This window comes from Talpa europaea (genome assembly GCF_964194135.1).
Source record: "Talpa europaea genome assembly, chromosome: 10".
Lineage (NCBI taxonomy): Eukaryota > Metazoa > Chordata > Mammalia > Eulipotyphla > Talpidae > Talpa > Talpa europaea.
Window position 1 is genome coordinate 70350934 of NC_140077.1, and position 62099 is coordinate 70413032.

The window sequence follows — 62099 nt, forward strand, 5'->3', positions numbered from 1 at the left end:
GTGGGAAGGCACTGGGAACAACAAGGAGGCCGGGGCCTGAGCAGGCAGGGGCCAGGGCCTAGATGGGGGCAGATCCCAGAGCTCTGTCAGGGTGCCCCAGGGGATGAGAAGAGAGGCCTGAAGGGAGGCGTCCGCAGGAGGGGCTGGGGCTGGGCACTGGAGGGGTGGTTGCAGCAGGGAAAATGGACGTAACAGGAAAGGCATTTGGATGGGAGACCGGCATGCCTGAGGCTGGCACAGTCGATGAGGCTGCGTCTAAATAAGGAGCAGAATCTCCTGGTTCCGAAAGGGGAGACGAGCAGCTGCATCCATCTCCCTGGAGTGGGCCTCCTGCCCCCTGACCTCACCCACTGCCACTGCCCTTCATTGGCAGTGGCAAGAGGGGGCATTTGGCTGAGGCAGGAATGTGGGCGGGATCAGAGCTGGCGAGATAATGGCGGCGTGGGACAACCCATGGAGCCCGAGTGTGATCACAGCCATTGGCCGGGTGGCGTGTTTGGCCAGATCCCCCGCGCGGGTGCCCGGTTACCGCGGGTGCCCGGTTACCCGCCCCCAGGAGGCTGGCGCAGGCCAGAGCCTGACCTGCCTCCTGTGCTGAAGCCTAGCCAAGCCAAATCAGTTATTTCCAGGAGTGAGCTGGTTCCCGAGGAACAGGGCTCAGGGGTGGGACAACCAGACTTTCCTCTGGACCCTGGGCCCAGCCGACGGGAAGAAGGAAGGCTGCGTGAGCCAGGCCTGGCCTTCGCCAAGCTCACCTCCCTCTTCCTCCTGCCTCCCTCTTTCTCCTTCCTCCTGTTTTCTCTCTCTTTACTCCCCCTCTCTTACTCCTCTTTTCTTCCCCCAACCATCCACCCCCACCCCATCTGAGAGGAAAGCAGCATGGCGGCAGGGCCTCCAGGAGGCAGGTGGGTGGGCCTGGGCACCCTTGGCTGAGGATCAAGCTGTCCTGCGTTCACTGCTCAGAGACTGGTTCACCAGGACTTACAGGCCAGTCTCTGCCCACTGCCATGAGCAGACAATAGGCCAAGTGGCCAGTAGAGGACTTGGCAGGGGAGCTGGGGCCCCTCTGCTCAGATGCCCACCAGCCCAGTCTCGCTGCCACCCACTGGCTCCTGTGCCCCAGGAATCAGGTCAGGAGACACAGTATAAAACTTGTTTTATTTCAAAATGCAAAATGATGGTCTTCGTAATAGTAATCATATAAAAAGCTGTCTCCTCACGCCACCCCGGTGCGGTGGAAGGGCATGGGGCAGAGGGAAGGGCTTTGGGCTGACCCCTGGGGTGCTGCACAGCAGCAAACTCATCCAGACTCCTGGTGGATCCCCGCGGGTCAAGTCTGGAAGTCGGCTTCTCCACTCTCCACTGGCTGTCTCCCCTCTCCTGCTCTCTCCTGCCTCTCTATGCGGCATCCCTAGGAGGCGTGCTGCCGGAGTACGGGGACCCTGCTGGCCGGCACGGCCTCTGGCTTGCCCTTCTCCAGCAGCGCCTGTGTCTGCAGGCCCGGAGGCTGGCGGGCGTCCCGCAGCGCGGCCAGGGCAGCCTCCCGCTCACGCTGGCGGCTGGCGGCGGCGAAGGGGCTGCACACGGTCTCCACCAGGCCGAGCAGGGCGCCCACGAAGGCCAGCACGCTGCCCAGCACGTACAGCTTCACCAGCTTGCGGTTGGGCTTCTGCGTCGCCAGCTCCTTGGCCAGAGGGATCAGCTCTTGCACTGTCTCCATGGCTGTTGGTCGTGGGGCTCTGCAAGGGGCTCTGCGCGGGGCGGGCGGCACCTGCAGGGGCGTGGGCGGGACCTTGAGCCGCTTTCCGGGGTCCCAGCGCCCTCCCCGGCCCCCGCGCGCTCTGGGGCGCCCTTCACGGACCCACCTCCCGCGGGACCCACCTCGGTGACAGCGGGGCGGGCGCGGCACAGTGGCGGTCAGCGCGTAGGTGTCGGCGCCGCGCGGGCTCTGCCTCCTCCCCGTCGCCGCCCGGCTCTTCCAGGTGGAGACTCCGCAGCAGGCAACCGGCGGAGTCCCCGCCAGCTTATATCTTCTCCCGGAGCCCCGCCTCCCACAGCCTGGGCTGGGGCGCCCAAGCCAGAGGAGAGGAGAGGAGGGGAGGAGAGGGGAGGGGAGGGGAGGGGAGGGGAGGGGAGGGGAGGGGAGGGGAGGGGAGGGGAGGGGAGATAGCGGTGGGGAGGGGCGCGTGCGAGGAGGGGCAGCGGCCATGAGCACTGCACGCAGGCGCTGTGTGAGCAGGACCTGGGGGGGCCGCGGGGTGCCCGGAGGCCGCAGCCCCAGGGAGGAACCTGCCACCGACTCGATTAGCGCGTGTGTTGGGGGAGGGAGGCACGGCTTGCCTTGTTGCGGCAGCTGGAGGAGGACCCCCAGGGAGGGCATCTGGGGTTTCTCAGTAACTGCAAAGTCTGGCTTTTGGGTAAAGACTTGCCATTTCTGCAGGGGTGGAGGTGGGGGATCACAGGGATCCTGGGTGACCAAAGCCTGGGGCTTCCCTTCCTGCCCAACCGGTTTCCTTCTCCCAGGCAGGGCTTGGGCTCTGGCAGCCCTCACAGGACACCTTTCCAGGCAGGGGCTGCCTGTGTGCTCCTCCTGCCTGGGCAGGAAGGTGGCCATGGGGGGAGGGCGTGGAATGGCAGGGCTGCTGCTGCAGTTGACAGCCTCTCTGGGTGGGCGCCCAAGGCCAGTCGGCTGAGTTGCGGAATTCACGGTGGGGTGCCTGGTGGACCTCTGGTTATGGGGACGGGCGGGAGGCTGGGGAGAGGAGCCCCATAGGGCAAAGGGCTGCCAGCAGCCCCAGGGAGAGGGCAGGGGAGGAGGGGGCCAGACAGGCCAGAGAATGGCAAAGGTCAGTGATGCAACCCAGTGCCGGTTGGTCTTTGTGAGCCCCGAGCCAGGGTGGAGGGCCAGGAGACAGCGCTGCTTAGGCCCCAGTGTTTGGTGCTGGAGCCACTGGCTTTCCTTAGGGTCTAGTCCCTGACACTCCACTTTAAAGATGCTGCCAGCCCCTGAGGCCAGGCTCTATGAGCCAGCTACCTGGAGCTGCCCTGGTACTGTGTCCACTGCCTGCCTTGGTTGGCATTCCACATGTGGAATGTGGCCAGGCTGTGGAGCTTTGGTGTTAGCTTTGGTGTCTTTGCTGCGTCTCCGGCTCCGGGACCACCTAGAGCCGCAGGCACTGTAAGCACTCAGGACGTGGCCTCTGGATGTGCCCCGGGGACCCTCACCTCAGTTTCCCCTGCCCTGGTCATTGGTGTGTGGTCCCCGCATCACCCTGTATCGGGCCCCTGCCTCTGGGCCCCACTGGCCAGTAAGCTCTCCTGTCTCTAATCCAGATGCAAGCCTCAGCTCCCCAAGGCTGTCATTTATCTGGGGTTCCCCTTTCTTGGAATCTGCGGTATTAGATGCGCTTCCCTGTAGTAATCAGACTCCCAGCCCAGGCCCACCAGCTTGCTGGGCAGAGAGGGCTGGGTGGGCGGGCGGGGTGCCGAGGAGGGGGCTCCTGGGTCAGGTGGCGGTGGGGCTCGGGGTGCTGGTGGGGCCAGGAGGCTGGGGGTGGGGGGTCAGCACACGCTAGGAATTTGCTCAGTGGGGGTCCCATCTTCTGGTCCCAGCTTCTAGGGTGGGGGTCAGGCAGGCTTTGGCTGCGCCTATGGGCCACATGAGGTAAGTAGAGGCCAGTTGCATCACGGGGGCAGACACAGGCAGCAGCTGTGGTCACCCAGCTGTCCATGACCTACTGTCCCTGTTTGGACAGGGCTGACAGCTTTCCCACGACATAGGACTTCACAGAACTGAAACTGTGGTGGTTTGGGGCAGAACGGGGACACTGGACATCCGGCCCTTGAGTCCACCCCAACATTTCATTCCCTGCTTTCTAGGAAGACAGGACAGGCCAGTTTAAAATTTGTGTGTTTTTTTCTTTCCAAAACCCTTTCTCCCAAACACGAACACCTGGAGCAGTCTGCTGAGAATGATCTGGAGGGGCCCACGGGCAGGGTCCAGAAGTGCAGGGGCTAGCACTCGCTGGGAGCTGTGCACTGACGACCGTGGCCTGGCACAGAGGTGTCTGGGAGGGCTGGATATGCCCAAGCCCCAGTTATTAGTTTCATTTCACTGCCAGTCGCTGTGTTCCCGGGGGAGAGGGCTTAGAGGGACCTCAGAGCAGAGATGACCAAGCTGTTGGAATCTCTGATACCCCCCTTGGGTCCTTGTGATCCTCTCATGTCATGTGCATCAGTGAGAGTTCCTTGTCATTCAGACATCAGGGACGATCTTGAGTCACATGGGCGACCTTAGCCCCCGGTCTCTCAGCTGAGCATCCTGGGACCCTGGCGTTTTGGGGTGCAGAGCCAGCTCCTACAGCCTCGGGCCTTCTTAGCTCCATCTCACCCGTTCTCTGGATTGAGCCATGAGGCTCTTCCTAGGAGAGGCCTCCCCACTTCCCCGCCCACCCTCCCCGTAGAGCCAGCCTGGTACCCATGCACTCAGGTGTGACTTGACCGCAGGCGCTTCTTGCCTTGCCTGTCTGCCTGCCCTGCCATGGGAAGACTGCGCCATAAGGACCAGACTTTGTTCTGTTGTGCCCTGTGTCCACAGGGCCAGGAAAACCCATGTATGTGGTGGGCCCTTCAGAGGCCCTAGAGCTGCTGTGGCACCCCTTCTGGGCAGTGCCAGGAGCGGGGACTGAGCTAGCCAGCCTCTGGCAGGGCTGGGTGCCCAGAGGTGCCTCCTGGGCTTAGGGACAGTGGTTTTCTGCATTTAGCCCTCGCCCTGCACTCTGCCTCTAGCAGCACCAAGGCAGCCCTGCGAAGATGAAAGTTTGGTTATGAATTGCCTGTTTCAGGCCTGTGACTTTGTGCTGGGTGAATTGTTCTGCAGGGGAAGATGAGGAGGGAAAGACGAGGATGACAGAATAACTTTAAAAGGGGGCTTTATTGCATTCCCGGGCGAACTTCACAGACCCAAGATGGGGCTCGGTGAAGCAGCGCCTATTGTCAGGGGAAGGCTGGTTTTTATAGGATGGGAAGAGGGAAACCGGGCTTGCAGGTAAGGAGGAACAGTTGTTTTCTGATGGTATCAGCAGGTCCTCATTTTTGCCCCTAAGTGGGCTTCCTCATTCTCGCCCTTAGGTGGTCTTCCAACCAGATGCCTTTTCGCCCTAGTAACTCTGGTTCCTGCCAGGCCTTTCACTGGGCACTGGTCGGGCACTTGGACTCTGCATGTAGAAAAAAACTGGCTGGGTCAGCATCCTGGGGTCTAGGCCCCTCACTCTGTCCCCTCCCCACCTGTCTGTCTCCCTGAAGTCTCGACGTCCCTCTCCACCTTCTTCCTGCATCTGTAGGCTCCGAAAAGCTGGCACCCCTGCCAGGACAGCCTGGCCTCTCCTTTCCGTGAATTTCAGGTGCTGCGGCCGAGGGCCGGGCCTCGCCCTGAGAGCCACACTCCTGAGGGCTGCCCAGTCTTGTGGAAGGCCAGATCCTGGTAACTTTCGGGGTGCTCATGTCAGCCTGGGGCCAAATCCCAGCAGTTACACTGACCTGAAAGTCAGTCCTGGTAGGAGATTGCAAAACGCAGAGCTGAGTCTCCCTTGAGAGGTTATTTTCAGCACCAGTGGCCTGTCCTTGGCACAGAGCCTGGGGTTAAATTGCCCAAACCTGGCAGCCAGCTTGGCCCTCCTCCAGCTGCCTCACCTTTCACTTCTACTCCCAACTTAGCGCCTGGCATAGGAGACCCCTCCCCCTACCCTACCCTGGCTGTTCCCAGGCATTGCCTCCACACAGCACCTCCCAGGGGCAGACCTGCTTTGAAGCTTGTTCTTGCCCCCTGTGGTGTTCTGCAGGCTCTGCCACAGCCGCTGGGGTGCAGGATGCTCTGGGGACCTGGGGCGGCTGTGGCCTGGTGCCCACTTGTGGGCCCAGCTGCGAGCTCCCAGTGTGAGTGGGCACTAGCCCCCGGCTCAGACCCTAACCAGGCTTAGAGCAGCACACCTGGGGTTCTCTGAGTCCTCACTCCTCTGCTGGGGTCGGACCTGGCTAGCGACTGTACCTTCTGGTCCCCATCATGCCATCTGCACCAGGAGGATGGCAAGGCCCCTGCTGAGTGAGCGTGGGAGCGGAGGGGGCCCTGCGAAGCCTCGGTGCGTCTGGCACAGAGGAGGCCATGGTCACGTGGGTGGCCTGATACTGTCTCTGCTCCTGTTCCCCACTGCAGCCCTGGCCTCCACTGCTTCCTTCAGTGACGGAGGAGACTCTAGTGGGGTCTGAGCTCACTTGTGGAAGGCAGCCCAATGCTGACGTCCATTTGCACAGATGAAGCAGGATACACAGCTGTCCTTGACTCGGGGAGATCCAGCCACGTGGGGCACAGAGGCGCAGAGAGAGAGCAGTGCTAACAGCCTAGGCAGCACAGCCTTGTGCACCGGGACATACTTAGAGTGGCAAGGACTGCACTTGGGGGCGGGTGTCACGGAAGCCCAGGGAGGAGGGGCCTGCCCAGCCGGGAGTCCAAGGCTGAATGGGGCTCACCAGGTGGCTGGTGAGCAGGGCTTGGGGTGGGGGAGGGAGGGCCCATGAACTGAGCGTGAAGGAGGGCCTCAGAAACGGCAGGCTTGAGGAGGTGCCGGCAGGAATGGGACTGTGAGCAGCCCAGCCAGGATCCTCTGCTCGCCACACCAGGAGCTGCCACCCCTTGTCTAGCAACAGGACATCCCTTTCTGTCAGCTTCCAGGAAATTACGTTTTTCTAACTGTCCCTCCTGCCCTGCTGGTTGCACCTTCATTCTGCTTTGTCGCAACAGAGCCCATGCCCTCGTCCTGTGAGCCTAGGCCCTGGCATCTGGTCCGCACCCCACGGGAGGCCTCAGAGTGTCAGACCAGGGCTTCTGCCATGGTCCTGTGGCACCGTTGTTCTCAGTGGAGGCTGATTTCTAGACTTAGCCGTCATTTTTATTTCAACCCTATCGGGTAGTCTCGCAACTGGGTGCTGGACCTGGCAAAGGAAAACACAAACCCAAAAGCAGAACCACAGTGCAGCGAATGCTGGCCCTGTGCACATGGCCACGCTGTGACCAGGGCCTGTGGAGACTGACAAAGTATTCATCTGAGATTCAGTCTGGATGGTCCCTGAGCACCAGCAGGTCCCCAGGGGAGACAGTGACTGAGTCAAGGACACAGTGGGCCAGTCTCTCATCACCCTGACCTGCAGGGTCCAGGCCCTGAGCTGCCTCCGCTGAAGCAGGAGCTACGTACCCCGCTGGGTCCTCATCCCATGAGGCTCAGTATTTAGCTCAAGGGCCGGCCTTGGTGGGTATCATAACCTGGGTCCTACTAAGATACACATTTCTTGTCAAAATCTCACCTAGTTAAGTATCCTGTGTATAAAAATTCAAAGTTAGAAAGACCTTTGTCTCAAGATCCACTGAGACTACCCACTTGTCGAGTACCGCGGAGTGTCCACAGGCCAGATGCAAAGCACCTATCACTCTCACCTTAACTCTTTTGTCAATTACTAACCCTATAAACACCTTGTTTTGTTTCTTTTACCATCAAACCTTAGGTCACTGCAAGAATACCTACAAAGAATATGGGGGGTGCCCTTACCAATCGTGTACAGTGCACCTTCCAGACAAAAGCCGAATGTTCTCTCCAGTCCATCATAATACGGGTTTCAATACGAGTCAAGTTAACTATGCTATTTCACATCCTTGGGAACAACGTCGGGTACAGGGAATCCAAGCCGCAGGGTACACTGGCTGGCATTCCTACCCAGTGGCAACATTGCCCATCTCAAGGAAATATGTCCCGACATAAAATGCCACAGTCCAAGTCTCCCAGGACAGCCTCCATTTGGATCAAGTTCTATAAATTAGCTAACATCATCAGAAAAGACTGAGACATCCTCAACCTGGATTTATAACAGGGTGGTCCCCAGGAAAGGAGGAGGTTCCAGGTTTCCTGCCCCACCCAAGGGAGGGTGGAGCTGAGCAGGGAGAGAAGAAGCTACAGAGGAGACTGAGAAAAGCAGGATGGAGCCAGAAGGAGACCTGGAGGAGGCACATGGAGCTGAGAGACACGTGAAGAAACTGCGCTTGTCTTTTGGTCGTGAATGGGGTGACACAGATGTAGGTGAGACCCGTGGGGAGGTGACAATGGCAGCTTTTATCTTGATTTTGATTTTGCTCTTTTCCTTCCAGGATTGTCTGGTTGTTTCTGACCCTTTTCTGTGGGTCCCCACTGGAAGATGCTTTAGACTTGTAGCAGGCTTTGGGGCCTTGTTCTGGGCCAATCCCATATGGATGGAGTTTTACCCACGAGGGGACGGGTAACTTTGGGTGCTTCATTTAGAAACTAGACTCTTTGCCTTACCTGTATTGTTTTCTAGTTTTATTAAAGTTCCTTCCCATTAAAGTCTCATGTGTTTTGTGTTGATGCAGCGGATGGCAGAACCCATTTAGAATAGGCAGGTTTGCGGGGTTTGGGCTGCCCCTCTCCCTGCCCTGTAACGGATTCACAAAATCCAAAACGCTATACCCTTCCTAAATGACTCTTTTGGGTCTAATAACTCCTTATTTCCTCTGTTCTTCCCTTCAGAGGCCTCTACTGGCAGCAGTTCCAGTTAATCTCAGTACTACTATGACCAAGATAACGGACGCTGCTTGCCACACTCCCCAACTCTCAGTCCCCTTATGGGACTCCAATCACAGCTACCCCTGCTACCAAACTGACGCCCTTGTCGGCTTTCATTCTTGTACTTCTAGCATTTTGGTTAACGAATAGATACCTCCTTAGAAAAAAAACCCCTGTGTCTTTAGCATCATTACAAAGACAGCTCACCTCACTAACACAGGTCACTCTCCAAAACCGGAGGGCGCTGCACGTGTTAACGGGTTATATGGGAGTACCTGCCTGTTCCTCAGGGAAGAATGTTATTACTAGTAAAAGCTGGGGCTCCAACTCTCCGCTGACATCGTTTCAAAATCCTATAGTGTCATGGCTCCTCCCACTCTTATGGCCAATATTAATGATAACTTTATTTCTTTTTCTTTTCACTCTGTACCACCTTTAACCAACTCCTTCTCCACCCATATTCTCGCATCCCTGCAGAAGACCCTCATAAGCAAGCCTGAGCCACCCCCTTGGTCTTTGCCCCCTTCCAGCAGGAAGTAGCCAAAGAAGAACCTTCGTTGCCCTTTTTCCTATCAACAAAAGGCTGGTATGAAAGGTCCATGCAGGAGGCTGGAATGCAAAAACCCACCAGGTAGCCTACCTGGGAACAGGAATGTGGAAGCCTGCCTAGAGAATTCAGACAATGAATCTTCCCCCTCCCTACAAATCTTTTCTCAGACAAAGAAACTCCCTCCACCCTACAAACTTTTTCCCACAGTAGTGTTGGGGGGAAAGGATGTCCTAAAGCTAATTCCATACAGGCTTTGTGGACTCTACCCCCACTCCAGACCAAAGCCATCAAGACATTGGGAAAGACAAATCCCATCACCACCAAAGGGAAGGTTGCTGGAAACTGAGGGTGGAGTTAAGCAGCCAGGTTTGGTATGAAATCAGGCACGTGGGCTTTGTGGGGGGTTCTCTTTTTGGCTCTCTGCCAGCTCGCAGCTCACGGCCAGCTCTCAGGGTGCCTTTGGGTTTCCAGGTCGGTGGATCGGGTAGGACACATTAAAGACTTTATTTCCCCCTTTTCTCCCTGAGTTGTACATTTCCTCATTTCCCTTTCCCTTGTAAATAAACCTTTTATTAACCTTTTGTGTGTGCCTGTAGTGGAGTATTAATAAGTCCCTTTTAAGTGCGGGTGAGGACCCACAGCCAGGCAACCCATTTTATATCAGGGCTGCTCCATAACAGTAGGAACCCAGTTTCCCACGTGACCTCTCCTCACCCTATAAAAGCCTGCCTCCCCCTGACAATATGCGTGGCTTCACTGACCCCCCACCTTGGGTCCGTGAGGTCCCCCCGGGGCGCAATAAATTTTCCCTTCCTTTGAGAAATTTAGCCTGGCTCTCCTTTTCTTTATCGCGCTGAACCTTTCAGTGGGGACGGTGTGTCCAGGGTGTGCCCGTGGCCTTTGCCTGATGACAGGTTGCATCAGGCCCACTGCCAGGGTCAATGGAGGGGTGGGGGGGGCGACCGGGTGCTGTCTGGGGTCACCGGCACAAGAGGGGTTTCCTGCAAAGATAACTGGGCCCCACACTTTCTTAGGATCCTTCCTTGATGAGGCCATGCAGGGACGGGGCCATGCAGGAGGCATTTCACCTCCCGGGAGCCCTTGTGGCCCACACCTGTATGAGTGGGAGCTCCCACTGGGTGGCGTGATGGGCTAGCTTGGGTGGCGCTGGGAAATTTTCACGCCCGCTTCCTCCTCCCTCTGGTGGACAGACGACTGAGTTCCACTCCAGCCCTGCACAGCCTGGCCTCACTTCTGCCCTCCGGCCACGATGCGGAGGGCCCGCCTCCTGCAGCCAAGAGAGAGGCACCTAGCAGGGACCAGCCCAGGTGGATGGAGGAGCGCCGAGGGGGACAGATGAGTCCCTTGCTGGGGAGAATCACTCTTCTCACCCGAGAACTTTGACGTCATTCCCTGTTGATGATTCTGGTAAAATACGCTCCACGTGGAGGATGAGAGCTGGGGGCGAGGCAGAAAGAGGGGGAGATGTTGGCATTTTGGCCTTTCTCTCCCAGTCTTCTCTCAGAGTATTTTTTTTGTAGAGTTTGTGGCTTTTTGCACATTTGTTTTCTTACCCCCCCTCCCCAAGGTTTGGGTGTCTCGTAAACATTTCCTTGGGTTAGTGAAACCTATCAATATTTTAGATCAGAAGGCGGGAGGTGGGGGTGGGGGGGTTGAGGGAATGGACTTGAGCTGGGTAAGGTGGGTCCCCTGCCTGGCAGGACCTGGGCCCCCACAGCAGCGCCGTCTCTCTGGCCCTGCTTTCTGGGTAGCAGCCCTAAATTAAGTAACAAACCACGTACAGACTGGCCTGGACCTGCTGCACTTCTGCCTGGAGTTTGGAACAAAGCCGCCCTGTACAGGGAGACCTGTAGCCTCACCCTGCGTCCTGGAGCTTAGCAGGGGTACCCACTCCCTCCAGGTTGCGTGGTCACCCCCAAGGAACAGTGTGGGATACACAGCACAGACCCTGTGTGGAGGCCTGGAGCCGCCCTGGGGAGGGGTGGCTGAGCTGCTTGTAGTTCAGTGTCTCTGCAGACCCGGGACCCCAGCCCTGGCAGCTGGGCCAAGCACAGGACGTACTGGCCAGGCTGTCCTGAGAGTGCCCAACTTCCCAGGGTCACCCCTGCAGCCCCCAGCAGGCAGCTTTGGGAGGTCAAGTTGTCAGGTCACAAAGCTGGTGAATTGGGACCTGGAGGGGCCTTCCTCCCCCTCCCTCTGAAGTCTCTCCAGGCAGCCACTGACCTATAAGACCCCCACCCTCCCCCAGAGCAGAGGGCTCCAGGCCCCCACCTCACCCCCAGAGCCAGGGCCCCAGGCCCATACCCCTCCCCCAGAGTCAGGGCCCCAGGTTGTTGTTTCAGGGCTACATGAAATTGGGTAGCGGGTACCTGGTTGAGAACCTTCAAACTAACAACTTCATTAACAAGCACCGAGGCTGCATGGGGAGCGGAGGATCGCAGGTGCCACCGTGGGACGAGGCAGGCCCAGGACTCACAGGTCCCTCCAGGGCCCGTGTGGGCAACAGTGGGTAGGCAGGGAGGACCCCACGAGCACCACGCTCCCCTAAGCCACAGGAGGCTAGTCCACAGCCAGTCCTCGGCATGGCCCTGGGCTTGGAAGAGCTGCTCTGTGGCCTCAGGACAGGTACGTATTTGGGGTTTCCTGTCTGTGAGCTGCTCTGTATGGGGGGGCCCCGACCCCAGCTGCAAAGGCCCTGTGCCTCAGCCCCAGACCTCCAAGTGCCTGGCGGCTGCCCCCACAACTGCTCCCTTCCTCTGTTGAGTGTGCTGGACCAGGCAACAGGACAGATCTGTGTCCAAAGGTCACAGGATCTGGACTTGGGTCCCCAGAACCGATTCCCAGAGGGCAGAGGCTTCAAGGCAGCGGAGGAGGGAGAGGTGGAGGCAGGCCTAGGCTGGGGGCATGGCCCAGGACATGGCCTCAGGGAATAAGGGGTGTGTGTGTGTGTGTGTGTGTGTGTGTGTGTGTGTGTGTGTGTAGTGTGGCTGTGGACTGGCCAAGGCAGGAGGAAGGTTCCCACTCCCAGGCAGCCTGCTGGCAGGAATGCCAATGATTCTGCCCTCCTCTTGGGAGTCAGCCACCCACCACCAGCTGCACCTGGGAGATGGGGGTGGGGGGTGGGGGGGTACTTTCTCAGTGCACTGGAAGACAGGAGAGAAGAAGCTGAGGTCCAGGATTGTCCCAGAGCCTGGCCTCGGTGTGGTTCCCCTCCCCGTGGGAGCTGCCTTCCACCTCCTGGCCTTCCCAAGCCCCTGAGGGTAAGCTGGCCCTCTCAGCAGCCCGGATGGGGTGGGGCCCACTGGTGTGTGCAGAGCCTTTAGGGTGGTGGTCTGGATGCGCAGCTTCCCTGCCTGTGCCCACCCATGACAGACAACATGGAAGCAAGTGTCTTCCTGAGGCCTCCGTGACCCCTCCCGCTGGAGCCCCCACCAGCTTCAGACTCCAGAGGTGGAGCAAGAACCACAGGGAATGCTGAGGACTGGCCCTGGCCAGGCTGGGGAGTGAAGTGCACCTTCTGGTGGGCTGGGTCCGGGTGACCAGGGATGGGCTGGGACTCTAGGCCGCCAGTCTGATGCAGTCAGACACTTCCTGAGCAGACTGGGCTGCTAGTCCCGCGAGCTGGCACAGCTCACTGAAGACGTGCTGGGCTTCCTTGTCTGCAAACCAACCATGGCCAAGCACACACCGGGGAGTGGTGGCCTGGGGAGTGCCCAGGAAGGTCAGAGCCCTGGCTGCTGGCTGCAGGCACACAGATGACCCCGGGCTTCCCCCAGCTCTTGGTCCAGGGCCTTGTACCCGCTGTCCCTGGCAGACGATGCTCTGGGTGGTGAGGGAGCAAGGGGATGCAAGAATGGCCAGGCTCCCATGACTACTCCACCCTGCTGAGACTGGCTACTGGCTGACTTGGCACCAGAAACGCTCCCCTTTGTCTGGGCAGTAGGAAGCCACTTAGAGGTGCCCCACGTCTGGGCCGCTGAGCAGAGAGCCACACCAGCCTTAGTCACAGGGAAACCCCAGTCTGATCTGGCACCCCAGACGGGACTCAGCATGACTCACTGGGGGCCACCTGTCTCGCCTGGCACCTCCGGGACTGGGAAGCAGCATCTGCAGCCTGCCGGCCCCCAAGCCCCCGCTTCCCTGACCTTGCACCGTCAGCACTCCTGAGCCCCCTGCAGCTGGTGGCCAGAACCTAACATGGAGGCTGGGGCAGCTTACATGGGCAGGGCCAGATGTGTAGGCAGATGGGGACAGGCGACATTCTGTGACCTGGGGCCAGTGCTGCCCAAAGACCTGCCCCACCTCTGCAGCCACTTCCCTGGGTGACCAGAGCCCGGACAGTCCTTCCAAGAAGCAAGTCCCCCTGCAGAGTGTGGGGGCTCCTCCAGTCACCTAACTTAAGTTCCCTCACAAGAATCTCTCTTTCTACAACCCTGAGTGCCTGCCATGGGGTGGGCAGGGGATACCCAGCTTTGGGGACTTTGCATGCTGGCAGAAGGCTGGGGAGCTAGGGAGGATGGACATGTGACTGACACAGCCGCCAGGAGATGGGGGAGCTCCCGAGGTCAGGGTGCGGGCTTGGGGTGCTGGTGGGGCTGTTAGGGGGAAAAGGATGTCCCAAAGCTAATTCCATACAGGCTTTGTGGACTCCACCCCCACCCCAGGTCAAAGTCAAAGACACTGGGAACTCCAAATCCCATCACCATCAAAGAGAAGGTGGCTGAGACCTGAGGGTGGGGTTAAGCAGCCAGGTGGATATAAAAGGCAGACACGTGGGCTTTGGGGATCCCCCATTTTTGGCTCCTGGCCAGCTCGCAGCGTCCGGCCAGCTCTGAGAGTGACTTTGGGTTTCCAGGTCGTTGGATCGGGTAGGACGCATTAAAGACTTTATTTCCCTATTTTCTCCCTGAGTTGTACATTTTCCTTATTTCCTTTTCTCTTGTAAATAAACCTTTTATTAACCCTTTTGTGTGTGTCTGTAGTAGAGTATTCATAAGTCCCTTCAAAGCGCGCGGGTGAGGACCCACAGCCAGGAACCTGTTTAATATCGGGGTTGCTCTATAACAGGGCCAGCAGTCGGTGGACATTTGAAACCAAGTGTTCTGAGTGGCCTCACAGGTGGTGGGGAACAAAGGCCTGAAAGAGGGGCAAGCGCTGACCCTGCAGAGGGAAGTGGGTGGCATCCTGGGCAGGATCATGGTTGGTGGGGGCCCTGACAGCTGGGGTGCAGGAGGAGGCTGTGTGCAGGAGTACAGGCAGTAAAGCAGAGGGGTGGGGGGGGTCCCCCAACCTGTGGCCTCACAACTCTAAGGACTGGCTTTGACCCCACCTGAACGGAGACCCGGGTCTGGGCTGGAGCAGAGAGGCGCAGACTAGAGGACAGCCCCAGTGCCCCTGGAAGCAAGTGTGCCACAAGCCCAGCCAGACTTGGCCAGCCCTTTCCAGACGGGAGTTCAAATGAGCCAAGCATTGAGGGTGCTGAGGTCTGAGGGTCTTTGGGAGAGCAGCAGGGGGCCCTGTCTACCCTGGCTGGCCCTGACCCAGCCTCTGGCTCGCTTAGGCTTCCTGGGTCAACAAATTGGGCTCTGAAGTTGGGCCTACCCTGGAGGCCCACATTCTGTCACAGGTGGCCCAGCACTGAGGTTGGGAGGGGGGTGATGGGGAATGCTGAGCTGCCCTCAAGGCAGCAGAACAAAGGCCTGCAGCGAGAGGCAGGGCCCAAACTGCCACTGCCCTCTGGGCTGGGCCCAGCCCACACAGTGTGAGGCCCCTGGCGATTGCCTAGGCCCTGGGGCTCCAGGGCTCCTGGGCTCCAGGGCTGCAGGGCTGTCAGGGGGTGTTTGAAGGGCTAGCCCCTCAGGGAGGTCCCACCACACTACCCTCTCGGAGCTCTGGCATGCAGCCCCGGCCCTCTGGGAGCTGACCACAGGAGACTTGGGCCCATCCTCTTTGGGGTGGTGGTCCCTGGTGGTCCCAGGAAGGTACTGTGGTCTGGGAAGGTAGAGAAGTGGAGGGGGGCTGGGCATGGCTGGGAACCCATGTAAGAGGCACCCTCCATTGTGCTGCCCTGAGTTGGGGTCATGGAGGGGGAGGGTCAGGACTCCCGACGCTTGGCAGGGGCCATTTCTCTCCGCACCTGCTGTCCCCGCTGCCGCTCTGTGTGCTAAATTAGGTTAGGAATTCCAGGTTCATCCACAGAATCCAGAATTGGGCAGCATCCCCCAACGTTCCTCTCGCCTAGACCCCTCGAGCTGTAACAGGGTGGTCCCCAGGAAAGGGGGAGGTTCCCTGCCCCTCTCCCTGTCCTATAACAGACCCAGTGTCCTGGCCCTGCCCCTGGCAGGGTTTCCTGCATCCCGGCTCGGGAGGCCCATGGAAGACGTGAGTCTCCTTGAAATAGGAACTCCAAGGCAGCTGCATTCAGTGTTGGGCGGTGCGGCCGCCCAGGCCCACATCTGGGGGGTGACCTTTGGATCCCTCGGAGAGCCCTGTCACCCCACTGGGACCGCGTCCATGGCGCCACCTCTCCATCTGCGCCTGGGACCACAGGAGGCAGCGTCAGCCCCATGGCCCCAGCCAGGAGCCCACCGGGCCACAGAGGCTGTGATTGGCAGCTGGTGTTGGGGGGGCTGGGGGTGTGGGTCCTGTTAGCTTCAGCTCTCCCTCCCCTGCGGTCAGGCCTGCTCTGGGCCTGCAGGCAGGTATTTCTGCCCAGGGGAGGGGCAGTGACTCACAGGCAGTTACCTGTCCTGGGGCTCCCTGCCAAGCCACACCAACTGGAGGCGGCATCTGGGGCTCATTCCTGCTTTTCCTCTTAAGCCTCCTTGGTGTGCTGGGCTGTGGCCTCTTCCTGTTCCAAACTCCCCAGGAAGTGGGGGCATGGGGGTTTCCACAGTTGGCTTGTCCTGGGAGGGGTCTGGTGCTTTCCGGGGTCCTGGGTGGCCAGGACTTCTTGTCGCTGGCTAGTGCAGGGCAAAGGCCATGATGCCTGTGTACACCCCGGCCAGCCGGCCCAGTGCAGGGGCAGCGGACCCCTGGGGCCAGTCAGATGCCGGTGCAATGCCCGCCCAGCAGGGAAGCCCCGCCAGGAGCCTAGTCTCCAGCCATCACCGCCCAGTGCTCTCTGCAGCACCCACACCCCGTGCCCACAGGTAGGCGGGGACGGGGGGTGCTGAGCTCCCTGTGGACCGGGGACCCACCTGCCCCATCCTGTCCTGGGGTGGGGGTGCGGTGACGGAGATGGGCGTGCTGGCGGCCAGATTCCTGGGACCCGCCCTGCTGTGGGCAACGCCCCGCTGGGGAGTCTCAGAGGTGAGGCTGTTGTTTAAAAACTGGAGCCAGGAGGGTGCCCCTCAATCCCAGGGGAGAGAGAAGAGCAGCCCTCAGAGCAAGGTAGGACCTGGCCGGCTGCTGCATGACCTTGGGCTTTCTGCGGGGTCTGGGCCGGGCAGGGCCCCTCCAGGTCCTCCTTCCGGCAAGCTCCTGCGGGCCTGGCCGGGCTGGGCGCCCGCCAGCTGTGGTGTTTGCGTTGCTTTCCCACATCTGATAAGAGGCTCAGAGCTGGGGAGTGAAGCCTGCTGGGACCTGGGGCCCTCACAAAGAGAAATGGGAGGGCGCCAGCGTGGGGGGGCCAGAGGTAGTGGGGAAGAGAACCAGGGCTGGGGCCTGTCTCTGAGGCCCTGCAGCTCCGTGACCCCTCCCCCAGCCCTCTGGAGCATTAGGATGTCAGAGTGAAGCGCCAGGCAGCCTGTTCCCCCACCGTCATTCACCCAGCCAGGGCTGGCGGCTACCGCAGGAGCAGTGAAGGTCTGGGCCAGGGCCGGGAGGGCACTGCCTCTCCGACCCTGCCAATCCCAGCCTCTGAGTACCGGCCCTGACCTCCAGCCCGTTCCTCTACCCCGCCCATCTTTGGAGACATTTTGGGTTGTTTCTGGAAGGAATCCCCACTCACTTCTCAAAGACAGCCAGACCAGCTTCTCCCAGGCAGCCCAGCATCGGCATCCCCCACTGGCCTGGCCTTGGCCGCTGGGCCAGCACTGAGAGAGGACAGGCCCCTTGTTGGGGGGCAATAAGGCCTTGGGCTCCCTAGCTCCCCTGCTGCTGCCCCACCCTGCTCCCTGCCTGTCCTCTGCACTGTGTGAGTCACAGTCCAGCCTGGCGTTTTTCAAGCATTGGCTGCGAGTGCACCTGCTGCTCAGCAGTGACCAGGTCACGACCCTCACAAGGACTCTGAGCATGCAGGGTCCAGATGCAGAGGCCAAGAGCCAGCACCCCAGACGGGGCCGCTTTACCATCTGCTCTGCCCCCAGGTGAGGCCTCTCTGGGGTCGCCCCGCTGCTGAGGATGTGGTCGCTCTTGCTCCTGTGCATGAGTAAGTGTCCCCCCACCCTGGCCCTGGCCCTCAGCGGCAGGGAGGGCTGCGGCCGCGGCCTGTGGTCTGGGCCTGGAACCCCGACCCCCAGGACCTCACTAGCTACCCTGCCCCTTTGGGATCTTGACTCCAGCCTCCCCTAAGAGCATTGCAGTGTCCCGGGATGTCCAAGGCCCCTGGAGTCTGCAGGGCGCACCCTGCCGCTGCACCCGTTCCCCCCACCACCCCGCCGCCGCCTCATGCTGTGCCCGGCTTTGGCTTTCCATTCCCTGAGAGTCAGAGCGGGGCCTGGGCCCATGTGGCCAGCCTGGGGCATAAGGAGGTGGTCAGACTGGGACCCTCTGCCAGGTGCTGTGGGTTGTCTCCCCTTACTGCTGGGGTGCAGAGCATGAAGCCGGCAGCTCACCCTGCATCAGGCCATGGGCCCATAGCTGGCGGAGCCTGAGTGGGGGCAGGGCCCAGCCTCTGGGGTCAGCCCTCCTGGGGTGCCGGGACAGCCGGCCCACCCTGGGGCTGTGACGACTGCCGCTGTCATTCCAGTGCTGCCTGGCATCTGGGGCACCCAGCAAGCCTGCTCCCGTGGGGCCTGCTACCCGCCCGCAGCGGACCTGCTCGTCGGGAGGACCCACTTGCTTCATGCCTCGTCCACCTGCGGGATGACCAAGCCCGAGACCTACTGCACCCAGTATGGGGAGGTAGGTCCTGCTCATTCTGGTGTGCTTGCCGAGTGGGCTGCATGAGGTGGGGTGAGAGGGTGAGGTCCCTGTACCCCGAGGAGTGCCCTCCCCTGGCCAGGTTGGTCGGCGCCTCCCCTCTGGCTTGTGGGGGCAGAATCTCCCGCCTCCCAGGTAGGGGCAGCAACATCTTCCTCAAGTCTTGGGGAGAGGCTGGCAGGTCCCTGTGGCTCTTTGAGGGGGTCCTTGGAGGACCAAGCTCAGGCTGGCGCCGGGAGGTGGGGTGAGCGCCAGGAGCTGGGGTAGGAGCTGGGATGAGCACCCTGGGCTGAGCACCGGGCATGTTCTCATGGGACAGATCCCTGCGGTCCCATGGCCATCGCCTCTTTGGGATAGACGTGGACAGGCTGAGGACAGCTGGAGCACATCTTGAGGGTACTTGGTCTGGAGGGGCCCAGCGCCCTGCTGCCCCTGCGGGAGACTTGCCCAGCCCAGGCAAGGGCCGAGCACATGGGGAAGGGCACAGGACGAGGGACTGGGGCTGGGGCTCAGCCGCTCCCATGTGGCGCCTGCAGGGACCCTGGGCCTGCCTGAGGCTGCTGCCTGGGAGCTCCTGCCCGGGACCTGGGGCCCTCCCTCTGGGCCCAGACCTGGGGCAGGGCCTGCAATTTCCTTTTCCTTCTGTCCACGGGCTTGGGGTCTGGCTTCGCCCCCCTCCCCTTCTCTGAGCCTGAGCAGTCCATGTTTCCTCACATCCCATGCGCCCTTTCTCTACACTGGACATGGGCCTGGACAGAGGAACTGGAGGGGGCTGGCCTCTGAACCGCATCTTTGTAGACTTTTGGGGAAGAGGGAATGAGAAAGGGAGCCAGAGAGACAGAGAAAAAGGGAAAGAGAGAGAGAGGGAGCAAGCGCTGTACAGAGAGATGGAGATGGACAGGAGAGAGAGAGAGAGAGACGCAGAGACAGACACTGAAAGAGGGAAGGGAGGGAAAGGAAGGGCAGGGCCAGGGGCGGGGCAGGGAGTGGGTGCTGGGCATAAGGGAAACCAGGGCCTGCAGAGGTCTCCCCGTCCCAGGCGGTCTCGTTCTTGGGGCTACCACTCTCCAGCACCCCGGTCTCTGTGCCCCCAGAACCCGTGTCCCCTTGGCCACTCTTGGCCAAACTGGTCCCGGGCACTGGTTGGGGCATGAGCCCGGGCAGCCATGCCCCCCGTCACCCACTTGGATTAGGGAGCGCCACTTGACAGGGTTGGGTAAGACTGAGGCATCAGGCTACCCCTCCCCTGGGCCCGATGGCTCCGCTGTCACCAGCTTTCTAGGCAGCAGACTGGGTCCAGCAGGCCCTGACCGCTCGCCCTCAAAATCTGGGCCCGAGCCTTGTCTAAAAGTCCAGGACCCTCTGCTGACTCCCTTTCTGTGGCTGACCTGCCTTCCTGGGGGCGGTGAGGACGTTCCGCGGGCTCGGGCACTGGCCCCTGGCCTGGCCCCATCTGGACACCTGTCCCTTTGGACCTGTCCCAGCCTCTCTGAGCTGTGCCAGGGCCACCTCCCTCTGCTGGCCCTGACAGCGTGCTTGTGAAAGGGAAGTCTAGACTTTTGCAACCCTGGGGGATGGATACACTCAGCTATTTGGGACTATAAAAGCTGAGAATTTTGGCTCTCTTTTCATTTTCTAGAAGGGGAAATAAATCTCAGTGGCCTGGGAAAAGCAGAGGACAGGACATTGCGAGGGCAGTGGCAGCCAGGACCACTGGCCCTCCCCTCCTCTCCTTGGTGGGAGGGGAGGGAGGACAGGAAGGGTCCTGTGGGTGGTCTGAGGGCTGCTCCAGTGCCAGTCCTCCTGGCGGGGCCTCCTCTCCCTGGCCTGTCTGCACAGCACCTAGGTTAAGGGCCCGAGTCCACTGGTCCCGCTGCACCCTGGTTGTCTGTGATGAAAACTAAGAGTTTGGGTTTTAGGGTAGCCGGGTTCCAGCTTTGGGGTCACGTCACCGTTGAAGCAGACCCTCCTCCAGGCTGAGCCCCCTGGAGGTGCTAAGAGTCCTCCGTAAACCATCTCATCCCTGCTCAGCACCCACGGAAGTGGCCCCAGAGTTACTGGGAGGGTGGGTGAGTCCTGGTGGACACTGGGGAGCTGGACGGGGTGGGTGACAGACAGCGGGGCCTGAGGGCAGCAAGAGGTGGCACTGACCTCGGGCCTTTGCTCCATGTTGGACCCAGGAGCCCTGGCCCGCCATCCCCTGCCCTGCTCATGTCCATGCGGCCTGACCTGGGCAGCGGCACCCTCATGGCAGGCTCTGCGGAATGGAGGAGTGGGAACAGTGGGCACTCAGGGCAGGTTGCTCTGGTGCCTGATTCTGCTGCCTGCTCAATCCTAGCCACCCAGGGACTGGCCTCGTGGGCTTTGGGTCCTCTGTGACCCTTGCAATGGACACTGGGCTACCAGCTTTGCATTCCCCCTGCCTGGGGCATCTCCTTTCACTGTTCTTCCAGGCTCTTCCCCAGAGCACCCAAGGCCTGTAGGCCTGCAGGCCGCTCCTCTTCCAGCTCCCAGTCTCCTGTGGATATGCCTGTGGCCGCTGTCCTGGGCAGCCCCAGGCCTGGATGAGACGTCCCTGTGGCCTCCACACCCCCTTGTCCTGGGCCTCCCTGAGTTCACTGCTCCTCTGAAAAGTGGGAGCAACACCAGCACCAACTTCTCCAGCTGCTGTTTTAGGCATAGGAACTGGGAAAGGCCGGCCTGAGCTGGCGGAGGCGTGTGCTGCCCATCCTGTGCCCCTGCTTGCGCCCCTGCCCATCCCCTGGCCACCTGCCTGCGAGGGCCTGCCCCAGACCATGCTCGATGGCTACTCCTGACCAGAAGGCCCGTCCTGCTCCCGCTGGCCAGCGGCCGACCAATCGGGCTGCAGGGGCTGAGCTGGGCTGGGGTGAGCAAAGTGTCCGGGGTGTGAGGCCTCCGCCCCTGCCCCATCCCTGACTTGCAAGAAGGACCTGACTGGAAGGTCCTCGCCCCTGTTCCTGTTCTCGTCGGGGGAGCCCATCGCCTTTGCCTTGTGCTCACCTCTGGCTCCTGTGCCTGCTTCCCTGTGTTGGGCAGGGGAGAGCCCCACGAGGGGCTGGGGTCCCCCAGGCAGGCAGGCAGCAGGACGGCCAGGAAAGGCTGACCCGCCTTTGGCCATCTTGAGCTGGGGCAGCCCTCAGCAGCCAGTGGCCTTTGGCTGGACTTTCCAGCCCTCATTTCTCCCCGGACACGGTCTCTGAGGCAGTGTCTGCCCCTTAATGCGTCTCTACCCTGTGCCGCCCTTTTTAGGGAAACTTAATTAGCAGCTTCCTTAGGAGACGTCTGGAGCACTCTCAGGTCAACTGGCTGTGCAGACTCAGCAGCTGGCCTTCCTCTCTTGCAAACAAGACAGGAGATGCAGCCAGCGGGGGTCCCCACCCCCGACACACATGCGTACTCCACGACCTATTCTTGGCCTGTGGGGTTGTGTCTCGACACCCTGCCCCACGGGGTCCGGCCAGCTGACTCCCGAGTCTGCCCAGCAGGTCGGAAACTGCCAGGGCTCCTGCTTTGGGGGCTTGGGGCGGCTCCCAACAGAGACCCCTTGAGGAAGGAACACATTCATCTGTTATCAGCTGCCCAGACCTGAGCAAGGGTTTGCTGGTGAGGAAGTAGGTGGTGGCATTTGGGGAAGAGGAGGTGTGAGAGGAGGGACAGACCCTGGGGGCGTGTTTCAGTCCAGGGAGGCAGGCTGGGTAGGAAGCTTGCTCCAGGGGGCCTCTCTGGGACTGTGGGGGCCTGGCCAGGGGGTCTATCTGGCCAGGGCCTGCAGAGAGAGCTCCTCCTCCTGCCCTGGCTGGGAAGACGGTGCCCATCACAAGCCGACTCAGGTTTCGTCCTCCTCCACTTCCTCTGCTTCTGCTCACTGGGCTCCTGAGTGCCTGGCTGGAGGGGGGCGCAGGAGGAGGTGGGCATGGTGGCACCTGCATCACGTTTGTGAGCCAGAGGCAACTCAGCTTCTGCTCCTGCTCTGGCCAGCAGCGTGGGTGGGGACAGTCTCCGCCGCCCTGGCTGTATCTTGGGCTTCCTTCCTTCTGCCCTGGCTGGCAGCCACGGCCCCAGGGCACTGCTTGGAGGCGCAGGCGCCCTGGTGAGCATGCAGGAGGCAGGGGAGGTCAGCCTTCTGCCCCAGGTCAGCCTGCTCCCCACAGGGCATTGCTTGTCCGCCCTGGTTGACCCCGCTCCTTCTGGCACGTCTCCCTGCCCTCCCAGTTCGCTATAGGCTTGTCTGCTTGCCAGACTTCTGAGCTATTCTAGAACGTTCCAGGGCAAGGGAAGGAGCCCAGTCTGTCCAGATGGGGAGCAAGCAGGAGCCAGACTGGCTGGAGGTCTGGCAGGCTGGACTGATAACAGGCCGGTCACAGAGGCCGCAGGGAGCCCCACCACATCCACCTCCTCCCTCTCTGGAGAGATGGACGCACGTACCACACAGGGGGCGGCCTCCTCTGAGGGTCACACACACCCCACGCAGACAGACACACACATGGACGGACACACACACAAAGAGACACACACACGGACACATACATGAACAGACACCACACACCGACACATACACAAACAGACACACACGTGGATACACACACAGACACACACCACACACAGACAGACATACATGCGGACACACACACGTGTGGACAGACACACACGGACACACACACGCCACATCCCTATGCACCCTACACATAGGTGTGAATAGGGGAACTGAGGCCCGTAGGAATGGAGTGGCGAGGGCCCATCTGCCGCCTGACAAGCAGCCACTTGAAACACTGGCCCAGGGACTGAGATACGCCAGGACCAACGGGTCACCAGAGAAGGATCCCAGCCGTCCATCACCTCGAGGCTCTGGGTTGACATCATGCTGGGTCGACATCATGCCCAGACCCAGCTGCCTCCCCTCTGGCCGCCCCCACCCCATGGCAAGTCTGTCCAACAGCCTGCACCAGGGAGCAGGCCCAGCTGTCTTCCCAACAGCCTATCAGTGTGGTGCCTCCCACACCACCAACGGCGCCCTCTGGAGGCGCTTTCTCATCTATAAGTTTCCAGGGTTTGCAACGGGCAAGGGCATGTCATCCCCGTGTTGTGGGTGCTGGCTCCATGGCCAGCAGATAGATGGCCAGCTTCTGGCCTCTGAGCAGGGGACAGGCCTGGCTGGCAGAGCTGGGCCTGGGGACAGCACTCTCTCCTGCAGGGGCAGTGCCAGTGTGGGCAGAGCACCCAAGTGGAAAAGATTGCCCGTGTGCTGGGCAGAGCGGGAGAAGGGACCTGGAGCCATCCCTTTTGGTGCTGCCTGCCAGGACCAACATAGGACCTGCAGCCATCAGGGTGGGATTGCTCCTGCCGGCCAGGGTGCCTGAACCGCCGAGCAGCCCCGTGGGCACCAGAGCCTGCTGCCCCTAGAGCCGCCCCCAAGGCCCTGGCAGCTCTGGGGTCTCACCACACCCTTGGATGACAGAGCTCACCTTAACCACCACGTCTGCCCACCTGGTCCCGGGAGCGGGTCGGGGTGTGTGTCACGGGGCTTCTCTTCGGTGCCTGTCTCATTCCAGGGCATGGGGAGGGCAGGGAAGAGGTAGTTTTGGGGGGGTGTCTCCAGCAAGGCTGTTCCATTCCAGGCCCAGAGCTTCCAGGGGAGCCCTCTCCCCTCAGCTGTCCTGGAGGGCACTGCTGCCCACCGAGCCCTCTGAGGTTAGGGGCCCAGGCTGCCCTCCCCCAGGACAAACCAGGAGGACCCTGCCATCTGGAGCTGTGGGCGAGGGAGCCCCCAGACATGCTGGGGAGCCACTCCTCCTGGCCCCAGCTGCAGCAGGGCTGAAGCCGCTCTTTGCTGAGTGAGCGAACGGCTCAGAGGGAAACTGCTCCTGGAAAGCTGGCGGTGGGTAGGGCTGGGACCATAGCGCCCCATCCCGTGCTGCACCCCAGTGGACCAGGTGCCCGCAGGGCTGGTGTGGTAGCCTCCTGCGCCCCTCATGGCAGACGCTGCCCCTCCTGTGTGCATGCGCTCTCTTCATGGCTCTGGACGCATCCATGCCAGGTCATCGCTCCTGCCGCCTCCTCTTCAGTGACAGCGTCACTGCTGCTGGCTGATCTGTATGGGCTGGACAGGGCTGGATGGGGCCAGGCGGGAGGACGAGTGGCCTTGGGGCGGCCCCGGGCCCTCAGTGGGCTCGCGGTGTGAGAGGGCGGGAGCCGCCGTCTGAGTGCTGTCCTCCCTGCAGTGGCAGTTGAAATGCTGCAAATGTGACTCCCGCCTGCCTCATGGTTACAACAGCCACAGGGTGGAGAATGTGGCGGCCACCTCAGGTCCCGCACGCTGGTGGCAGTCCCAGAATGGTGAGCCCCCAGGTGCCCCAGCGGGGGGTGACGGGTGGCTCCCCAAGGCTGAGCTGGATCTCCAGGCTGAGCCAGGAGGCGGGAGGTGGGAGGGGTACTCTGTTTCACCACGTCACAGAGAGCGGCAGAAGGATTCAGCTTGGGGGCAGGCGGTGGAACTCCCCAAGGTTCGGGAGCACCAAGTGATGTTGGCAGGACCCTGGCAGAGCGTAGGTTGGGTTTTGAGGAGGTGGGACCAGTGGGCGCTCCCATCCCTGCCCCCCAGGGCGGCCAGACTCCAGGCAGGAGTCCTGGCCTCACCCAGCCACTCCAGTCAGAGACTTGGCCAGGGCTGGGGGTAGGGGGCAGCTGTCTAACACCCCACTCTGACCTTCCAGGCGTGAGCCCCGTCTCTCTGCAGCTAGACCTGGACCGGCGATTCCAGCTTCAAGGCATCGTGATGGATTTTAAGGTGAGTTTCCTGGGGGGACTGGCCATGTCTCCAGGGGGGCACTGCTTGCCCTGAGCCTGCGTCGTGGAGGTGTAGCGGTCTCTCCTGGAAGCCAGCAGTGGCTCATGTTTCTGTCCTGTGGGGCCGGCACCTCTTCCTCCACACCCCACCCAACCTGCTGGTCAGTGCCCGCTGTTGGCTGGGGCCAGCATGCAGTACATGGCAGCTGTGGGGGGTGCCAGGCATGGGCTGAGGGAGAAGCAGCGGGGGGCAGAAAGGGAGTGTCTGGTTGGGGGGTGCAGCAGAGCATGCACTGGGGGATGGACAGGCCTAGGCAGCCAGAGCCAGGAGAGGGCCTTCCAGGCAGGAAGCAGGCCAGAGGGCAGAGGCGGCAGCTGCAGGCCACTGCGCTGTGTGGGGCACAGGCCCAGGGAGGCAGGCCCTACCATGAGGGACGGGCCTGGAGAGCTGCAACCTGACCGAGACGTACCTTAGCCCACAGACACATGCCTGAGGGCAGGGAGCCGGGCGCCCAGGGCAGCGGGGCTGGATCCATGGCAGGTCCTCCCTTGGGGTGTTTGGCAGTTTCTGGAGACAGCTTGGTGGTCTCTGGTAGTGGCCAGGGGTGCACTGACCATCACCTGCTGAGACAGGCCACGGCCAGGCAGCGTCCTGGGGGCGTTGAGTTGGGTCTGGGGACAGTGAGGAGTAGGAACTAAGAGCGCAATAGCCATGGTGGGGACATGTGCAAGGGGTGGGCTCCCAGAGGAGGTGACATTCAAAATGAAGACACTGGACAAGAGGGTCCACCAGTGGCAGGACACACGCGGCAGGAGGAAGATGCATTGCACAAGGGCTGAGACGAGGTGCAGGCGGCAGGAACAGTGGGACATCCCAGAAGCAGATCCTATGGCCCAGGAGACGGTGCCCAGATTCATGGTCACGGGGAAGGGCCACCAACCCACAGGGAGCTGTGCCCACAAGAAGGGTATCCTCTAGAGGAGGGAGCCTGCAGACTGGCGAGGAGCTGAGGAAAGGGAGCCCTGAGTGTGGCTGCCGGGGATGAAGGCTGCTGTGGTCACCATGGAAATCAGGATGGAGGCGCCTCAGAGAGTTAGAAATAGCTCATGTCATTCTGCTTTTGAGTTTGTGTCTGAAGGAAATGAAATGAAATTTTCAAAGAGATCTGTACCCCTGTGTTCATAAAGGCAGGGCTCAGATCAGGGGACGTGGCTGAGTATCTGCTGATGGACAAATGGTTGACAAAGATGTAGATGGCGCTGTGGAATATCATGCAGACATGACAAAGGAGATGCTGCCATTTGCGACAAAGGCTGAACCTTGAGCGCATTCTGCTGGGCAGTATAAGCCAGAGAGCATCTCCCTCATGAGGAATCTCAAACAGCTGAGCTCATGCTCAGGCCCTGGTCTAAGCGGGGACCTTAAGGGCAATGTTGAAGAGATGAAATCTCAAGGGAGGGTGGGATGCCACAGAGGCAGCGTCCAGCTACTGCAGGTCTTGGTGGTACATGGCACGATGACACAGGCATTCAGGATAGCATCTGAGCTGTGGGCCTGTTGGGCTGGCCCTGGGCAGGGGTCCCAGCTCAGCGTGACTGGGGCCTGAGCTACAAGCATGGCCCAGTGAGGGCCTGAGGGCACAAACATGCTGCCTGGGCTGTGCGGTGGGTGGGGTTTCAGGCCTGGGGGCTGGGGCTGGGCCAAGTCGGGTCACACCTCCAGAACAGGCCTCCTGTGTGTACTCGCCACTGCTCCCGGGAAACCCCAGAGCCAGTCTTTGCCCACCCTGTGCCCCTCCTGCCCTCACTGTGGCTCTGGGGGCTGCCCACCCCTCCTTTGCCCTGTGGCATATCCCTGAGTCACTCAGGCCCTCCTGTCCACAGGGGCCCATGCCAGCAGCCATGCTGATCGAGCGCTCCTCTGACTTCGGCCAGAGCTGGCAGGTGTATTGCTTCCTGGCGGCCGACTGTGCCTCCGCCTTCCCAAGGGTGCCACAGGGCCAGCCGCGGGGCTGGCAGGACGTCCGCTGCCGCTCCCTGCCCCAGAGGCCTCTCAGGAGACCCGATGGCGGTCAGGTAGGTACAGGGATACGAAAGGGCTGCATGGGGAGGGCCCTGACCACCCGTTTTCTCCAGTCGCCCAGGCAGCCCCAGGACACCCTGGGCTAGGCCCCCTGCTACTCCCTGTCTCTGGTAAAGGCCTCAGCCTCGGGAGTGTGCTGGGGACTCCGGGCTGGCCCGGCTCTCCTCCCAGCCTCTCCCCAAGCTCTCCCACAGGGAGGTCAGCCCACAGCGCCCCTTGGGGACGTGACTGCCCACAGGGTCCAGGAGGCAATGACATGGAACCTACTAGTCTGGTGCAGCCTTGGTGCCATGAACCCACCCAGCAGGCTGTCCTCGGGCCACTGTCTGCCCAGCCTCCCTACCTGGGAATCCCTCTTCCCCCATGACCGTGCCTCCTGACCCCACGGGCTGCTGCTGTCTGTCTGCTCTCCTGCAGACTGCCCTTCCTGCAGGGCTGGGGGTCCCTGTGTCCTGGGTTTTGCCACCCCTAGATCTGTGTTCACCACATTCTGAAGACCCCAGCCCGGAAGGCAGGCCCTCTGCCATGTGTGGAGGCCGACAGGGAGGCGCTCCTGGGCCACGCAGGGAAACCAGGGTCTAGAGGTGCTGGCCCCTCTGCCACGTGGTCCTGGCTGTTTATTCCTCTCAGATCTTTGGAAAATCAGTCCCTTCCTCGGGCGCATGTGCTACGTGCTCTGCGACTATGGCCAGGAAATTCCATCTCTGTGTTTGCAATGCCCAGGAGATGTTATGTGCGCACCTGTGCGAGCTTAGGGTTCCGAGGGCATCTGGCTTCCCGGGGCGGCGGCTGGATCATCCCAGGTGCCTGCTGAAGGGCCTCACATGAAGGGAAGCCTCTGAGCCCAGCTAAGGAACTTGTCCCCTGAACCCCTGCAGGTCCAGCTCAACCTGATGGACTTAGCCTCGGGGATTTCAGCAACTCGCAGCCAAAAGATTCAAGGTGTGCGTGGCCGCCGGGCGGGGTGCTGGGGAGGGGCCGGAGCATAGGCCCTGCAGTCCCAGGCAGGGGTCTTTGCCTTGTGGGGACCCTGGGGCATCTGCAGCCATCCTGACCTCCCCTCACCCCTCCCTCCTGTGCCCTTGCAGAGCTGGGGACCATCACCAACCTGAGAGTCAACCTCACGGGACTGGGCCCCGTGCCCCAGCATGGCCGCCACCCGCCCAGCACCTACTATGCCATCTCCCAGCTGCGCCTACAGGGCAGCTGCTTCTGCCATGGCCACGCCGCCCACTGTGTGCCCCAGCCCGGAGCCCCCACAGGCGTGCAGGTGACCGCTGGCCCCAGGAGGGCGGGCACGCAGCCGTCTAGGGCAGGGTGGGCAGGGTGGGCCTTCCCTGTGGGCAGGAGGACTCACACCTTAGCCCACTCCTTGGGAAGCTCCTTGTTCTCGGTCCCTGCGAGTTTGGTGAGGGGTCCCTATGGCCAGGCCTCCACCCACCCTGTCAGGTGACCCTGCCATGGGTTCCCAAAGCTCCAGGCACCCGAGCCCCAGGCGAGCACCTTGCTGCAGACTCGGAGTCCCACCTGGTAGCAAGGAGTCGGGCACAGCCACCAGGTCCCAGGCTGAGTGGGGCACAGCAGGTGTGTGCAAGACCCCAGCCCCACGAGGGCCTGACTCTTGCTGGGAAAGCAACAGCAGGGGAGGCAGGACAAAGGGGTACCCTGAACTGTGTGGTGCTCAAGCCATGGCAAAGAGCAAAGCTTGGTCGAGAAGCCTCTGGCTTGAGGAGAATGGGGGTGCAGAGGGAGGGCCTCCCAGCCTGGGACCCCTCAGGGCAGGCTGTACGCTGGTCACTGTGTTATGGGGTGGTGTCCTTGAGATTTGGGGTGGGCTGGGTTGGGTGTTGGTAATTTTTAAAAGCTCTGCAGATGATCAAGGTGCATACAGGGCTGAGAGTCCTGAGCCTGGTGGAGCAGGAGCAGTCCCCCCGCCCCCACACCTCCACCCCATCCTGCGCTCTGCTGGTGGTGAGAGAAGGGAGCCCATGGGGGTCACGTTGTCACACTGGCAGGCACGGCAGGGGGTGGCTCTTGTGAGGAACGGTGGCCCCAGACTGCTGTATGGGCACCTATGTCATGCCTGGAGGCTGGTGCCGGCTCCTTGCAGGCCCTCAGCCCAGCCGCCAGCACAAGGCCTGGGATGGGGCCTCCAGAGGGCCCAGAAGCTTCTGGAACCAACTGTTAACAAGCAAGAGCCTCCTGGCCTTGGGCATCTCAGGGTCCAGGTGCAAGGAAGGAGCTTTAGGTGTCATGTGGTGGCACACACACTTACACACTCACAAAGCATGCACTCACACACACTCATACACACACATATGCTCTCTCACACGCCATGCACACTCACACCCGGTGACCCGCCGCCCACTGGCGGGTCACAGAGCTACTAGGGCGGGGCGCTGGGCCGAGCAGGCCTCCTCAACGAGGGTGTTCCCCGCTGACCACTGCCCGGTCCCAGGTGCCTGACGTCTGCGTCTGCCAGCACAACACGGCTGGGCCCCACTGTGAGCGCTGTGCCCCCCTCTACAACGACCGGCCCTGGAGACCAGCGGACGACCAGGACCCCCACACATGCCAGCGTGAGTTCCTCCCCAGACCCCCTCCAGATTCTGACCTCTTCCATACTGCCTGGGAGGGCTAGTCTCAGTCATTTATGTCTAGACCCTGCTGAGTTGCTTCGGGCTGTCCTTGCCAGCTAGGTGGAGTGCAGGCCTACCTCTAGCACCCATGCCAGGCTGTCTGCTGTCCCCTCCTTGTCAAGCCCTGGCCTTGGGGCAGCTCCCGTGGCCCCAGCTTCCATCCCACAAGACGCTCCTCTTGGGGTCTCCCCTTGCGTGGCCTGCAGTCGGCAGCTGTCCGGACCCTGGGCCAGCAGCGCGGGCGGCAGGTGACAGGGCGCTGAGACTGCTGTCCTTGCCCTCCCTTTCAGGCTGTGACTGCAACGGGCACTCAGAGACCTGCCACTTTGACCCCACTGTGTTCGCGGCCAGCCAGGGTGCCCATGGGGGCGTGTGCGACAATTGCCGGCACCACACGGAGGGCCAGCACTGTGAGCGCTGCCGCCTGCACTTCTTCCGCAACCGACGCCCTGGCGTGCCCCCGCAGGAGGCCTGCATCCGTGAGTACGCGGGCTGACTGCGTAGCCCTTGCCTTCCACGCGGGCCTGGCCCCGCTGGACGGCTGCGTCCTCTCCCCAGCCTCAGGGGCTCCACCCGCTGTTTCCTGGCCCTTGGGTGCCACACAGAGGTGGGAGGAATGTTACAGTATGGACACACCAATGTGGGGCACAGAAACCCGCAGGGAGGCAGGGCCCAGGAAAGAGGCTCAGGAAGGAAGGGCCCCTGGGTGGGAAGCTGGTCCCCACTGGGCTCTGCCGACAGGAGTGAGGCGGCAGGGACTCGGCCTCCAGCGGGGACCTGACCACCTCCCAGGCCCATCTCCTGGCCTGCACAGGGGGCTTTTCCCCAGCTTCAGGAAAGTGTGGGAGGCCCAGCAAATGGTAAGGACAGACTAGGCTCCTGTGCCAGGGGCCTGCCCCGTTGGGGTCCCTGCGCCCCTGCTTCCCTTAGTTCTTGGAAAGTGAGGCTGGAGCACAATGAGACCACGCTTACTGCAGCCTGGTGGCCAGAAGTGAGCATCCAGTTCTTACGGCAGCTTCCTGGTCACAAAAACACTACCAGACTCCCCCGCAAAGACCCGCGCGCTGCCATAATAAGCATCATGTGTTCTCATTCATTCATTTGCTTTCCAAAGCCTTATTCCAGTTCTGGGTTGCCAGGGTTGGAGCCTTCCTGGCAGCTCAGGGTCAGAGAGCTCAGTCTGGAGGGTCCTCACACACACATACACACACATACACACACACTCACACACTCCCGCTGGACAACGGGGGTCCCCAGAGAAGACCTGTACCTTCCTAGGGCCCTCCCCAAGGTCGGACCCCGTGGCAGGGTTCCAATGTTCCCCACTGCCATCCGAGTGCCTACAGTGCCCCCTGGCAGGCTGGAGGCTGGGCCTGGGCAGCAGCTGGGGGCAAGGGTGGGTTGCCTTCCGGAACCAGCCCTTACACTTCTCTTCGTTCCTCGTGGTGGCTGCCACATGTCCAGCCTGTGAGTGTGATCCCGATGGGGCGGTGCCTGGGGCACCCTGCGACCCACTGACTGGGCAGTGTGTGTGCAAGGAGCACGTGCAGGGGGAGCGCTGCGACCTGTGCAAGGCAGGCTTCACCGGCCTCACCCATGCCAACCCACAGGGCTGCCACCGTGAGTGGGGCCGCAGGGCGGCGGGTAGGGGGGTGGCGGGTGAGTGGGCAGCAGCGGGTGAGCGGGTGGAAGGCGGGCAGCCTTTTCCTGGCTCTTACCCGGGCCCCTCCCCTCCCTGGTGCCCATCCGTGGGGGGCGTGGGCAGCCCCTGGGCTCAGCCCGCTGCCTCCCGCAGGCTGTGACTGCAGTGTCCTGGGATCCCGGCGGGAGCTGCCCTGTGATGAGGAGAGCGGCCAATGCCAGTGTCTGCCACATGTGGTGGGCCCCAAGTGTGACCAGTGCGCCCCACATCACTGGAAGCTGGCCAGCGGCCAGGGCTGCGAGCCATGTGCCTGTGACCCCCAGAACTCCCTCAGCCCCCAGTGCCACCAGGTAAGCGTAGGGTCTGGTCCCCTCTGGCCTGTCTCCCTCCATGCTGTGTTCCTGGGCCTTTTCCAAGCCAGGCTGTCACCTGCGGCCCCTCCCTTCAGGGGCACCAGTGTCTCCCCTTGGTGGCTCTGAGCTTTTGGCCCTGCTGCTGGGCCTCTCTGAGTCTTGACTTCGGGCTGGTTTTGGGGGAGCCCCTGTTCTGGGGGCCCCCATTCTGCAGTGGTTCCAGGGCTGCCTGCTGGTCAGAGGCTGGATGCAGCCACCACAGGGCCCGAAATATGGTGTCCTCACACCACTCGCCCCTCCAGTTCACAGGGCAGTGTCCCTGCCGGGAGGGGTTCAATGGCCGAACATGCAGCGCTGCAGCCGTGCACCAGTGTCCCGATCGGACGTACGGAGACGTGGCTGTGGGCTGTCGAGGTGCGTATCACCGGGGCCCCAGGTTGTGGGCAGAGGACATCCCGCACTGGGCCCAGGATTGCCAGGGTGGCTACCCCTTGCCCCCCACACCCTGGGTGGGCAGGCCCAGGAGGGCACGTCCAGGGGCAGCAGACCCAGTGCAGTTCCAGCTCTGCCCGCCGCAGGCCCCATTCCCTCACCCAGCCCTGAGCTCAGGGACTCCCACAGCCTGGGCCATGGGGGCCGGACCCTGCCCGGCGCAGTGTGGAGCTCAGGCTGTCACGCAGCCTCTCCCAGCTGGGACGGCCACCACAGTCCCACAGCAGGGCCCCTCGAGCTGGCCTCCCTGCCTCTCAGCCCCGGACACCTGCCCTGACTGCCCTGCCCGCAATTCTCACCCTAGCCTGCGACTGCGACTTCCGGGGCACCGAGGGCCCGGGCTGTGACAAGGCCTCGGGCCGCTGCCTCTGCCGTCCGGGCCTGACTGGGCCCCGCTGTGACCAGTGCCAGCGTGGCCTCTGTGACCGCTTCCCAGTGTGTGTGGCCTGCCACCCCTGCTTCCAGACCTATGATGCTGACCTGCGGGCCCAGGCCCGGCGCCTCAGTGGCCTACGCAACGTCACCGCCAGCCTGGGGCTCGATTCAGGCCTGGCCGCCCGTGACCTGGCCTCGAGGATCCTGGACGCCAAAAGCAAGATGGAGCAGATCCAGACAGTTCTCAGCAATGCCGCCGCCACAGAGCAGGAGGTGGCCCAGGTGGCCAACGCAGTCCACTCCATCAGGTGTGCCTGCCGCCCGCGCTCAGAAGTGGCACGAGGGCCGCCGGCAGCTCCCGCAAAGCCTGGGAGGGCTCGGGCCCAAGGTGACAGGACAGTCTCGCAGGGCCAACTTGCTGGAGAACAAGCAGGGCCCAGCCTGGGCCTTTAAGGTGCCTGGGTCTGCCCCGGGGTAGTCGCACTTGGTCCCCCCAGAGGCAGGGACTCTACGAAGAACTGGCCTTGGCCTGGGAGTGGGACCACCCACACCCCTCCTGCCTGTGGGACCGCCAATCACTGGGTGTGGTTCTGAAAGATTGTCATCTGGTTGCCTTCCCTGGGGTCCTGCTGGCTGTGGGTGCCCCCGGCCACCCAGAGGTGCAACCTGTCTCCAGAGGGCGTGTCGAGTCACAGCTTTCAGCTGGTGTTCTCGCCTGGGGCTCCACAGCCAGAAGTGGGGCCAGGCTATAGGGAAAAGCACCGGGCAGGGAGTCCCTGAGGGCTCACAGGCCGGGGGTCTGGGCAGTCGGTGGAGACAGCAGCAGTGGGCACTCAGGGGGCAAGTGTGGATGAAGAAGGGATACTCGGGTGCCTGCAGGTGCAGGTCCTGGCTGAAGCCAGCCTGTGGCTGGCAGGAGGGGACAGGAGAGGCCTGTCATGGAGGCAGCTGGCGAGGCAGGGAACAGGGGCTGTGATGTGAGGGTCACACAGTGAAGGGAGGAGTTTATGTATCCACCTTTGGGGGCTGAGGGCTGAGCTTTGTCCAGTGGGGGGACTGAGAGGCCATGCCCTGTCCAGCAGGGGGATGGAGAGGCTGTGCCCTGTCCGGCAGGGGGACAGAGGGCCCATGTCTTGTCCAGCAGGGGCACAGAGGGGCTCCCCAGCTGTGTGGTCTCTGCTCTGCTCTGCTCTGCTCTGCTCTGCTCTGCTGAAGCCTCTGCTTTCCCTGACTCAGTTCGGTTTCTCCAAGGCCTGGCTGGCTTTGGGGTGCCCCTTCTGTCTCCACTGAAAGCCCTCCTCCCGTCTCAGGCGGACCCTCCAGGGCCTGCAGCTGGACCTGCCCCTGGAGGAGGAGACCTTGTCCCTCCCAGGGGACCTGGAGAATCTGGATAGGAGCTTCAACCACTTGCTGGTCCTGTATAAGAGCAAGCGGGAACAGTTCGAGAGGATCAGCAGCGCTGACCCTACAGGTGGGGATCGGGCTTGGTCAGGCTGCTTGCCCCTCCATGTCCTGCCCTGGGCCTCAGGTGCAACGCCTTCCGCCCCCTCTGCTTTCCCGCAGGGGCCCTGCGCGTGCTGACCGCAGCCTACCAGCGCTCGGCCCAGGCTGAGCGGCAGGCCTCCGACAGTACCCACCTGTTGTTGCGCCTCAGGGACAGCCGCCGGGAGGCCGAGGCGCTAGGGCGGCAGGCGGGAAGCGCGGGAGGAGCCATTGGCCCCCAGCTCTCAGCCCTGAGACTGAAGCTGGCTGCCTTGCCAGACCTGACACCCACCATCAATAGGGTGAGTGCAGCCCGAGCCCCTCCTGTGGCCGAGCCGCCCCCTCTGCCATTGACCTGGGCCAGGTCTGGCCTCAGATTCTCACAGGCGCCCTGGTTGCCAAGGACACCAGCTCTGGCTATCGGTTTGTGGTGTGGGCTGGGAGTGGTTGGTGAAGAGTCGCGGTGCCCTCTGATGCTCCATCTCTCCTCAGCTCTGTGGGGGCTCCAGGCAGACGGCCTGCACCCCAGGAGCATGCCCAGGAGAGCTGTGTCCCCGAGACAACGGCACGACCTGTGGCCCCCACTGCAGGGGAGCGCTCCCTAGGGCGGGGGGTGCCTTCCGAACGGCTGGGCAGGTGGCCGAGCAGCTGCAGGGCTTCAGCTCCCAGCTCCAGCAGACCCGGCTAATGGTAGGTGCCAGGGCTGGCACTGGGAGGGGCGGAGGGGAGGCCCGGACGCCCCACCTTCCAGTCAGGGAGCAGGGGCCAGAGGCAGCAGGGGGCTGGCCCAGGCCCACAGGCCTGAAGGTGGCCTTGGGGCCGGTGTTGGGATTTTCACCTGATCAGGTTCTGGGGCCAGAGTGGGTCACTGAAAAATACCCCCCTGGGGCTGGGGGGCAGCCTGCAGAGCCCTGGCAGCTGCTGACCAGCAGTCTGTGGGCAGGTCAGGGCCACTGAAGAGGCCGCCTCCAAGGTCCAGGCTGATGCCCAGCGCCTGGAGACGCAGGTGAGCACCAGCCGCTCCCGCATGGAGGAGGACATCAGGCGCTCACGACTCCTCATCCAGCAGGTTCGGGACTTCCTCATGGGTGAGCCACCACCGCTGTCAGGGTCCCCTTCCCCGACCCTGCACCCCTCCACTCGCCTGGATCCCCACTGGGCTCCCTACCGACCTATCTGTGCCCAGGAGCACAGCCTGCTCCCTTTAAGCCCTTCCCTTGTCCCTGAAGTGAATCCCCATTCCCTGCCATGCCCTCTGGCCCCTGCTTGAGCTGGCTGCCCGCCTCGGACGCCTGCCCAGTCCCACTCCAGGCGGCTGCTCTGGCCCTACTCCCTCAAGAGGCTGTTCCTGGCACCCAGTCTGGTGGTCCCTCCCCACTGCTGCCCTCAGAGTAGACTCCACCGCCCTGTGGGTGCTGCAGTCACCTGTGGGCATCATTTGTGGTGTCCCTGGACCAGCCACTCGGGAGGTCAGGGCAACTGTCCCATGGGCTATGTCGGCCCCGGCACACATACAGACATGGATGCCCCATGCGGCCTGGAGGTCCAAACAGCTGGGGCCCACCTGGCCCGGGGCGGTGGAGATCCAGGCAGAACGGCCACCCTGACGCATGGGCAGCTGCTTTTCTCCTTGCTCACCCTCTGCTCCTGCATGCACTTGCACATGCTCACGCACACTCTCTTACCTCCTTGCTTTGCATGTGTTTACTTCCCTGGATTGGCCCTCCTGCCCCATCTCCCCACCTGTCTCTCAGAACCCTCTGGAACCCCATCTCCAGAAAGCCTTCCTGCCCCGCACGACTGGTCATACACTCCTCATCTGGTGGCCATCTCCACCTGTGCTCACCCGTCATGCCCCTGCCTGTCTGTTCTGCAGACCTCATGCTTTGGGGCCTGGTTAGGCCTCAGTTCCATCTCCCCACACACTGTGCTGTGAGTAGGGCCACGAAGCCGACGCAGACTGAGCCCGTAGTGCAGCCCGGTGATGCAGGCAGAATAAAGGAAGGGCCAGAGTGAGGAGTGTGGGCACCTGGGAGTGCCCACCTCGAGTGCTCACCTGGGCATGCTCACCTGAGAGTGATCACCTGGAGTGCTCACCTGGGAGTGCCCACCTGGAGTGCTCACATGACAATGCTCACCTGGGAGTGCTCACCTGGAGTGCCCACCTGGGAGTGCCCACCTGGGAGTACTCACTTGGGAGTACTCACCTGGGAGTGCTCACCTGGAGTGCTTACCTGGGAGTGCTCACCTGGAGTCCCACCTGGGAGTGCTCACCTGGGAGTGCTCACATGACAATGCTCACCTGGGAGTGCCCACCTGGGAGTGCTCACATGACAATGCTCACCTGGGAGTGCTCACCTGGAGTGCCTACCTGGGAGACTTTCTGGGGCAAGTGCATCTTGAGCCTCACTCTAAGAGTAGCACTCTGGGTCAGAAGAAGGTTGTGGGCTCCAGGAAGTCTTGTGAAAGCTGCAGGGACATGCCCAAACTGCTGGGCAACAGGTAGCAGTCAATGCCAGGGAGGAGAGCTGGCAGAGGGGAGGCAGAGCTGGTGGCTCTGAGGAGGAGGAGGCATTGAGCAAGCACAGGACCCTCTGGCCCTGCTTTGGGAAGTGAGCTCTCTGGTAGCAGAGGGGAGTGTGGAAGGGCCCTCAGTGCCAGCCCCTGCAGCCCCCAGCCAAGCCCATGTGTGCGGAAGTTAGTTCAGGGCCAGCTGTCTGGCACCACCTCCCTCCTCCACCCTTCCGCTTGCTGTGGCTCCAGACATGCGGCTGTGCCTGCGGCTGTGCCTGCAGCTGTGCCCGCAGCCCTCCTCCACGGCCTCCGACAACACACAGAGCTCGGGCCTGTGGCCATGAGGGCAGGCAGCCCTGGGCAGAGGCCAGAGCCTATGCCCCACAGGTGCTGCTCAGCCAGGCTGGGCACCCCGGACTCACAGGTGCTGTCCTGCAGACCCTGCTACGGACGCGGCCTCAATCCAGGAGGTGAGCGAGGCGGTGCTGGCCCTGTGGCTGCCCACGGACTCTGCCACGGTCCTGCGGAAGATGAGTGAGGTGCAGGCCATTGCAGCCAGACTCCCCAACGTGGACCTGGTGCTGTCACAGACCAAGCAGGACATCGCCCGGGCACGCAATCTGCAGGCCGAGGCGGAGCAGGCCCGGTATGCCTGGGCCACCTGCTCCTGCCGGGACCTCCACACTGCTGGGGCAGAAGCAGCTCTGGGTCCTGGGGTCGGGGGGCGAAGGGGAGTTGGTGGGGGGTGCTGTGGTCACTCTGCGGGACGTGGCAGCCAGAGTCCAGTTAGCCTCGCAAGCCCTGTGGGCTTCCGAGTCCCTCACGTCTGCTGGGGGTCCCGACAGGAAAGTGACTTTCTCCTGCCTGTGCTGGGCTGTGCTGGGTGGTGGGACTGAGCCCACCCGTTCCTTGACTCCCGCTCTGCCCAGGAGCCGTGCCCATGCCGTGGAGGGCCAGGTGGATGGTGTGGTGGACGACCTGCGGCGGGGTGCCGGGGCACTGCAGGAGGCCCAGGACACCATGCAGGGCACCAGCCGCTATCTTCGGCTCCTGCAGGAGAGGGTGGCTGAGGTGAGGGGCAGGGTCCTCCCCTTCTTGGGAATGAGCGGAGAGTCCAGCCACGAGCCCTAGAAGCTGCTAGGAGGTGGCCTGGACAGAGGCTGAGCTCATAGGGGTGACAAATTTGGCCGAACCTTGACCTTGGATTTTCCATCCAGGTAGTCAGTGCAGAAGCTACAGCACGAGGCTCAGCTGGGTTGGGGAAGGGAGGCGGGGAGCCAGGATCATGGGGGGCAGGGGCAGGGTGTCCTAGAGCTCTCTCGCTGCCTGCTGAGGGGAGAAAGAGCTGGAAGGCACAGCGAACCCAGCGTCCCTCTCCCACAGGTCCGGCAGGTACTGGGGCCGGCGGAGAGGCTGGTGACTGGCATGACAGAGCAGCTGGGGGGCTTCCAGGCACGGATGGAGGAGCTGAGCCGCCAGGCCAAGCTTCAGCAGACACAGGCTGCCCAGGCCCAGCAGCTGGCAGAGGATGCCAGCCAGCAGGCACTAAGCGCCCAGGAGGTACAGAGGGGGCCCGGCCAGCACTGTGGGAAATCTTGGCTTGAGGGCACTGAGGGTGACCATGACCCCAGAACCCCCAGCAGGATGACCCCAAACTTGGCTGGGCATCTGAATTCTGCTCTGCTGACTTGTAGCTGGTCCAACAGCTGTCCTGTGCTGGGAAGCTTGCAACAGCAGGCCTGGGACCGGCCCCGAGCTTGCCCCTCGCGGCTCAGTGGCACCGGCACTTGACCTGCCTAGCCTGGGCCCCTCGCGGTCAGAAGGGCCCAGAGAACCCTTCTCAGGAGTTCCCTTCTGGGGTGGGCAGGCACCAAGCTGGTTCTGAACAGTGTGGCAGAGTTGCAGGGGGGCTGGGAGGGCAGGAGAGGGAAGGGGGAAATAGACGGAACAGACTGAGATCTAGTGGGTGGCCAAGGGTTTGCAGAGGCAGGGCCAGCCCACAGGGGAGGCAGGAGGCGTGCCCATTGCTATGGTCAAAACCCAGTGCTGCAGCCAAGGCTTGCGGGCTCCGGACAGCGGCAAAGGGGCCCCTGAGTGTCCTCCCTGCACAGGGCTTTGCGAGCGTCCGGCACAAGTACACTCAGCTGAAGGAGCGGCTGAGTCGGACACCCATGCTGGGGGAGCAGGGCAGCCGCATCCTGAGTGTGAGGACAGAGGCAGAGCAGCTCTTCGGGGAGACTGTGCAGATGATGGACAGAATGAGAGGTGAGGGGCTCTGGCTGGGCACTGACCCTGTGTGTGCCGGAGTGGGGGCCGCTCCACCCCCACATCCCAGGTCATCTGGCCAGGTTCCTGGGGGAGTGGAGGGTGCAAGTAGGGAGAGCTGAGGAGCCTTTGGGGGGCCTCACTGCCCCTGCCTCCCACTCCCTGTACCCTCAGACATGGAGGCGGAGTTGCTGCAGGGCAGCCAGGCCATCCTGCTGCGCTCGGCGGACCTGGCTGGACTGGAGCGACGCGTGGAGCAGATCCGGGACCACATCCATGGGCGCGTGCTCTACTACGCCTCCTGCAAGTGAGCAACCGGCGCTGCCGCCCACAAGGGCCAACCCGCGCCTGACCCAAGTGTTCTGAGCTGCCTGCCGGCAGACCTGTACCATGAGGACACTCCGGGCTGCTGTTGACTGTGCCTTGGGACAGCGGCCACGGCGGGGGACAGACCTGGCGCGGCTGGTCACCGTGGCTGGAGCCCTCACGAGGAAGAGCCGCTGGCCAGCCAGCGTCCCCACTTCTTCCTGAAGGCTGAGGCTGGAGCATGCACAAATGCAGCTGAAGAGGATGGGCAGAAGGGAACCCCAATAAAAATCTTTGGCAAAGAACCTGGAAGCTCCCCTCGGAGTCAGCCTATACCTCTGTCTGCCTCTTGCTTGGGGTCCTGGAGTGCCCCCTGGGGCTCGGGCCATGAGGACAAAGGCGGGCTGCCCACTCTGCTCCCGGGAGCTGGCCATCCACCCAAAACCCAGGGACTGGCCATGTTCCCCAGGGCGCGTCTCAGGAGCCCAAAGAAGCCACATTGTCTCTGAACAGTGACCCAGATGAGGGGAGGTAGGGGTTCCGAGCGGGGTGTCCTGGCCATGGCTCCGGGGCCTAGGAGTGGTGCTGTCTCTTGGGGAGCAATGCACATGTGTGCATACGCGTGCTCTGCATGATGGGTCCATGTGCACGTGTGAGTGGGCATGTGTGCGTGCGCGTGTGGGAGGCCAGCAAGGCTTGTGCGCGCACTGAACCCAGCACCTGTCGCCATTAGCCCTCCTCACTCATCAGACCGGGCGAGGTCCCCGGTCACAGCCAACGCACTTCCATGCCATGCCCATCATGTGCGGTCAAGGACAGAAGGCCCCACCCTGGGGGCGGGGGGCCCCCAGCGCCCCAAGGGCTGTCTAGCCCGGGATATGTCACATGTGCCTCCTGCCTGTGCCCACAGGCTTTCCCCCCCACCCGCCCCCAAGTCACGCCCAGGGCTGAGAAGTCCTGAGAAGAGACAAAGGGACACCTTATAGAGAAAAATAGATCCATTTTATTGAGCAGGACACATTAGGACACTGGGGGAGCGGGGGAGAGGAGGCTGGGGAGGGGCTGGTGAAGGCTCCAGTCCAGGGTGGAGAGGGGCAGTGTGGAGAGCGGCTTGCAAGCCTTCGCTGGGCTGGTGAGGGCAGGGGCACTCCGGGTGGCAAGCCTGGTCTTGGGAGGCCAGCAGAGGAGGCACTGCTATTGACAGGGTGGGGCACCCGTGTGCATGGCAGGCTGGGGTCTCCGTGTGGTCGGAAGTGACCCCAGGTCAGGGGCTGGAACTCAAGACTTGCAGAGCTGCCACACATGCAGATGGACAATAGCCACGGGGACAAGAATGTCCTACGTGCTGCGCACCGGACGGCACAGACAGGTGTGCTGGGGGGAGGCGTTGGAGGGCGCTCCATATGGCTTTGCTTGGAGAAGGTGGCACAGCCCGCCCAACTGTTAAAGCTTGTCACCACAAACAACACAGCCACACACCACACGTGGGCCGGGGCAGAGCAGGCAGCTCAGGAGGCCTGGACAGGCCCGCAGCCCCTGGCCTCCATGTGGGGCTCACGCTGGGCCTCCAGGCCTGCCCCAGACACTCAGCTGCTTCTGGCCAGACCCCACTCCTGCCAGGCCTCGCTGTCCCTACTTCCTCCTGCAGGGTGGACGCCAGGCTTGAAAGGGCAGAGAAGAGGTGGACATCTCTCCTGCCAGGAGGGGTCAGGGTGAGTGGCTTCCCCAGTCTCTCACCCTCTTCGTTCAGACTCCCCTGTGGCCCCTGCCCTGGCCCCCCGCCCCTCACCTGGCAATTTCAGCTCCAGCCGGGCTCCGGCATCACATGATGAGACAAACCCCAGCCTGCCCTGCCCGGCAGTGGGGGCCGCCACTGGCCTTGACAGGCACCATGGCCTTGGGACTGAAGTTCCTGGAGAGGAAAGAAAGCCGCAGCCTGAGGAGTGAGCAGGAAGCTGAGTCCCTGGGGCTCCTCTCGCTGTCCACTCAGCCTCCCTCTGCAGCCGCAGAGTGTGGAACCTGCTGAAAGACAGCCCAGAAGGGGCTCTCTGGGGGCGCAGGGGTCATGTCTCAGCACTACGAAGCTATCTGCCTCACTGTAGCCTGAGTCCATCCCCGGCCAGGGAGTGACATACATGGCGCAGCAGACCTCTCCAGTCTCCCCACTGCTCCTTAGCAGTGGATTTCAGTGGATCTGCCTGTTCTGTTCCCCACTCTGTCTCTGGAATCCTCTCACCCCCCCACACCTCTGGCCTGAACCCCTTCTTGTATGTATAAATAAATCTTTGAAAAAAAGACAGCCCAGTCTCTCTCTCCCCCAAAGACACTGGGGGGCCTGACGTTCACGACCACAGGACCCAGTTTCTGCCCCATCATTTAATCTCTGTTCCTTCCCTGAACACCTACCGCCTGCAAACCGCCTGGGGAGGGGGTGCAGAGAGGGAGCCAATCAACCCATTTCGCAGATGGGCAAACCAGCAGCAGGAAGAGTAACCTTCTCGTTGGGGGAGGGGGGTGAAGGGGGCGGTGGTGCAGCCAGAGGGGGCAGCCCCAGCAAGCAGCCCCTCCCCCAGAGTTCTCCCCAGGCACTGGTGCGGGGGGGGGGGGGAGCACCCACTGTTTCCTGTTGGCCTTTCTCAGCAGGGCTGGTTCAGAGCAGCAGGAGGACTTCTCTTTGCCACCAAGGCTCAGGCAGCTGGAGCAGCAGCCGCAGGGCCCTCGGGCCAGGGGTCCCCGCTGCATGGGCACAAGGCTGCCGCTGACACGCAGCGAGCCGCGGACCAGGCAGTTGAGGGACCTGCCTCCGGGGGCAGCGGGCCGGGCCAGGGCCAGGGGGGCCACGCTGTGGTCCGGTGCGGGCGCCTGGGAGACGGTGATCTCGGGGGAGCAGGGGCAGGCGGCGGGGGCGCGGGGCGCGGGCGGCCTGCTCTCCACCTCCGGGCGGGTGCCTGGGCTGTGCACGCCCATGTGCAACTTCCGCATGTGGTGCACCACTGCCGCCGCGTTGAAGGCCTGCTGCGGGGACACACACCGCGCCTTCACCCTCGGCCTGCGGCCTCAAGCCTGAGCCGCTGCTGCTTCAGAGAGGCCCAGGGTGCTGGGGTCTGCGGGCAGCTGCAGGAAGGGACCGCCGGGACAGCAGGCTCCGGTGGAGACTCTGCCCCAAGGGGAGACCCCGCCCCAGGACAGCCGGCTGTCTGGGGACACCGCCATCGTCCCCCCCCCACCCTGCCATCGGTGGACACCCCCCCAGGACAGGCCCCGCCCTCTGGGGTCCCACCCATCAGCACAGCTTCAGGGAAGACCCTCCCAGGACAGGGCCTGCTCCGCTGCCCGGCCACCCTCCCTCCTCTGCCTACCCTCCACTTGCTCTTGGCGAAGTTCTTCTGGATCTGCAGGCTGACTGATGGGTAGATGTCCCGGTGCAGCGCGGTGTTCCCGTCAATCCTGCGGGCACAGGGGGTCAGCTGGAGGGAGGGGGCCAGGGACACTCAGTTGGGGGCCCGCAAGGCTGCCTAGTGGACACCCCAGGAGGAGGGCAGCTAACCCCCAGGACAGCTCACAGGGGACTCTACTTTGGCAACCCCAAGGGCAGGCTGTCCAGTGGGAGGACACCTGGGGCCACCCAGCCTGGCTCCTGAGATCTGATGGCATCCCACACACAGCACTCTCCTGCCGCAGCTGCAGGGAGGGGTGTCTGGGGAGACTTGGGTGCCCCCCTTCTTCATTTCAGAGCTTGGCCAGAGCACCCTCACCTGGAAACCTCTGCAAGGAAGCACCACCTGCCGCTGCCCGTTCCTGCCCACCTTTGTTCCCTGCCTCTCAGCGCTCGGCCGCCTGCAGGCACAGGCACGGCACATGCTAGGGCAGGGGACCAGGAGCAACAGGAGGGCCCAACCCCCAGGGCCTCGACCTCCCAGCGTTGATCCACACCAGGAGGGAGGGGTTCTTGGCTAGCTGCACAAGTAAGTGCGAGATGGACGGGCGCAGGGGCTGCAGGCACAGGGCTACAGGAGAGGCGGTCAGCAGGGGACCAAAGGTGCCCCACTCAGGGCTCAAGTGAGGCAGGACTTCTGGGGCGAGCCTGGCACCCTCACTGGTGCAGTTCAGAATGAGCTGGCAGCTGGGGGCATGCAGCCCTTGGGCCTTGGGGCAGGGAAGGTGTGCCAGGATCCTGGCAATGCAGGTGGGGGTCAAGGTCGGCCAGGCGGGCAGCCACAGAGACAGAGGACCTGCTGCTCAGTCCTGGCTGCCCAATGGGGACAGTGGAGCCCCGGGGTTCTGCAGCACCAGGATTCAGGACTTGTTCACCTACTTCCCAACTGTCTGCTTTGTGACTGTCTTCAGTCCACCTCCCCGAAAGGCTTTGCCCCCGTGCTCTGCAGAACGGTACACGGCTGCCTGCGGTCTCCCGAGGAGCTAGTCCTGGGCCCGTGGGCACCCACCTGCCTCTCTTGGGTCAAAGACAGCTTGCCACCGGAGGACCGGCTGGACCCACGTGCTTGGGTCCACAGTGGCCAGCCAGCCCTGGGAAAGGCTGTGGGCAGGGGCCAGCAGCCCGTACCCCGCTCACCAGGGGTGCTGCAGGGCCTTCTCACAGGTATACCGCTCCTCGGGGTTCTTCTCCAGCAAGTGGCAGATGAAATCCTTGGCTAAGGGGGAGAATCAGAGACAACGGCAAGCCCTGTTTCTCAGCTGATGGAGATTCGCTTCCGCTGGCTGGTGGCCCTGGAGGCGGCTTTAGCTAATCCGCCCAAGAGGCAGTTTTCAGTCTTCAAGGAGAGAAAAAATCCAAACCGCGTAATGACCCACCACCACCCTCCCTGCCACTCCCCAGAGCCTGAGCCGACCCAGCAGACGCTGAGTCACGGGCGCCTGGAGCCTGCACTCCACTTGGGCGTTCCTGGACCCGGGGCACTGGCCCAGGGCAGCCCAGCGGGTCAGCGGATCACTTCCACCTCCACCAGGGGACAGCGGCTCAGCAGGGACCAGGCAGCACAAGGCCGCAGTGAGGACTGACACACGTGGCCTCGGGTTTGCCTGGGCCCCAGAACTGGCCCCTCTGACCAGCTATGCTGCCTCCCGCTGTGGCAGTTGGTTCTGCGCCTCCAAGAAACCAAACGCAGGTGCCTCAGGCTGCAGGCAGGCCATTTCTTTGAACTTGGAGCCGTGGAGATGGGCCACTTTCCCCGCTGGCCCAGCCCTGGGGCGCTCAGATCCGGCCTGTCCCCCTGGGGCACCCTCCGCAGCCTGCTGGGAGCACTGTCCTGTCCAGCCGCCTGTCTTACCTGACTCAGAAATGTCATCCCAGAACGGAGACTCGAACTCGTAGGAGCCCTCCTTGATCTTCTCGAAGAGCTTTGACTCGGAGTCCTCATAGAAGGGCGGGTATCCGCACAGCCTGGGAGGGACAGGTGGCACTGCGGGCCCCTACCCACACACACGGAGGGTGTGGCTGGGACCAGCGTGCTGCAGACCACAGCTGGGGTAGGCATCGGGGACGGTCCCTCGGGACCTGGTCCCTACCCATGCCTCTCCCCGTTCTGCTCCACCCCAGCTCGGTGCTTGATGGACCGTGCACCAGGCGGTAACTTTCCAGATGTGCAGGTGAGAGGGGTGCGGGGCAGGTGAGGGCAGGTCAGGAAAGGTGCTGGTGTGCCTGGGGAGGAGCGAGAGGGAGGCCCAACCGGCTGTGTCCCACTGGCCGCACCCTGACCACTGCACCCACCTTCCTTTTGCTTGGGCTCATGCTGCTGGGACAGATGCTCGAGCTGTGAGCCCTGGGCCTGCCACTCCCCAGTTGGTGGCCGCCTGCAAGCCAGCACCGCAGGCTGTCTAGTAACGGGCAGTGCCAGCTGCGGGCTGGGCCGTGGGCTTGCTCTGAGCACCACTTCTGGAACCCAGCGGCGACCAGCATAGGAGTATGGCACTATGTGCATGAGCATGTGGCCTGTGTGTGCACGTGTGTGGTGTGCATACATCTGCACACAGGTATGTGAGCGTGTGTGTACCAGCAGGAGTGTGTGAGTGCACGAATGTTCGTGTGCATGGCCAGTGTGTGACTGCACAGCTGTGTGCACACACATGAATGTGTGCATGTATGCACGTGCACGAGTGCAGGCTTGAGTGTGCATGTGCGTGAGAGAGCTGTGGGCACATACACCATGGGCTTTGGAGTGGGGAATGCGGGGGGCGGTGTGGGGAGCCGCGGGGGCACAGGGGTGTGGTCCGAGTGCTCACAGGATGTAGGTGATGACGCCGATGGACCAGCAGTCCACAGCCTTGCTGTAGGGCTTCTGAGCCAGCACCTCCGGAGCTGTGGCAAAACCCAGGTGAGTCAGGGCTGAGGACCGGAAAGGCCTTAGGGAGGACTGGGCGGCTAAAAACGGCCCAGGGTAGGGCTGGGGTTTCCCTGGAAGACTGGCCCTTCCTCACCCCCTGGAAGGGTGGCAGCAGCCCTCTGATGGCCACCAGATGGGGTCTCCAGGCTCTGCTCCTCCGTCAGACATAGACCCTGAAGGCAGAGCCCCGTGTGGTGGTGGTCCCAGGCAGGATAGTCCCTCCCAGGGCCTGGAGCCTCCCTGCAGGCAAAGCCTGTCTCCCCACAAGCGAGGGGCCCTGTGACAGCAGTCCCCGGTACCTCAGAGAAAGGGGTGAACTGGCCCCTTGGATGGAGAGAGGGACTGAGCCTCGTCTTCCTCTGATGGGGCTCCCTGGGACAGCAGAGAGCTGCCTCCGCTTGTGCCCCGTAAGGGCCCAGTGCCCGTGGGCTCCACAGGGCTTGGAAGTGACTGCCCACCCTCCTGTGTTCCCACGTCCCAGCCAGCCAGGAGAAGGCTGGCTGAGAGGAGAGGCTGGTGCTGGGTCCCAGGGGTGTGCTGCCTGGCACCCGTTGCTCTTATACTTTGGGGGCCCAGAGGCCACAGGACTATCAATGCAGGGGGTCAAGTCTGGGTTCCTTGGACCCAAACTCAACACTGTGCCTCTGGATACCAACAGTGGGGCCAGCACTGTCCTCCAGGAGAGAGGTGGGCTGTGGTCAGCCCCCGGCATCTTGATGACCCTCGGGTTCGTGATCTTGTCCCTGCCCCTGTCTAGTTGCAAAGGTGGGAGCTCAAGTGCAGGCGGGGAAGTAGGGGGGCCAGGGGATGGTTTCTGAGCAGCTCCGGAGGCACAAGGGGTCGGCTGACCCTGACCTCTAGGAGTGACCACTGCACCCGGAGCATCCTGCAGGCAGTGCGTCACCCTCCCTGATGCTCCAGACTCACCCACGTAGCCGGGGGTCCCGCAGGCTGTGGACATGATCCCACTCTGCTCCATCTTGGACAGCCCAAAGTCTGTGATCATGATCTTCGAGTTCTCCTCAGGGGTCAGGTACAGCAGGTTCTCAGGCTGCGGCCAAGAGCCTTTCAGTGGGCAAGGCAGGGGGACGCCCAGGACAGTTTCCCCTCCTCTGCTGTGCAGCCCCTGGGGTACTGGCTTCCAGCCAGCCTGACTCCCCATCCTCCTCCACTGTACCCTCAGCCCTGCGCCCAGCACACCAGTCGTGCTTGTGGTCCTGGCCTCTCTGGCCTTGAGGCCACTGGGGCAGCAGCCTGGCCTCCCGGAGCCAACCTGGGCTGTGTTTTCAGGATGCCCACCCTGGGCTGATGGCTGAGTGCCCCGGGGCCACCTCCAAGCATGTCACACTCGGGCCCACTGGGCTGTAGCCCGTAGACCAGGCTTCTGAGGTCGTGGACCCTCCAGGGAGAGGCTAGGGCAAGCTGAGCAAGTGTCCAAGACTGAGGCCAGAGGGCAGAGGCCTTGGGGTCGGCCTGTGCCCCGCTCATGGCCAGACGCAGTCCCCCCTGTCCGCACTGCCGCACCTTGAGGTCTCTGTGGACGATGCCGTTCTCGTGCAGGTACTTCACAGCTGATAGGACCTGCCGGATGACCAGGCTGGCGTCCTTCTCCGTGTAGACCCCGCGCTCCAGGATGCGGTCGAAGAGCTCCCCGCCGGAAACCCTGGGGGCAAAGCAGGAGGGCCGTGCTGTGCCCTCTGGGCAGGAGGCAGGACAGGGTGCTGGAGCCTGCCGATTGCTGTGCCACGCCCTGATTAGGGCCCCACAGCAAGCCCCTCATCCCCCTGCGGTCAGTGCCATCCACCCACTCTTGGGCCGCCTAGGAAATGGGGAAGACTCAGACCCAGTGCCGTGCTGGAAGGAGCAGCTGGCCTCGCTGGCCCGGCCCCTCCCAGCCTCGGAGGTGGGGTGACCAAGGCCAGGCCCAGGTGCATCGGGCCAGAGCAGCTGTCACGCCTGGCCTGCCTTGCATGCGGGCTTCCTAGCCCACCGGACATGCAGAGCATCCCCTCACCCCTGCCCCGCCCACACCTTCTCCACATGGCTGAGGCATCCCCAACCCCCTCTCCCTCCCCTGCTGTCTCTAGGACAAGCAGCCTGACTGCTGCAGCCTGAAACAGACCCTGCCATCTCCCCCAGCAGCTCCCTGTGTCCTAGGTCAGGGCCTACAGCAGCCAAGGGCAGGGGATGGGGGGTTCTCCAGTCAGACCGCACCCCATCTGCCCCCCCGCCTGTGTCCACCTGCTCCATGGCAGCAGCCAGGCCCGAGAAAGGGACTTGTGGGGGCCCTTACAGTGCCCCAGCCTCTGGAGATGGCTGTGCAGAGACGGATGCCTGCTGCCCGCCCCTCCCCGGGCAGCATGCCGGTGGCCCGGCTGCTCCAGGTGCCTACCCGCTCCCCCGACTGCTCTGCATTTCTGTGTTGGGGTCCAGGGTCCCTGGGCTAACAGCAGCTCATGGTGTCTCCTGGGAAGTGGCTTTGAGCACAAGAGTATCCCCTGAGACCCCGGAAGCACCCATAGGCCACAGGCTGCTCCACTCTGCACCGAATACATAGCATGGCCGGTTCGTAGCCAGCGGTCCCTTGCCAGGAAGCCCCACTCCGTGCCCAGCCCTGCTCCCCGGGGTGCTGCCCTCAGTGCCAGGGACGTGCTGACTACCACGTGGGCGGCATGTACTGGCTGAGGTGTGTGCAAGTCACGGGTGCAGAGAAGGGGCCTGGGGGCCGCGCTGGCCGGGCCTCACCCTATCAGTTGTGGAGTCACAGGCAGGTCCAGGAAGCCAAGGGGGCCAGGCGTGGGGGGGCGGGGGAAGGTGGGATGGGGTCACGGCTATTTGTGGACTGGGGGGGAATTATGTCAGCAAGCGGCAAGGCTGCGGGTTGTCCTGACTCAGAACTCAGTCCCTGCCTCAGGGGCCTCCCAGGGCCCCTCCCTGGCCATTGGCCGGCTTCCCCAGGTGCTGGACAGTACTCACAGCTGCATGACCAGGTAGTAGTGCGTGGCGCTCTCATAGATGTCCTCCAGGGTGACAATGTTCTCATGCTTGATCCTGGGGGGAGAGGCGGGAGGGGCAGGCATGGAGTACAGCCGGCCACTGAACTTTGGTGCTGGTGGGGGGCCTGGGGGGCACTACTGAGCAGGTGGCCACAAAGGAAGTCGGAGAGACGTCAGAGCCCTGTAGCCCGACTTGTTCTTTTGGTGGGAAACTAATCAGCCTGCCTCCAGGGAGCAAGCATTCCTGTCACCCCAGGACTCTGGGCATCACCCCACGGAAGCTGGAGGGTGCGGCACCAACAGCAGATGATTCTGCCTGGGTGACTGTGGCCTCCAGGAGCCTGGATGGCAAGTGCCCCTGGGTCCTGGGGGAAGGGCCAGGGGGAGGGTAGGGAGGGAGGGCGGGGGGACGGTATGCAGAGCTCGGTTCCGCACCATGAGGAGGAGGCAGAAGCATCTTTGTAGCTGCTTCTGTGGGAGGCTTGAGGTCAGAGACTCCAGCAGGGGCTGCTTGGTCCCTCGGGGACATTTGGTGACATCTGGAGATATTTTTCTCATGGTGACTAGGCACGGGCAGAGGCACAAGTGCTGCCAGCCACCTGCATGGCATGGTTCTGCAGGGCCCCGCAGAACCATCTGCTGCCACATCACCGGTACCAGGGTCCAGGACCTGCCCCAGGGGTTGGTCGGGTCAGTTGGAGGCCAGGCGGGCAGAGGGATTGGCTCGGCGGAGGGCTTGGCTCCCCAGGCAGCGATGCCCGTCCAGGCGGGATCTCCGCGGGCTGCACTCAGGGCCAGTGCTGAGGATCCAGGGTCAGAAAGCAGAGCTGGGTTCAGATCTGACTTGGCACACACCAGCAGGGTGACCACCTGCTCACTCAGATCTGCTTGGCCTCGCCTCCCTCGACCATCTTTCCCAGAAGTGTCATCAGGTTAAGAGAGAGAACGCAGAGCGCTTAGCGTGGAGCTCTGATGCACAAGCAGCCATCCTCTGAAGCTATTTCTAAAAATACAGAGCTCCCATGGCGTGGCTGATGGATTCAAGTGCAATCAGAAGCGGACATGCTAGCACTGATCAATCGATGACTCACTCCCTGGAATCATTCACGGAGCATCTGTGTGCTGGGACGGGCGAGACACGAAGACTGCGCAGAGCATCTGGCTGGCTGTCCGCGAGCCCTGCGTCTCTGCCCAGATCTCCCTGGAGACCTGGCTCCCCGCACCCTGCCAGGCATGCCTGGATGGTGGAGGCCTCAGACAGCACATCCTGCTGCGTCCTTGCCTGCTGCCCCAGGCAGTGGGACCAGGCACGACCCAGTCAAGCTCAATGTCACCTTCAGGGCTCCTTGCTCACCAGCCAACCCACGGCCATCGCTTTTCTCTTTGGAAGTCTTGAGTGTGTCCTCGAGCCTCACCTGAGTCCCTGGGGGGGGGGGGTGTCCATCCCCATCCATGCGGCCCCTTCCTTAAACCCTCTCCCGGCCTTGCTCCTAGAACAAACACGACAATCTTCACCGATGTCCAGGTCAGTGGGCTGTTTGTTCCAGATGCTTCCAGGGCTTCCTCACTAGCTCTTCCCTTGACGCTGCTCCTCCAGCTCCATGTCAACACTGGCACTGCCCTGCCCACTGCTCCCCTCAGCCTACAGACCCCAGGTCTTCCTGGCAGAGCGCCAGCAGCGTGCTGACCACACGCACTCAGCTGAGTGAGCACCCGGCTGAGGGAGCACCCGGCTAAGTGAGTGAGTGTGTGTCCTCTGCTGTGGGACGAGCACTGTGAGGATCTTGTCTCCACGCCAAGGCGGGAACTGTTGAGGAGGTGCTCGCGGCCTGTCCCTGGGGCCCCTGATGCAACGGTCGCCCTGGGCTTTGCAGGGCTGCTGTGGCCTCAGGGCCGCCGCCGGGCTGGTCAGGCTAACTCCCCAGCTTTGTGCCATGTCCTGGACCAGCTCCTCCTGGCCCTCGGCTGACTTTGCTCCCCGGAGCTGCTCGCTCTCTGGTTTCCGCCGTCCGGCTGCCATGGCTGGCGGCTGCACTGACCCCCCTGCCCCTGCCCTGGGGTGGGGACCCCACTCCCCTCTCCCCGACCAGCCCTCACCTGCTCACCTTTTCAGCACGGCAATCTCGTTTTCCAGGCTGCTGTCCCGGAAGGCGGGTGACTTCTTGATGCACTTGAGGGCAAAAAGCTTCCCGGTCACCCTCTGCTTCACTAGGAAAACCTCCGAGAATGCCCCCCTGAGCAGGAGAGCCGGGAGTCAGAGCTGGCGGCTCCGGGGCACCCTGCCTGGCCCTTGTGGATCCCCGGTCATTGTGGGGGTGCAGGCCCAGCTGACGCGCCTGCGGCCTTGGTGGAGACACAGGCACCAGGCGGATCTGACTCCTGCTCTGTGACTGGGGGATGATCCCAGCAACTCTGCTTCCTTGTGGGGCATACCCCACATGGCAAAGCCCTCAGAGAAGCCAGTCACAGGCTTCAGAGGGGCTGGGGGCTGGGATCCGGAGGCCAGCAAACCCTGGGGGCTAGGGTGCTGGCTGAGACAGAAGGGGTGCTTTTCCTGCTCAAGGTTCTCACTGGGAGCCTGGGTATGGGGTGGGCACCGCGGAGACATAGCCCCCTGGGCAGGGCAAATGGGTGGAGCATGGTCCTACACTTCCCAGCACCCCCATGGCTGCCCAGGACCCTGCGTGTGGACAGTGTCTAGGGAGGTTCAGCAAAAAGCTGCCCTATGGTGGGCGATGCCCAGATAGAGGCCTCCGCCAGGGCTGGGGCATCCTGACCAGGGGCCTGTCTGCCCAGGGCTGCCTTGCCCCAGACCTCCTGCCCTATTCACCACTCCCCCTTCCCTGCTCACCGCTCTCCTCCACAGAACTGGCTCCTCTATCCCCACCCCCAGCTCTTGGGCAGCACCCTTCCTGGCCAACCCGGCCACCCCAGCCCCGACTCACGACCCCAGCACTTCCATGAAGATGAAGGTCTTGCGGATGTTGGTGGTCTGCTTCTTCCAGGAGCTGCAGTCCTGCTCTTCCTGCCTCCCCATCACCTCCAGAGTCGAAGCTTCCAGGGATGCTGTGGGAGGAGGGGTGTCAGCGGAGTTCTCAAGGCTCTGAGTACAAGTGGAGAGAAGGAACTCAAGCCCTCCCCGAGTGGCTGGGTGGAAGGGCGTGGACCAAGGCTACAGCGCAGGAGAGGCCTCTGCCGCGGGGCCACACGCATGGGGAGCCGGGGCAGTGGCGGGCACGCCACGCTGTGCCTTGTGCACTGACAGCCAGGCCCCCGGGGCCGACCAGGGTGATGGGTCCCCGCTTCTGGCCCTGCTCCAACCTGCCTACCCTGGCCGGAGGATGGAAGGGTAGGCAGACAAGTGGACACTGCTTCCGCCAGACACAGCACGTGGCTCGGTTGGCTGGGGCAGTGGGCGCCTCGGGCCAGTGTCCATGGGCAGGGCCTGGCAGTGGGCAGCCAAGTACAGGAATGCCGTGGCTGGGCTGCGACTGCGGCTGGGATCACCTCTCTTAAGAGTCTCTGTGTTTCTGTTCCCTCTGAGGGCCTGGGCCCCTCCTTCTACTACTACGCTGCTTCCTACCTGGTGACCTTGCCTGGCACCGTGTGTGACTCAGGCCCAGGGCCACCTTTCCCATGTATGTCACCACCCACAGCCCCTGCCAAGGCCCCATAACAGGGTCTTTTCGGGCAGGTCTGGGGAGGCCTCTGAGTTGGGTGGGGGCTGTGAAGGGGCAGGTGAGAAGGGGCCCCTGTAGGGGGTGGCTGGGGGGGCCCTGTGGCTGTGGAGGTGAGTGGTCAGAGGGGGCATGGAGGCCTGAGAGTCTCTGGAAGCATTAGCCTCTTCTCGGAGGTAAATGGGCAGCACGGAGGAGCTGGAGGAGCTGGGGGTGCCCCCGCTGGTGGAGCAGAGGGCAGGGGCTTGTTCCTGGCTTGGACCTATAGTGTGCAGAGCAAGGAGGCAGCCCAGAGTATGTGGAGGCAGTGAGTAGGCACCAGCGAGTGCCTGTGGGTGGCAGGCTGGGCTGATGCTGGTGCTTCTGGCAGAGCAGGGGCAGGGGAGGTTCCTTGTAGGGTCCTGCTGCCCAGAGTGAAGCCGGCTCTTGGGAGGGGCTCAGCTCTGGTCCACCGGCCCCACTGGCTGGGTGGTAGGGAACGCTGAGTGTCTGGGAGGGAAAGGGAGACTCCTTTGGGTCCCGTGGAGTCCCCGGGGCTTCTAAAGACCTCAGAACTGAGAGGAAGAGCGAGCTTCATGGTGGTGGATAAGAGCAGGGGCTGGAGGCCAGTGCAGGTGGGATCTGCCTCTGCTGGCCACTGGCCAAGTGGCCAGAGGCAGCGCCTGGGCTGGGAGTCTGCAGGCTCACCTGTGGACGGGGCCAGCGCAGGGTGCCATGTGGTGAGCAGACTAGCGCATTGAGACTGCCCCCCCCACCCTAGCTGTGATGAGGAGCCCACAGGGGAGCCCCACTGGAGGACTCTAGCTTCCATGCCAGCCCCAAACCCCACAAGGGGATGGAGCCTGGGGAGCAGGAGGAAGCGCATTTGCCAGGCCTGCCGCCCTGAGCGAGTGGCCCTGGGCAGGAGCAAGACACCACTCTGCTCTCCCCTCACCCACTGGTGGAAAGGGGGCTGGTGCCTGGATGGTTGGGTTGCCAGGCCCCCTGGGGGCACATTCCAGCAGGATGTGCCCACAGTCTCATCCGACCTGGCCTGAGTGGCAAGGGCAGACAGAAGTAAGGCCTGGGGAGGAGCAACGTGACTTGACCCCCAGGGAGGCAAGGCCAGCTCTACCGCCAGGACAGCCACCTCGTGCGTCCGTGGCACCCACTAGAGCTGCCCTCGGGGCTCCCCCTCACCCCTCATCCCTCCAAGAACCAGGGGTTGACCCTCTTCTGCCCCTCTGCCTGTTGACCAGCTGGGGAGGGTCCCAGCTTCCGTAGAGGGCGTCGCAGGGTCCCCATCGGGGTGGCACACCTTGGATGCCACCTCAGATGTGAGGCATTAGCCAGGGGAGGGCTCCTTGGGCGTTGGCGCTGCCCCTGGACGCTGGCCCGCCCTGCAGGCCCCGAGGAGGTGGCTCAGGGAGACAAACTGGCAGTGCAGAGGGTTCTTCAGACCAGCTGGGTGGGTGGCCACGATGGCCGAGCCTCTCCGAGCCTCTCCTGGGCAGACCCCCGCAGGGGCGGTCTGGGCCACAGCGGGGCTAGGGCGCAGGATGGGATTAAAGGGAGGCACCCCCATTCTGTGTCTTCCCATCTCGCAGCCTCAGCCAAAACCCACAGTGCTGTGGGCTGGGGCGTCGACCAGGCAGGGGGGCATCGACCCTTCTTTCTGGCTGGGGACAACGGCTGGACCCTCAGAGCTCCCCTTGGGGGCTCTTGTCTCAGGGATCCCCCTCACCGGCAGATCTGGACTGGCTGTTCCTTCTCTCCCATTCACTTCAAGAGCTTAAAAACAGTATTCTTAGCCCTGTGAGCTACAGGAAAACACAGCTCCAGCCCACTCGCTTCCCAAGCTCTCTGTGCCCGGGGCTCAGCTGTGACTTCAGAGCAGGCGGAGGGGGTGCGGCAGGCCCACGTAAGACAAGGCAGTTCACACCCAGAGCCTGCGAAAGGGGACTTGGGACAATGGGCGGGGCCAGCTCCAGGGGGTGCAGGACAGTGTGGGGGTTGTGCCCTGCCCCCCAGCTCCAGTAGTGCCCTCTGTGATTTCCCAAGAGCATGCCCCCCAAAACAGCCTTCCTGAGGATCAGAGTTCCAAGCAGTGTCCCTGACTTTTCTGGGGTTTGAGAAGACCAGGAGGAGGCCTGAGGGTGACAGCCTGGGGCTCCAGACTCTGGGGGCCTCAGGACCTGGGGGTCAGGACTCTGGGGGTGCTTAGGACCCTGGACGTGGGGGGAGAGGTGAGCCAAGTGCATAGCAGCAGAGGGCCCAGTCCGCCCTCCTCCCAGTGCTCCAAGGGCCCTTGGGGTGGCACCAGCTGGGGCGGGTGCTGAGATGGATGAGGTTGGCTTTCATGGTCATCACCGCACCCAAAGGTGCCTGCCCCTCCCCATTGCCCGGAACCCCTGCCCGCCCGAGCCCCTTGCCCATGCCTCTAATCCAAAGTTTGTGATCAGAGTGACAGTTGGATGCGGCTCTGGACTGCCGCTACACTTTGCCTCCCAATCTGGGCTCCAGAGTCCTAGAATTGTCCAGTTTCCATTCCAAGGCTTCTGATCCGACCTGGCCCCATGGTCACAGTCCTTCCTGAAATCACCAGGAGCAGCCAGAGGAGACATATCTGAGTTGCAACTCCAGTTTCCAGCTCAGAGACCGGTCAACACTGCCTGGCACTGGGGCATGGAGGGCAGCCAGGGCCTCCTGGGGACCCTGGCCAACACTGCGTGCCCCTCTGCCCCTCGCTTCCTTCCAAGGCGCAGGCTCCCAGCTGGCTCATCTTTCGTGAGCTGGGCCTTCCTGCCACGAGGCTGTACAGGCTAAAGTTGGGTGCCTTCTCACCTGGCCACCAGTTTCTTGTAGTCCATTTCGGACTGCCACCTTCCCCCAGATTGAGAGTCCCCAGAAAGAAGCCTCCCCCTACCATGGCACCACTGGGCCTGGGGCTGCATGGCCCACTGCTCCTTGAAGGAAGGAGACGGACTGGAAGTCAGTGACAGAGGGTGTTAGCCCCAGAAGACCCACAGGCTGAGTCTGCAGCCCCCGGGGCTCATGCCCCACCCGAGGTTGGTAAAGTCTCTGTCCCTGGGGCCCCCGCTGGACACCACTGACCAGGATGCCCCATCGTGCAGCCCTGGAGCCTTCCCCGCTGGCAGCCCCACTAGCATCCAGAGGTTCTGGGGTGCTCGGAGTGAACTTAGGAAAACGGGGACTGGGACATTCTTGAAGCGCTGATTCCTCGCTTGTCTGAGCGGCCTCCGGTGTCCACCCCTGTCAGTCAGGGGAGCCAGCGTGCCAGCAGGCTCAGACCCCCTCTCGGCCTCAGTGTACCTGGGGTGGGACTGGCCTTCTCGGGCGACCCTGGGCACTGAGTGAGGCTCGACACATCGAGGAGAGCTACTGGCTCCCAAAGGACTCGTGCCGCCCTGCATGGAGGCCCAGCAGCCCTGGGCAGGGCAGCCTGGGCAGTGCCCACTTTAGCAGTCCCATGGAGCCAGGTGGCGCTGCCCATGGGCAGGACATGAGTCACAGGCTGGGCCCTGGCTGGGCAGGGCTCTGTGGGCCTCTCCTCCCTGCCTTCCTCAAGTGTCCAGCAACACGTGAGTTTTCATACATTGGGGTCCGGTCACGAAAGCAGCCACAGGGCCTGGAAGTGAACCCGGAGACGTGTGGCTGCACGGGGGCTGGATGGGTGCACGCTGCCTCTCTGGGTCTCTCCAGGGGACTTGCTGGCTGGCCCTTCTGTGAGTTTCAAGGGACATAGTGTCCTCTGCGTGTCCACCACCTTGCCTTAGTGCAAGTGGGTCACTACCCTTGCACCCTAGCCGTCACTCCCTGTGCCTCCCACATGGGGGTGTCCCCTGGGGGGTGAAAAGCGGGCTGAGCTCACAGGAGACCCAGTCACCAGCCTTCCCTCACAGACTCCAGAGACTGCGGCTCCTGCAGCCCCCAGCCTTGACCTTGGCTTTCAGAGCTGGAGCCAGCCTGAGCACCCTGCCTCCCGCAAGGGGAGGGGTCCCTTCTGGGGGGTTGTGTATCAGCCTGGGGGGGGGGGGGGCTGCAACTGAGCGCCCACACAGGCCCCTGACCCAGGCCCTCACTGGGAGGAGCCCATGACCACGCCCTGCACACTGCCCTTGCAGACCCCCCCCATTCACAGGGCACCACCACCACCAAGTCCTCCCTCAGCGCTGACTGACCGCGCGCAACTACCCCTCAGCCACCATCAGCCAGTATTGTGCGCCCTGCCCCTGCCGCGCCCCGCCCCGCTGTCCATTGACTGCGGCTGTGCCGGCCCAGCCCCCATCTCGGTCCCCGCACCCCACTAAGCGGCTCATTCACCCTGGCCTTCCGCGCCTGCGCCCGCCTGCGCACGCGGCTGTTTATCTCCGGCGTGTGCTGCGTGAATGGGGAAGAGGGGCAGTGATTGCGCTGGGGTCTTTCCAGCCAGACTCCGTCCTGGTGGCCGGGGCCGCCCCTCAGCGCCCTTCCACCATCATGGCTTCCCTGCGCCCCGCTTGCCAGGTGGGCCACCCTGACAGCTCTGGCTGGGGAGCTTGCCTCAGGGGTCTCAAGCCCACTGCCCCCTCCCAGCGTGGGGAAGCCTGCCCTGCCCCGCCTCACACCTGTTGCCTCTCTCCGACTCCTCCCCACCCCCTAACCCCAGCTGCTCCCGGGTCCAGTGTGGGGCTGGGTGGGTCTCAACACCAGACCCTGGGCTCTGAGGCCACGCACCTCCTGCCGCTCCTCCCCACAGACCTTCCCACGCCTGGCCTCTGCCCCTTTCTAAAGAGCGTCCTGCCTCCTGCCTCCTGCCTGCAGTTCAGGGCAAGGTCACCGAAGGTGCCAGCAGCTTTGGGCGCTGCCGTCCCTGGGGTGAGCCGTGTCCAGCCTCGCAAGCCGGGCTAGCTGCTGAACTGGGGTCAGTGGGCTGGCCTGAGGCAGTTCCTGAGGGCAGGCACTGCCCGTGGCCCTGTGGGGACAGCTGAGCAAGGGCCTGGGGCCCCCTCAGTCCCGGAGCAGGGGGAGGTGACCACAGCCAGAGCAGCTCCTTACCCAGGACGGAATGTGGCTGTTGCGCCCTCCGCAGACTCGCTCCGGTCGGTCGGCTCCTGCCTGGCTGCGGGAGCCTGAGGGTTAATGATGTTTGTGCGTCAAAGTTACGTGGAGAGCAGGGGCCATGGGCCAGGGGCGGCGGTGACTGGGTCTCCTTTAAACATCTTTACCTGAAACTAAACCGGGAAGTTGAGGGGGGCCGGTGGTCAAGGGAGCGGTGTCCAAATGCAGCCCTGCAGCTGCGTGTCCGAGGGAGGGATGGGGTGCTGTCCTGTCTGGGGTGCAGACCAACAGGCTATTTACAAACCTCCCACTTGCCCACTGAGTCCCCACCTCCGGTCAAGCGAGCACGGGAGGCAGAGGAGCACACCCGTTGAGGTGTGCTCAGAGGCAGAGAGGGGGGCAGGTAGGCAGGCTGAGGGGTGCAAACCCTGGAGGTCCGGCCTGACCCCATGCAGAGCGCAGCCCCTGCTGGCTGGGGAGCCCAGCACTCCCTGACACAGGGCCAGGCTGGGGCAGGCCCCCCTCCTGCAGAGAGCACAGGTTCCTGCTGAAGCAGAGCTCCCCAAGAAAGCCCCTCTGTTCCCCAGACTTCTTTTCCCAGGCAACTCACAACTTACCCTTGACACCCCAGGAGTCAGGTGAGATTGGAGCGGGCTGAGACGAGCCCCAAGTGGTCACAGAGGGGCTCTGCAGACCTGGCTCTGGGCACACATCCTCCTGCCTGCTCTGCATGTGTGGGCTCCGCGCTCTGCCAGCACCACTGCTCTGCCTGCCGGCACCACCGCTCCCCTTCACCGCTCCCCCTCGCACCACCGCTCCCCCTCGCAATAACCCGAGTTAAAGGGGAGGACTGCAGGGGTTTTCTTCCTCAGGACCGTAACCAGGCAGCCTTAAAGGGGAGGAATGAGGGCGGCTGGCCTCTCCCTGCTTCCCTCTGTTCCATCCCTTCCCACAGCATCTTGTGTGATCCAGAGAAATGCTTCCGCAAAGGGACCCTTGGATGTGTGTGGGGTGTGTGTGTAATCGTGTTTGCACCCATGTGTGTGACAGGGAGAGCATGGAAGAGAAAAGGACCCAAGGACAGGTCCATGAGCTCTGAAGAGGACAGACCCCAGGGAGAAGCTGGCACTGCTGCCTCAGTTTCCCTGCTAAGGGCTCGGCTGCTGGGCTGTGCTGTCTGCGGTCACCTTTCCCAGCACCGGGGTATGGACACCGTGTGTCCACCAGTGTCTCATGGCATGGAAGGGACACCCTGATGGGGAGCCACCAGTTCTCTGATATGCCTAGACCTCCCGCATCCAACCCAGCAGGCCCGGGAGATCAACCTTCTGGGGAGGCTGCTCCTCATACCCAAACCCAACCTCCCCTCCCCCCCCGCCCCTTCTGCTGTCCTGCCCCCCTCTCATCCCCCTGCATCTACTGGCAGGGCCTGGTCCCTCTTCCTGGGACTCCTGATAAGTGCCCCCTTCCTTCCACATCCCATGTCCACTTTCACCCATAGGGCAGCCCACCGGGGTTAGCACCCTCCCCTGCTAGCCCCAAAGGCAGCCAGCTCCTCCTGGGTCCTGACCAGGCGGACACCAACACGGACGCCTGGGGTGGGGACAGCACCGTGCTGCGACGGCCCACAGCCGGTGTACCAGGGGTTCCATAATGTTTCTCAAGGGTTGGATGATGCACACATGTGCACACACACACACCTGTGCACACACCCTGGCACACGCACACAAGCACTAATGCTGCATCTTGCCTGCAAGTTTGAATTCTTGGAGTAGCTAGTGCCCCGGCCTCGCCCCTTCGGCAACTCAGACCCGCAATTATTGCACCCCACTCCGGTCCCCAAAGAGGATACTCACCAGGAAACATCCCAAGTCCCACAGCAGCTGCGCTGCGGGGGCAACTCCTGTGTCCCCAGAGATGGGGCTGTGGGGGCTGTGAGGGCTGGAGATGCCCAGAGGATCCCTGGATGGCTCCAGGATCAGCCTGGAGGTCTGGGAGGCGCTGGCCCCAGGCAGCCCCGCCAGATGGGGGCCACGGGCAGGCCGGTCGTTTCTGGGCTGGCTTCAGGTTTGGCCAGCAGTGGCCGGGGCCTCCATATGTCCTCAGAGGCGGGAAGTTGGCGAGTGCCGGATGCGAACAGCCAGGGCTTCCTGCCCACCCCGCAGGCCCCTCGTCTGGCAGCGGGACGCAGGGGTGGTTTAGGGTGAGGAAAGGAACAGGCAGTGGGGGAGGCAAAGCCATCCTAACCCTTGCTCTAAGGCGACTTCTCCCCCCCACCCCTGTCTTTTATCTGACCAGGGCCTGGAGCCTTCTGGGGGTAGGGGGGAAGGGGGGTGGCCTCCTGGCTTGTTCACTCCTCACTCACTCTTTCTTCCCCCCTTTATCCATGAAGCCCAACCAGGCGACATCAGCTTGGACACGCGGTCAGCGAGGCGTGTGTGCGCGCGAGGCTGGCTGCTCTCAGAGTGGGTCCCCCCGTGCTGCCCAATCCAAGCCAGCCTTGGTCCCACAAGCTCTTGGAGGCTTGTATTTCCACTGCTGGTTGTCTGCATATGTGTGCGCGCGTATGTACAGCTGTGTGGGATGTGTGTGTGTACAGCTGGAGGGATGCCGGGAACGCACACGGCTGCTGTGTGTGACCTTGGGAGGCCAGCAGGAGGGGCAGGGCAGTGGGCAGCACCCATGCCTCACCCAGACCTCCCCGGGAAGGCCTCTGAGGAAGGAGTTGATGGCACCCAGCCGTTTGCTTCTCCTAGTCCCCTGGGAGGGGCTGGAAAGGAAGGTTGAGGTGCTGAGTCTGCACCAGGCACCTGGCCTCAGCGTGGGCCTGGGGTCTAGGGGCCCACGACCTCTTTGCTGGGCTCAGCACAAGGACCCTCGGTGCTCGCCAGTCAGGCCGCTGTTGGGGCCGGTGGGGGTGGTGGCATCGCTTTGGGGCCGCCTGTGGGCCCTGGACAGAACCGCCCCCTGGGCCCAGGGATGGCAAGACGGGCGGCCCAGAGGAGCTGTACTGCCCCCTCGTGGTCGCGGCAGCCCCTGCAGCCGCCTCGCAGGAGCAGACTGCGTCTGGCGGGCAGTCTCCGTCCCCCACCCTGCCCCCTCCAGGAGCCTCGAATGTCTCCCTCTTCTGATGCGGGGGCGAGGGGTTGGGGGGGAAAGCCCCGCGGCCGGCAGTCTCTAGCCAGCTGCCCCAGGACGTCAGCCTCCTGGAAACTTTCAGGGGTGACTGCTGAGGCTGCTCCCTGGGAGGACCCACGGGCGAAGGCTGCCTAGGGCCTGTCCCCCTTGGCCAGCGCAGAGCAGCAGGCAGCCTGGTGGGCGTGCCCAGGGCAGTGGTGGCGGCTGCGCATACCCTGCGTGGGGCCGGGGGGAGCGGGCTCCGGCTTCGATCTGGAGTGCTATTGTTATAGGACAGGGAGAGGGGCAGCCCAAACCCCGCAAACCTGCCTATTCTAAATGGGTTCTGCCATCCGCTGCATCAACACAAAACACATGAGACTTTAATGGGAAGGAACTTTAATAAAACTAGAAAACAATACAGGTAAGGCAAAGAGTCTAGTTTCTAAATGAAGCACCCAAAGTTACCCGTCCCCTCGTGGGTAAAACTCCATCCATATGGGATTGGCCCAGAACAAGGCCCCAAAGCCTGCTACAAGTCTAAAGCATCTTCCAGTGGGGACCCACAGAAAAGGGTCACAAACAACCGGACAAGCCCGGAAGGAAAAGAGCAAAATCAGCATCAAGATAAAAGCTGCCATTGTCACCTCCCCACGGGTCTCACCCACATCTGTGTCACCCAGTCCACGACCAAAAGACAAGCGCAGTTTCTTCACGTGTCTCTAGGCTCCACGCGCCTCCTCCAGGTCTCCTGGCTCCATCCTGCTTCCTTCCTCAGTCTCTTCTGCAGCTTCTCCTCTTCCTGCTCAGCTCCACCCTCCCTTGGGAGGGGCAGGGAACCTCCCCCTTTCCTGGGGACCACCCTGTTACACTATTAGGGAGCTGGGTGATCCCAGAGGAGTCTCTGAACAACCTGTCTGCTCCTGGGGCCCAGAATGAGGTGAAGGGAGGGTTCTCCACGGGAGGCCTTGGGCGAAAAGAGAGGGTCTGTCCTGGCTTCTCATGTCTTCCAGGCGCGAGCCTGGGCAGAGCTGGGAGGAGTGAACCAGAAGGAAAGGGGCCGCAGGGCAGACAGGCATGTCTGCGGTGACCCCCCCAGAGACAGCGGGCTCCAAGCCCAGGTGGCAGGCCCTGCCCTCTGAGGGTCTGTCCTGTGCAGGACAGGGCGGTGCTGGGGGTCAGGCACCCAAGGAAACCCACGTGTGCCACAGGGGCCAGAGTGCGTCATCCTGGGGAACAGTGGAGGTTTCTGGGGAGCTCCTGCCATGCTGGATGGCATTTGAACTCCCCTGATGGGCCATGGTGCTGGGGACGCCTGTGTGCGTGGGAGGGGACACAGGGCAACCCCTGGGCCTGGAGTGGGCCCTGACCACTGGGGAGGGAGAGGGACGGACTGGAAAGGCTGCTGAGGCTGGAGGAGCAGCTCTGGGTCCCCACAGGCTGTGACTGCATCCCCGAGAGGGGCACAGAGGAGATGTTTAAAAAAGAATGGTTTTGGGAGGTGAGGACAGGATGCGGGGCTCAGCAGCACTGGGGGACCTGTCCCCCGGCGCCCCTTGGAGCACCCTAGCAGAAATCCCTTCGTGGGGTGGAGGGCGGGCACGAGCCTTCCCACCCACAGCCACCTGCCCGGCTTTCCAGAGGCAGCTCTGGAGGCCGCCTCTGCCTCTCCCCTCGTGCTCTCCTCAGCTATT

General features: G+C 62.8%; 3 protein-coding genes across 3 annotated transcripts; 1 reads left to right on the forward strand and 2 right to left on the reverse strand.

Annotated features, from left to right (window-relative positions):
• Positions 1-1139: 1139 nt before the first annotated feature.
• On the reverse strand, positions 1140-1995 carry G0S2 (G0/G1 switch 2). The gene is made up of 2 exons (XM_084245395.1): positions 1882-1995; positions 1140-1771 (listed from the first exon to the last, which is right to left on the reverse strand). Exon 2 carries the CDS (start codon positions 1718-1720, stop codon positions 1412-1414), a length of 309 nt encoding a protein of 102 aa, XP_084101521.1. The 5' UTR covers positions 1721-1771; positions 1882-1995; the 3' UTR covers positions 1140-1411.
• A 9782-nt stretch (positions 1996-11777) lies between these two features.
• LAMB3 (laminin subunit beta 3) lies at positions 11778-39239 on the forward strand (the record flags this gene model as incomplete). The annotated part of the gene is made up of 22 exons (XM_084245505.1): positions 11778-11820; positions 18107-18261; positions 24519-24633; positions 25011-25084; positions 26968-27159; positions 28045-28108; positions 28255-28436; positions 29625-29745; positions 30096-30284; positions 31270-31425; positions 31601-31797; positions 32103-32214; positions 32597-32975; positions 33978-34138; positions 34231-34451; positions 34642-34839; positions 35093-35237; positions 37102-37309; positions 37593-37734; positions 38047-38223; positions 38775-38928; positions 39103-39239. 22 exons carry the CDS (start codon positions 11778-11780, stop codon positions 39237-39239), a joined length of 3522 nt encoding a protein of 1173 aa, XP_084101631.1.
• Positions 39240-40889: 1650 nt separating this feature from the next.
• On the reverse strand, positions 40890-51608 carry CAMK1G (calcium/calmodulin dependent protein kinase IG; the record flags this gene model as incomplete). The annotated part of the gene is made up of 12 exons (XM_084245396.1): positions 40890-40928; positions 41024-41146; positions 41852-42249; positions 42594-42681; positions 43808-43886; positions 44523-44635; positions 45475-45550; positions 46503-46626; positions 47100-47238; positions 48552-48626; positions 50677-50805; positions 51517-51608. The coding sequence occupies 11 exons, from the start codon at positions 51606-51608 to the stop codon at positions 41056-41058; spliced, it is 1404 nt and encodes a 467-aa protein (XP_084101522.1). The 3' UTR covers positions 40890-40928; positions 41024-41055.
• Between the last annotated feature and the right edge of the window lie 10491 nt (positions 51609-62099).

Coding starts and splice junctions, on each gene's coding strand:
- G0S2 (XM_084245395.1), bottom strand. CDS start 1,720: ATGGAGACAGTGCAAGAGCTGATCCCTCTGGCCAAGGAGCTGGCGACG.